The 72089-nt window shown below is 41.7% G+C and overlaps 2 protein-coding genes and 1 non-coding gene across 4 annotated transcripts in view; 2 read left to right on the forward strand and 1 right to left on the reverse strand.

Moving 5' to 3' along the window:
* Nucleotides 1–2500: 2500 nt before the first annotated feature.
* Nucleotides 2501–44290, forward strand: LOC145392967 (guided entry of tail-anchored proteins factor 1-like). 2 transcript variants are annotated; one of them, XM_080267261.1, is made up of 4 exons: nucleotides 2501–2654; nucleotides 14205–14370; nucleotides 21600–21787; nucleotides 44026–44290. In XM_080267261.1, exons 1-4 carry the CDS (start codon nucleotides 2583–2585, stop codon nucleotides 44173–44175), a joined length of 576 nt encoding a protein of 191 aa, XP_080123387.1. In that variant the 5' UTR covers nucleotides 2501–2582; the 3' UTR covers nucleotides 44176–44290. The 2 variants fall into 2 exon arrangements, with proteins under 2 accessions (XP_080123387.1, XP_080123388.1); XM_080267262.1 differs by lacking the exon at nucleotides 2501–2654 and adding an exon at nucleotides 2730–2868.
* A 1779-nt stretch (nucleotides 44291–46069) lies between these two features.
* Nucleotides 46070–72089, reverse strand: part of jbug (filamin-type immunoglobulin domains fbug) — a 355562-nt gene continuing 329542 nt past the window's right edge. Inside the window, exons 39-49 of the mRNA XM_080267010.1 lie at nucleotides 70402–70557; nucleotides 64194–64347; nucleotides 63500–63661; nucleotides 62728–63108; nucleotides 51022–51188; nucleotides 50564–50770; nucleotides 49551–50432; nucleotides 49123–49221; nucleotides 47626–47746; nucleotides 46575–46756; nucleotides 46070–46201 (exon numbers count right to left, since the gene is read on the reverse strand). Coding sequence (XP_080123136.1) covers nucleotides 46073–46201; nucleotides 46575–46756; nucleotides 47626–47746; nucleotides 49123–49221; nucleotides 49551–50432; nucleotides 50564–50770; nucleotides 51022–51188; nucleotides 62728–63108; nucleotides 63500–63661; nucleotides 64194–64347; nucleotides 70402–70557 — 2640 coding nt within the window. The 3' untranslated portion in view covers nucleotides 46070–46072. The remainder of the gene's footprint in view (nucleotides 46202–46574; nucleotides 46757–47625; nucleotides 47747–49122; nucleotides 49222–49550; nucleotides 50433–50563; nucleotides 50771–51021; nucleotides 51189–62727; nucleotides 63109–63499; nucleotides 63662–64193; nucleotides 64348–70401; nucleotides 70558–72089) is intronic.
* LOC145393230 (5S ribosomal RNA) lies at nucleotides 59160–59278 on the forward strand. The gene has a single exon (XR_013896182.1). It is a non-coding gene; the product is annotated as a 5S ribosomal RNA (ribosomal RNA).

A 72089-nucleotide genomic window follows, 5' to 3' on the forward strand; every position in this document is an offset into this window, starting at 1 on the left:
GCACTGTACTTGGACTCGAGAAGTCGGGGCTTAGACTACGCTGCATAACACCCACCACGATGGTGGTGAAATAGCAGCTGTGGCAATGGAGGGCATCACAACACCCCCAGGAGGCAACAACGGAGGGGTATATAAGGTATATGCAACGTCCATGCGATATGGGGATACGTCCCATATGGCCGCGCGCCCCTATTTCAGGCAGTGCACCCAGTGTGAACATCTCAGTCTGGGTGCATTACCCTCCAACTGAGCCAGCCCTCGCCAGGATTGGGATGGAGCTAATAAATTAGCTCCAGGCAGCACCCCAATGATGGCCGGTAGCCGCACAACAAAAGCATTGTCCTGTAGCCATGCACCAGCAATGGCCTGTAGCCGTGCACCTGCAATGGCCTGTAGCCGTGCACCAGCAACGGCCTGTAGCAGTGCAAAGTGACGACCGGTAGCTGCACATACAAGTGACGGCCAGTAGCGATGCACATAGAGAGATGGCCTGTAGCCACTCATAGTTCTACCCTCCCCCTCCAGAACCCTTGGTGGCCGGTTGCTGCACGTGGGAAGAGAAAGGTATGCCCCCTCTCCTTCTGCAGTTTCCTCGAGGGGCACGACACTGGAGACAGCCGGCACTACACCAGTAGACAGGGGACGGCCAGTAGCTCCCCCTTGCCTACACGTCGCCCCTCATACAGGACTTCAGCGATGGCCAGTAGCCACGCTCGTAGCAGATGACGGCTGGCAGCCGCACTTTGTCTGCAGTCCTGTCAGGAAGTCAGGCCCCAGTGACGGCCGATTGCTGCAACAACGGGAAAGGGACAGCCGGTAGCTGCCCTCCTCCCGTTGCCCAAGGGACTGCAGTGACGGCCGGTAGCTGCCCTCCTTCCGTTGCCCAAGGGACCGCGGTGATGGCCGTTATCTGCGCCAGGGAGGGTTGTCCTAAAAGCTCCTCGCCCCCTGTGACTTCACAACCTGAGGGAGACTCCTGCTCGAGCTGCCCCACCGGTGGCAGAGAAAGTCCCACCTCCAACTCCCCAGACCGAGGCAGCCTCCAGAAAGAGAACCTACCAGTAGAGGACTGGTGGAAAGGGCCCGTGTTGACCCTGGGGCTGCACTCCATCCAGCCGGTACCAGAGGGAGACCAGCACCTGTTGGACTCCTGTCGCCGGCAACGCCACAGCCCTACACTGACGGTGAAGCAGCGGGAGCGAGTCTACAGCAGGCAGGCTCTCAACAGTGCCCCTAGTACCCCGGGACACGACCTCTCCAGTCCTGAGGAGAAGCGACGCCCTTCCCGCACCGGGCGCCTGCAGGAGCGCCTACAGAAGATTTTTGGCCTCAGTCCCGAGGGCCAAACCCCTGTACCCAGCCCTTCCAATATGGGGCCCTTCACCACGCCCGACCGTAGCCCATTCCGGAGGACGACGCTCTTACGAGTAGTCCCGTGGACCCTAGACGAGAGGACACCTGAGGGTATTCAGCCGACACTGGGGCCCGCTCCCTTGCCCCACATCCCTACAGTGACTGTGACTCCCATGCTCGTAGAGTGAAAGTGAATGTGACAATTAGTGTATACAGTGACAGTGTTTAACTACCTCAGCTCTTCTGAATGTGAGACGCGACATAAAGTGTTCCACCACCCTACTCCACTCAGTTGTAACATGGGATGTTGTGTATAATTACTGTAATGTATATGCAGCCCTAGAACAAAGTGTAATCTCATCTCCACTTAACTGCAGTGACTGTCCGCCTAGCCTATTCTCGAGACTGCCGGTATCCTGCGCGATACCTGTAATATATCAGCCAGTCCGAGCTTTGCCTTTGTATAGAGTCTTGTGTGATTGTCTAGCTGCCTTGTATTAAGGAATTTGGTAATATACGTGTAAGGTTGTTGCCCAGTGTTTTATGCCCTGTTCCTCTCACACTGTGTCTAAGGGAACCCAGCTATACCTTGGGTGTTGTTAGGACGCCTAAAAACACCTAACATAACATATATATTTCTTCTTTAGTAAAGCTTACTACTTCTGTTGCGTAGAGAATTGAGGGTATAGCCAGCCCTTTCCAAAAGATTTTTCCAATCATCATCCTGTTACAACTTCTAGCAGGGACAGAAGTATAAAGGCACATTGTCGGATGTTTGTGAGGAACCTGCAGATCGTTGCCATGGTAACGTGACGTCATTACATCGGTTCTGTTGGGTTAGCGTTCATTTGAACATGCGGCAACAATAACAACAGCAATGATACGGGAATAAGAGGTTTTTAGAATATGATGATGGTAGGAACCAGGCAGTGGACCTTGCGTTGATGTACGACATCGATGTTGCCATTTCGCCATTTTTTAAAGACGAAAAGTTGTCCTAGAAATAATTTGAACGTATTATTATGCATCAAAGAGAAAAATGAAGGTATTTTGAAGATTAATGATAGCTAATATTTAAAAAAATGCCGAACCGAATTTTCCAATGTAACAAGTAAACATTAAGGTTTTCACACTGAACTGCCATACGTTGGGTTGGTGTTGACCAGTGGCCATTAAGCCAAGAGTTCTCCCCAAAAGACAAATAGATCGAGCTGTCTGCAGTGCATATAATGTCGTACCTGTTTGCTGTGACTACGACCCTCGGGTGCGCCGGGGTGATCCTCCCAGCATTACTGCAGTTTGTGAGGCCTCTTGATGTTTGTTCATACTGCATGTTCGCTACTGACATTAACAAATAAGCCATTGGAGATAGTTAACGCCAACTAACATGGGACAGATAGGAGGAGAGCTCCCATTAACAAACTATGAACACGACGGATTATCAGTTCTGATTGTAAATTCATTTACGACACCCAGAATCTGTGGAAATGATGTTGCCCAAGAGCATGAACTTAGGTTTGTTGACATTGGTGGTGGCGTCCTGCAGAGGGCAGTGAGTCAATTCGGATCCAAAACTCATTCATCACTAAGTCATTCATTCTAGGTTTGGTTGAATTAGGGTAGGTTAGTTTGATGTGGCAGGTGGCTGCTTGACATGGTTTGTGTATAGAACTGGTGATTTTGTAGTTGACATCATCAGAGTTATGCATTTCTGCAACTTTTTACAGCTGTCACTGATAATTACAATACCCGGAATAATTTATGGAGAAAAAATACAAATATAAACTTTATGCACGGGAGCCCTCCTGCAGTTTCACTCAGATATGTTAGGCTTCTCTAGTGAATCTTGTCTACAGGGAACTGTGTTATGGTGTTACAGTATAATTCATTGAGTTCACGCATGGAGATGAAGGGTCATTCCATGCAAATGTCAACCTGTATTGTCAATCTCAGAATTTATCAAAAATATATAAATTATGTATTTTAAAGCTTAAACATTGAATTTTATGAACCTGGAGAGAGAAAGTTTCCAAACTGTCTACTGAGAGAGGTATTAAAAAATGTTGTATATACCTTGTCACTGAAGAAAAATTCATACTGATATTATTGATTTTCATATGATCATTTACCTGAGTATGTATTTGTTTGGAATGCTGTCATTGGCTTTTATTGAAATAGCATCTTTTTAAGTTGTAGTTGCCACTACAATTGTTTACATATAATTTGCGGTCAGACTGTGGCACAACCTTGAAATGGAAGTACTTCAGGAGTACTGTAACGTGTGTGACTTTTTAAAACATCTTTCCCATACATAGCTTACGAATTGGAGAATACTAACATAACTTTATATTATAAATAGGCACCCTAGTTCCGGTACGGTACCTTACTAATGTAGCCCTGTGATACCGGTATTTTGTAAAAGACTTTGGTAAGCCATATGCTCTGTCACACATGTTATATACATAGTGTGAGGCATGCCACCGGAAAAAGATGTAATGTATCTCATGCACAGCTTTAAACAAGAAATCACTGCAGTTACACTGAATTCAGGGAGAAATGGATGGGTTGATGTGATGAATGGCATTGTTGGGTGAGAAGGATGGGTGGCAATCATGGTTGGGGAGAGTGGGTGATCGTGGTTGGTGGGCAAGTTGGATCGTCGGAATTTGTGGGTCGTCAGGGTATGTGGTGACATGGTGGTCACCTGGGTGGCTGAGAGGATTGTATGGCCAGGGTGCTGGGTTAGGTGGGCAGGTGGGTTCAAGTCGGGTAGATGTGTTGGGTGGCATTGATAGACGAGCTTGGTGGGTGGCATTTGTGGGTGGGCAGGGTGCATGGCCGAGATTGGTGTGCTTGGTGGGTCGGACAGGTGGCTGGGAAGGGTTAGTGTTGGATAGGTTGAGTGAGCAGGTGGATGGGTGGATATGTGGCTTCCCACATGACAAGGCAAGAGTGGAACTTTTAGGGCTACTAGTCATGTAACTTGTCACTGTTATGTAGATTTTAGTACATCGTTTAGAAGACAAACAAATATTCAGAATAAAATTCTATGATGTGGGATCATTCTGTTGAAATCTGCTAAAACCTCAATATAATTATTTCTCACTGAACTGAAGGTGGACATATACAGGTAATAATACACCTAATAGTAAAATAAGTTATATTACATGCAGCAAGATGTGAGAGAGAACTAAGTTTCAGATCTCCAATCCATCTGCCTAACAAATCGGTTGTTTTGTGGGGGTAAGGAAGGGGAGTTGGGAGATGGACATGTGCGATTAACCTGCCCTTCGGTGTCAGACTACCCTGTCCCCCTATTAGGGTTCATAGCTGTACTGGTTCATTACACAACCAAGAAGTTGTCTATGAAACATTATGATGTGCAGGCATTGAGTTAGTGCCTGAAGAGGGCATGATTAAAGTTAATTACCTTAGAAAGAGGGACACCAACAGGGTGGATCATACTCAGTTTTATTTCCCTGACAACCCAGATGGAGATGAGATAGCAGAGGATATGGTTGTGAATGGTACATACGGTACATTCAAAGGGGTGAATTTTCCCTGCTCGTTTAACTAGTCTCTGTTGATGTCACTTGAATATGTTGATGTCACTTAAACAAGAATTGTCTTCTGGTTATTTTATTTATTCATTCATCATCTAATCCAGTGTTGCCCCATGAGGAAACCATTTGGCTTGTCACTCAGTGTAGAGTCTCCCATAGACAGAAGGAAGAGGAAAAGAATGAAGGAAAGAAACACAGAAGAGGAAGGATAGAAAGAAGGAAGGGAGAGAGGACAGGGGAGGCACCCGAGAGCAGCACCACCGTGCATTGAGTGAGCAGATGGTGAGTGCCCCCACCAACCACTTTCTGATTACCGGTAGTTTATTATGTAAAATTTATCATGTAAATTGTACATCAGTAGGCATTTTTTTGTTTGTGGTACATCCAATTACAGTTCTGTAACCGTAATAAGGGTTGGTTATGGGCTATAACCATACAGGTCTCCCTCGTTTTACGATTGGTACGCGTTCCTAGAAAGGCAGTCGTAAACCGAAATATCGTAAAGTGAAATTAAGGTTTAATAGGAAAAATAAGGATGCGTTCCTGGACTCGTGTATAAGGAACCGAAGACCCATACAAGTGATCTAATACCGGTATGCAATAATAATTATGATGTTTTATGTATTGTAGTTCTTCTGAATCACATATGTATGTACATTTGCAAACATAAAGACATGAAATAGCAAAAACAACATGAAATACAGCTGTACTGTACTGTTATGTACCCTCCTACTGTACTGTAGCTCCGCCCACCCTTAGTCGGTCCCCCCCGAGGCTGGAGGACGTAATACCTCAATGTCTCCTCCTAGGCTAGGAGACATCCTGGGCCAAAGCCCATCACTCGTCAACACAAGAGGTGGAGAGGGAGGAAGCAGGGGTGGTGGAGGTTTGGATGGCAGGGGTGGATGACTCAGGAGAATGAGAGGTGGTGGAGGTTTGAGTGGAAGGGCTGGATGACTCAGTTGTAGCAGAGGCAGATGGACTAGCAGTGGGTTTGAAGAAGCTGGAAATTGTTTGCTTTGCCAACCTCCTCCTGGCCTCGCGGGATTTCCACATGCCCAATCGTAAATGCGAGGGAGCTCAATCGTAAAATGAACACTTGGTACTAAAGAAGAAGGATCGTAAATGCGAAATATCTTAAAACGATACAACGTAAAACGAGGGAGACCTGTATTTCAATAAAAATCGCATAAGTAGCTAATGTTTCTCACTTTTCCGGTAATGTGTGTGAAGGTTGCATTTTCCTTAACAACACAACAGTAATTAGGAATAATCAAATTTGCTGGGTATGGTTATGATCCTTGTCTGTTGACATATTATTGATATGAAGCACTCCTTGATTGAACCAGTAAATTCACAGACTTACTGATATTATTTATGCAGAGTACCAGAGGGGGTAGCATCACTGTATCGTTCCTCAAGCAACTTTTGAAAATCTACTGTATGTAACATCAGCATTAAAACATACACAATCTGACTGCGGTATGATGTGGTGTGAAGTGTTGGTAATATAGCATGCAAAAGCCATTTGTTTATATTGTATCCTTTTGCTGATACAACTGAGAGTAAGGTAGTTCAATAACTTGTCTCCAAATGTAATGGTCCTCATGGTGGAATGACCCTGAATATAAAACCTAGAGGACCATATAGGTTCTCAGGTGTTGTTATTCATCTTCTGTATTCGTGCCAAGTGAAAATCTCTGTTTATCTTTATCTATATCCAGACACCATAATCCTGTAAGGGGGGGGTCGTTTGTCTTTGAGTTACTGTAGTTGTTTTTCAGGGAGGGCCACTAACCTTTAGCCAACCCGCTTGCTGACATGTAGGGAACATGTACGGTATAGGTTGATTTTATGGTTGCCACCCAGCATTGAAAATTGTTTTGTGGCTTGCAGAAAACCATTTGGCTTGTAACTCAATGTAAAGGCACATGAAAAAGAAAGAAGAGCAGTAAAAAGTGACTGAACAGATGGGAGAAATAGAAAGAGAGAGGGCAGACACAGAAGAAGAGTGATAAGAGATGAAGGAAGAAGTAGGCAGCACTACAGAAAATGAGTGGATGATGGTAAAATATGAGGTAAAATATGCAGTGGTTCAAGCTTGTTTTATTTTTTTTTTTTTATTTCTTTTTACAAACTCATGTTCACAAGGAAAATAATTATAGTACATGATAGATCACAGGTATTTAACATTTGAGTAAAAAATAAATTAATAAACAAAATATACCCATTTTGTGATGTTAAAGAGAGCCCCCTGAATGCCCGTGAACTTGTTTACCATCAGTCCTGCCAACTAGACATAATATCAGTACACCAAACAGACTCAAGTGTATACATTTTAAAACTATAAAAAGCTGTGGAAACCTTACTGGATTGAAATCTAACTGAGGGTTTTGCCTCCCCCCCCCCCAAGACCCCACAGTGATTATAACCTACCTCACAGCGTACAAACTAAAACATGCTTTGGGTGTAATTTATGCCAGAACAGCATCATGGGTTAAGAACATTCAGGAATCAAGGCATGTTTGGTAATTGTCATATAACCATGCAGTGATGAAGGTATGACAAACGTTAGTAAAAGAACGCTCAACAATTATATTAAAACACTTCATAGCTATTCCATAAAATCTAAGTCATATCTACAGCATAGACTGTGCACAGTTTGAAGTACAGCAATATAGCTTTCCATTTACAAACATTTTAAAAGCCCACTATATATGCTACTCTGTAAAAAAAATAATAAACAGTCCTGTTAACAGTTAATTCCAATAGGAAGTATGGAAATACTGTACCACATTACTGTGTTCATAGATGGTAGGTGGGTGTGCCCATAAAACCATTTACAACACTGGGGGGGCAGTGGCTGAATCGGTAGAGACGCTGCCTGCAGTCTTAATGGACCCAGGATCGAATCCTGGCTGGGGCAGGGAACAGTTTAAAGATATGAATTTCACAAAAAAAAAAGCAGACTTTACTAATCTACCAGAAGACCTGCCAACATGTAAAAATACCTTTGCACCCCCTCTAAAGTCACTGAATGACTGGTACTACAACTAGTCACACCTCACATCTCCTAGCCCAGTCACAACATGGCTTTAGGCCACTACACTCCACAAACACCCTTCTTACAGACCTTACACAGAGAGTTTTTGATGGCATGAATTCAGCTAGGCCACCACAAAGAACACTTCTAGTCACCCTAGACATCAGCAGAGCTTTTGATGCCATCCCCCGCCACAACCTCATAAACAAAATACTCAACGCAGACATGCACAATAACACAAAAAGATGGTTGGCAAACTACTTAGCAGGCAGATGTGCACGTGTAACATTTGCCGGTCAGTCTTCGAACATCAGAAACGTCACAAATGGCGTCCCCCAAGGATCTGTTTTGTCCCCTACACTCTTTAACCTATACATGCACGACATACGCACACCCCACACACCACAGATACACATAGCTTCCTGTGCAGATGATATAACACTTACATGTACACACCAAAAAACAAAGACAGCTGCACACTTCCTCCAACCTTACCTCAACACACTAAACGGATGGTTCACCAAAAACAGGCTCAAAATAGCCTCAGCCAAATCTACAGTGACCCTTCTCACAAACTGGACAGCAGAACACAGTCACATCCCACACCTCACCATGAACAACACTCCCCTATCAAACACACACACACACACACACACACACACACACACACACACACACACACACACACACACACACACACACACACACACACAAAATCCTTGGTGTAACATACAGTACATCAGTGTCTTTTAAACAACACATCACAAACATTATAAATAAAATAACACCAAGACTCAATGCCTTGAGGTCACATGCCCATACAACATTTGGACACAACAAAGAAACCACCACCTGAGTATACAAACAATATATACGTTCAGTGATGAATTATGCAAGCCCTGCTTGGGCTCCTAACTCACTAAAACACACTACAACACTCTACAGACCATTCAGAACAAGGCCCAAAAAATAATCATAGGCTGCACAGCTACCACAGACCACCTACATCAAGAAACCAAAGTCCTCAAAGTCAAGGATCACCTAGACATGAGAGGCACCCAAATTCTTGCTGCAGCCTCCACAAACCCACAACATCCACCACACTACAAGGCAGCACATCCACAGACACTAAAGAATATCAAAACAACACCCAGCACACGATATCATACACAAATACTATCATCTCTTCCCCCCTTGCCCACCTCAGACCAACCTCCAGAAGCATATCCATACTCACATCACTCGCCGCTCCATTCAGTCACTTAAAGACAACACACAGCTGCATGCATGGCCTCCTGATATCCACCCCTCTGAATCCTATCTCCCTTGTGAAGACAGGGTCCACCTGGCCAGGCTGAGATGTGGGCATCATCCATCCCTCTTAAATTACCAGAAGAGGCTGGATGACTCTGTCGCAGTTGCCTGTCCAGGATGTAACACAGCACCCCATACTATTAAGCACGGTATGGAAGACTGCATTGCACACTATCACCTATGCCAACAACACAACATACACCTTGAGAGCTCTGTGGGAAAGCCCGGTCTCGGCCATGGCCTTCCTTAGGGACTCTGTGTTGTTCGGCCAGACTGCCTAGGGAACAACTACTACTACTACTAGCCCTGCTAACACAACTACACCAGTCCTGTAGAGACAGCCCTCGCATGTATTCATAATGGACAGTGGGTGTTAGCACCAAAGTGGTGACATGTGGAGCTGTGAAGGACTACTGGGCCTTTGGATTGGCCTGAAGCCTTTGCCCAGAGCTGGACACATGAAAAAAAAAATAATAATAAAATGAAAAAAAATAATGGGGTGATGAGCCTACTGTAGTGTATCTGTCTATCTGTCTATTGCCAGATGCCTTAATCCTGTAAGGGGTGGCCACAAACAAATTACCTCCATGTCACCCTGTCCCCTGCCGTTTCACTGCCCTCTCCCCAGCTAACATACCCCTCTCTCATATACCTCTCCATTTCATCCCTCCATCTCATCCCTGGCCTCACTTTCCCTCTCCCCTCCTCCTCTTCATTCACATACACTTTCCTTGTTAGTCTCTCTCTCTCTCCATCCTCTTCACATAGCCAAACCAGCTCATTGTATTTCTCCTAACACTTTCTTTCACATCCACACCACAACTCTCCTTCACATCCTCTGTTGTCAGTCTGTCTCTGCATGTACCATAACTCCACATGCTCGTTTCAATAACTCATTTTCTCTGCTCTCACTACTTACTTGTGTCCCTCCAACAAGGTCCAAGTTTTGCTTCCATGCATTAGAGTTGGTGTCGCAATACTCTCATGTAGCGACACTGTTACTTCCATGCACACTTTCCTATTTCTTATCACTACTTTCAAAGAACCAGCAACCTTTCTTCCTTGTACCCTTTCAAGCACTTCATCCTCCAAACTTCCCTCCCTACTTATCACACTACCCACACACTTTAATGCACTCACATTTTCCATTTCCTCATCATCCAGCCTCACTGTACATTCAATGACTTCATTGCTCTTGAAGACCATAACTTTATTCTTTCCTACATTTACCTTTAGATTCCATTTCTTACATAATTACCCAGACTCATTCACTGAGCCTTGCAGTTCCCCTTCATCTTCACTTAACAGTACAGTATCATCTGCAAACACCAGTACAGGGAGTAGTGTTGTAACTGAGACAGTTCGCAGAACCAATATGTTTCCAATACTGTATTTGCATTTTCCCATTACCAATATTTACTGTTGAAATTGGGATATTGGAAGTGGATGGAAGAAACATTAAAGTGGCTTTTATTGAAGATTTCAATCATTGTTTTGCCTGATTCTATGTGAATGTTGTTGCCCTGACATTGTTTGCAGCTTAATTAAGTGTTAATGAAAACCATTGAAGGTTCATTATAATTAATGGGTGGGTGGGAAACTAGAAAAAAACTGAAGGCCAAAAGCAGTGAGTTGAGAGTAAGGTATTCTATGTATGGCACTGGTGGTGTGTAAGTGTGGTGGCTGTGTGGGTTTATGTACGTAAGTAGTGTACACACACTGTCCAAATAAGTGTGAATTGCTTGCATCCATTAGTTTTTATATTCATTATTTAGTCGTAATATAGTTACCCTTCAATCTGTAGTCTAAAGAAAGTGATTTACTGCATATGGCTAATAAGTAAGAAGGCAGTACATGGGGCTAGTTAGGGGACAGTAACCCTTGAGATGAGATGAACAGCATTTGGCAACTTTGTTTAAGCTCAGTTCTACAACAAAACAGTCCTGTAGTTGATGGGGAAACGTTACATACAGATCTTGCCTATGCTTCTTCATTGCAATGCTATACAGGTGTGCCCCACCTGACTCACAAGTTCCTACCAGTCTGCCACAGCTCCTTGACAGAAGATTGCTGTCTAGGTATTTGTGTCGTGTTTCATTCTAAGCACAGTGATATAATACTATGTTCTAGATACTCCATATGTTTTAGTTCAAGCGTATTACCATTTATGCAGTCAACAGAATGTGGGATGTGTCTATCTTTGAAAAAAAATAATTACATCCTTAGTTCAAAAATTGTGAAGAAAAATAAGTGCTAGAGTCTAAGGCCAGTAGACAAAAGAAACATTTCTATATTTTTCATCATTACTCAGCCGATTCCGAATATCGAATAATTTTTCGCCTCAGATACCAAAACAGTACCGTATGATATTAATCAGCTTTTGCCTGCTGATTTACAGCACTAACAGGAAGTTTCCAAATGCTGCTCTCTATCATTAGGACCACTCCAACATCAACTTCCCTATCTTGTATCTCTTTTATAACCCCATCCATATATATACAGATTGAACAGCCATGGAGACATGACACATCTCTGCTTCAGTCCAACATTCAGATAGAAAAATTAACTCAATTCACCTCCACACACACTGCAGCTTTAGCACCCTCATACCTACTCTTCGCAGCATTCAACAGCTTCCTATTGACTCCATATATTCTTAATATTATGCACATTCCTTGTCCACCCACTCTGTCATATCCTTTCTACTACGGTGCCCCCAATCAACTGTTGATTGGGTGGGGAGATACAAATGCAACGTCCATCCAGGAGCCAAAATCCACACTACAGTAGTCCCCATGCTTTAGCTTGGCAAGATGCCATCCGCTGCAGGGGAACACCACTTCATTGCATGGGACAGCCCTGCAGAGGCAGTTCCTTGCCTACAGTTGATAGGTCTGTTTGGTCCCACAGACATGGGTTACACAATAACAACAACTGTCTTTCTATTTTATTTTTTATTCATTTATACAGTATATTTATTTGCTTTTGTCATCCGTGATAGATGAAAATAAATTTGATATACAGCACTACTTAGCAACTTGCATTAGAAAACCCTAGTCACCTGTATAATGTCAATTGACCCAATATCAGATATTGAGATACCTTAACCTACATTCATCATTGTGGCAACACAGTGCATTATTTATGTTGCTGGATACTCGTGTTTCACTGTTGATTCATGCCTTTGGATGTTGCTATGCATGAGAGAAAAAAGTTGTGATGTTATACAGTATCTTAAAAGCCTTGTGGTTAGTAACAAGGGTGTACTTCATATAGCCTATGTTTGGGAATGCATACTCGCTCCACGCTCATTCTAGTGTGATTAAGATTCTATCAAGGTTTCTTTTAAACTACACTGTCATGCTGTTAACAATATCGTGGGGAGTCTGTTCCAGGTGGAGTAAGTTTTGTGCATGAAAAAGTTTCACATGTCCTGGTGGTAAATCTTTTCATTTCCAGCTTCCAACCATGGTTGCATGTTGAGTTTGAGACTGAATGACTTTCTATGGTCAAGATTGTCATACCCATTCATTATGTTAATTACTTCATTGAGCTGACCTTGTAGTTTATAAGATTTTAATGAAAACAGACCCAGAGCCCTCAGGTGATCCTGATAACTCAGCCTCTTGATGGATGGAATAAGTTTTGTAGCTCTAGCTTGGACTCTCTCAAGTCAGTCCATGTCTTTCCTAAGTGTAGGTGACAAGAACTGCACTGCATAGGCTACTCCCAAAGTGGCCATATTAAGGAGTTGTAGATGGTAGGAACAATTTCTCTTCTTATAACAAGGCTTGATTAAAGCAGGTTCCACTTCCACTCCTTTTTAGACCTTTGACCTCGCCCTCTGACTTTGAAAAAAAGGTCACATATGAAATGTAATAACATGTATGGAATCTTTGACCCTGCCTTCCTGTCTGTAAGTAATACACTCAAAAACTCTACCTCCATTAGTTACAGAGATATACCACAATTTTAAAAATTGGTCATGTGGCAACCTTCTTGGATTTGTTCAAAAATAAAATATGTCGGGCATCATCCACAGGACATGTCCAGTAGGCATGTAAATCATGAAAGGGATGCTGCAAATGGTTCTGGAGCTAGTGACACACACACACACACACACACACACTGGTGCAGTGGTAACGTTCCCGCTTGTCAACTGCTGGACGGGAGTTCGCGCCTCGCTCAGGTTGCGAAAAGTTTCACTGACGAAGTGGGTGGTTACTGTCCCCCTTGAGCAAGGGGACGGGTGTGTGCGTGTGTGAAGGTCACACCCTTGCCCTTAGATCGGACTATATGAGCTCTCAGCTCCCTTCCGGGAGGGTAAAAGCTGACAATCACGACCATCAAGTGATCCTGACCGACCCGGTGAATTACACACACACACACACACACAGGTTTTGTCTGACTTATTTATGTGAATGTTTTGTAAGGTCAAGTGCTTGGATGGAGGCCACCCCAAATAAGATATGGCATCAAGCAATGGATAAATACAGTAGGATATATTTGAGACTCATGATATAAAGTTTAATGGATACCAGTTCCTTTATGATATCTTCACTCCATGTGCATAGATGATTTCTGTACAGGCATCGTATTACCTCTGTGTTTGCAAATACATTCCATATTATGGTGTAGCTAAAGCCTATATGAAACTTATTTCTGGATCTTGATTCATTCTGAAATCATACTGATGATTGTTCACTATTAACATAATGAGTGCTCTCTTCTGTGCTCTACATAAAGCTACATACACTCCCTCAGTCATTCATTCAACCCAGCGTGTCATCTGTAATTATAATTATGCAACTGTGCTTGGTGTACAGAACTTACAAGATCGTGAGTTTCACAGTTTACAGGAAGTATGAGAACTGACAGAACTTCATGTCGTAGCTGTATGTTCATGACTGTTTATGGAGTTTTATTTACAGATCTTAAGGTTATTTGGACGAGAGAGTCCTTCTGAGCGCCAGATGCGACAGGAAGCAAACAAACTAAAGCAGCAGCTGCAGGGTATCAGCATGGTGGATCAGTTTGCTACCTATGCCCGAATCCAGCGCAAGATTAACACCATCAATCAGCAGTATAGAGATAAAGGTATTATTTGTGCTGAAGACTTGGCCACAAGTAGGTACATTAATTTTATAACGTGCTTACTGTATAACCTCAGTTTAACAAATTTTTAACATACCAGCATTATCACAGTATTGAGAGAGATTGTGGTTGTCCAGAAAGACCCTATTGATCTTGTCTCTAAGAAGCACTATAACTGTATTTGGAAGTTGGTGAATTTCCTGAGAATGTTGTTATAGAACACTTGTGTTAAATGGAGATCGTGTGTTTTCTAACCAGTGGATGTTGATACTGCTGGGAAAAAGAAACTGGATTTCAGCTGCATTGCCTGGTACCCATATTGGATTCTGTTGTTAATAATTTTTGCAGATTTTTATTTTAACCTTTTACATTGACTTAGGTGTTGTTGTTGAGTAACCCCAGTCTGCCTGGTCAAGCAGACCCATCAACTGCTGGCAGGCAACCACCCATGCAGGGCTGTCTCATGCAGTGAACTAATATACCCATTCCCTGCCACAGTGAGACATGGGGAAGACTATGGAGGTTTGGTTCCAGGATGGATGCCACATTTGTGTCTCCATCCATATAACAGAGACACCATAGTAGGCTCCACATCACCCTGTTGTTTGTTTAAATGGTCGCCACCCAGCTTTGTAAATGGTTTCCTGGGATACTGGAAGCCATTAGGCTTGTCAGTCAGTGTAGAGCCATCTGATGTGAAAAGAAGAGTAATAAAAAGTAATAGGAAGGATGGGACAAAGAGGAAGAGAGGCCAGACACAGAAAAGAATGATAAAGATGAAGGAAGAAGTAGACAGCATTGCATCCAGTGAGTACCTAATGGTCATCACATTACTTAGTGAAACAAACCCAGAAACCCCTATCTAGGCACTTGAAACTTAAGCCACAATGTCACGCCCCAGTATGTGATGGGGTTACATCAAGTGAAAATTCGTCGCATAATGATTTATTGTGTTGTACCGGGGTCAGTATAACATGGGTTCAGTGGGGATAGGGAGGGAGCTAAGGATCATGTAACTTAAAATATATAACTTGCCTTTTTAGGCTTACCCTCAGTGCCTTTAGTAGCACAATGCTTTCCACTAGGGGTTACATCCAAGCCTGACATGATCCCCAAGTCACAAATTCCAGTATTTTACACAAAAAAGCTATCACTTCATTTAATATCACACATTGCACTATTCGTTGTGCATGTGCACTGTTGTTGGTGATGTGAATGGTGTTTCAGTGGCCTTGCATACACAAACTGGAATGAAAGGGAGACAGTCACAGTGAATGTAATCAGTGGCAGTCATCTTGGCTCAAACGTTTGATTGTTGGCTTGTGCAAGAGGCACCTTGTATGCACAGGATTGTCGTATGCAGCCACCACAAATATTTCATCGATGTATTTTGCCATTATCACAAAACTGGGTGAAACTTTTAGTTCATCATTCTGTTGATGTATCATGTACCAAACTGACCATACCAAGACCTGACTGTATATGCAGGTTTTTTTATGTCATTTTAGATTAGTTTAAGCTTTCAGGACCTCCTAGATGCTTGTGAGAGTGGACATAAGACTGGTACCATCCTGAATTCTGCCTCCGTTAGTTGGAGGATCGTGTGAGCAGAGCTATAAAATTACCTGAATTTTGTAAACAGAAAGAAAAGGATGGTAATAAATCAATTTACCTCTTAAGTGCCAGTGTTATTAGCTTATCCAGTAGCTGCTTCAGTGTAAATAAGTGATAACTCTGACAGGTTGTCACCATCATCACCATGGTAATGGGATTGTTGATATACCATAAAGTAAAATAAGTGTGTAGCTTACCTTGTTAGTGAAAATGTAATTGTAATTACTATAGGCATAGGCTACCATACTCGTCCTTAAGGAATATTACTGTACTGGGAAACACTTTTAAGTGTCACTTCTACCTTATGATAATCCATAGACATTCACAACTTTGTGATTCTCTCAGACGTTACTATTATCTCACGAATTAAGACAAGTGAGTGACATTTTCAGTTTAGTCAAAGGACGTTGACTATTAATTTCAGGTATCATTTACATTATATCACCCTCTTATGTTAGTGCTGGCAGTCAATTTAAAAGTACACCAGGAAACCATTTACTCCGCTGGGTGGTAACTATTTAACCAAATTTTGGTGCCTGGTGGTTCAGTGGGTAATTACGGCGCTCCAATTGGATTGAGCCGGTGGGGTTTATTGCTCATGTAATGCCACTCAGGGATGAGTGAGGCTGGTCGCTCTTATCTTATATGTCAGGACCAACTTGCCTAGCCCGGGCTCTTACGCTCTTCATGGGGCAGTGTAGGATTGAATGATGAATGAATGATATATATTTTTATACATTTTTTAATTACATTCACCATCTTTGTGGTATTTGGCTGTTTACCCCCAGCATTGGGTGCTTGTGGCTGTTCTTGTTGCCTATGGCTACCCTGCATCATTGTGTGCAGAACCAGTCCAGAGCTGATGTGCTTGTGGAGTAGGACTATTTTTGACCACGATAGAGGGATGGAATGGAGAGGTATATGAGAGAGGGGAGTTTGAGCTGGGGGGAGTCCAGTGAAATGGCGGGGGACTGGGCCACATGGAGACGATTTGTTTATGGCCACCCCTTATGGGTTTGAGGCATCTGGCACTAGATACACCTACTGCAAATTGACTTAGGACCTACGCACAGAATTGCTATGGGAGAGTTGTCTGTCATTGGTTCGTGTTTCCACCTCTACCAAGTGAATTTTTTGGGCAAGAAGTAACTGGCGACTCCTCTGATGTTGGTGGGAGGTGGTGAAAAACTCACCACGTCAGTGCTTGCCGAGAAGTGAGAGTGGGAGTAAAGGTTCCTGTTGCTCCGACCTTGCACCTCCCTCTTTTTTCGTATGCATTACTGTTTGCCCTGTTATTTTCCTAGAGTCGAGTTGTCATACCTGGAGAGTACTGCTCAAGGGATGAGAGGGTCTGTATCATTGCATGGAAGCAGGATAATGTCCCTATCAACACGATTGGTGAACGTACTGGACGCACAAAGTCGACCGTCATGAAGATTATTGCTGCAGTGCACGGCCTGCCACCTGATGTTGTACCAGAGCACAAGCATGATGGTGGAAAGAAAAGGACGACTTCCAGAGGTACAGATATGCTTCTGAAGAGGGAAGTAATCAAGAATCCTCGACTGACAGCAGCAGAATTGAAGAGAATGCATCCCCAGCTGTTACGTCTCAATTCGAACTATCCAACACTGCTTGCAGAAGGAGCTGGGTTTGCCAAGCCGCACTGCAACCAAGAAACCACTTCTCATGGACTGCATGAAGAAGCAGCGCATTCAGTTTGCCAAGAAGTATGCACACTGGACATCGGATGAGTGGAGAAAAGTTATGTTTTCAGATGAAAGCACATTTCAAGTGTTCCAGGTGCGTTCTGCCAAGGTTCGTTCGCCCTGCCTCCCGTAGTTGATATGACCCAGCTTACACGGTGCTGACTGTTAACCCCTTAACCGCGGGGCGTCACTTTCGTGACGCTTGGGAGCAAGGGATCATACCGCGGGGCGTCGCTTTTGTGATTCTGTGTTATTTTGAATTCACCCGGGCTTCCAAGTGGGGGCTTGTATCATCTATCAGTACTGCCAATGTCCAACACTAGTCAGCACTCCTAATCTCATCTGTACTCCCATCCATTGTTGACAATTTAGCCATTTCTCCCCATTCTTGACTCCCCTCCCTACCCCCCCTCCATTACCCTATCCTCTCGCCTGCCCGGCTGTGCTATGCTAAGTAAATCTTCCCTGGAATTTTTCACTGATTTCATCCATTGAAATAAGCCCTATGTCCTATTCTTATACCAAATAATATATACAAGAAAGAAATAAGGTAAGTGAGAGTGCCAAACACCTGGAATTGGCTAATTATCACCTGACAACACCTCACGTGCACTCGTTCGCTAATTTTCGCTGTTTTTTTCCCCTTGAAATATGCCCTATAATCTATTTTCGTAATAAATATACATGTAAGGAGGGAAGGGAGAAGCCTAAGTGATATTTACATTCACCTGGAACTACCTAAGTTATAATGTATTGTCTAGATTTCCTGCCAATCATATCAGTGCTAAACAAAGATGTTTCAAGATCTAACATTGGTAGCTCTGAATATATATCTCCCAAGTAGGCCTCTAATCTATTTTCGAAATAAATATACATGTAAGGAGGGAAGGGAGAAGCCTAAGTGATATTTACATTCACCTGGAACTACCAAATTTATAATGTATTGTCTAGATTTCCTGCCAATCATATCAGTGCTAGACTTAGCTGTTTCAAGAAGTAATATTGGTAACTCTGAATAACCCCTTAGCAGGCCTCCAGCTGGCCCTCCGTTATCAGGTTACTCTCAACTTCCGAAGCGAGAGTACCTATGTTTCTTGCTGACTTCAAGGCCTTTTTTCACCCCCATGCAAATGGCCCTGTGACCTTTACCCCCTACTAAACCTCGTGTGGAAAGAGGTAAAGGGCTGACAATTGATAAAAGAGTGACTATGATCTTTCTATTGAGTAAAACAGTGCAAGTGGAATTGTAAATAATGTGTAAACAGCAAGTGAAAGTAATGAATGTAAATATACGTGAACAATGGAAAATAGTTTTATAAGTTATTTCAAGTGACAGTGCACAACACAGTGTAAATAAAATAGAAATGTAAATAATGTAAATAAAATAGAGAACGTAAATAGAAATGTAAATGAGTAGTATTATAAGAATACGAGTATATACCCTAGGAGTAATGAAAGTGAAAGTTTCACTCTAGCATGTCTGAATGCTATGAGTTATGAGAGTGAAGATGAAAGTGACATTCACTCTCAATGCCAGTATACAGGACGAGAAAGTGAATGCTACGTATTTTACTGAAAGAAATTGAATCCCTACAGTGACAATAAACTAATACTACTGAAGGAAACTTATGAATAAAGACTGTAGATATATATAAGTGTTATATAGTAATAGAAATATAAAGTGTGAGGGGTTTTATGAATAATAAATGACAGACTACTAAGAGCGAACTAGTGCCAGTGCGACGATCAGACGTGCTCGTAATTTCCATTGCTTTCACAGTGTTTTTTTTTTTTTAGTATGGATCCCAAACTACTTGAAAATTGTAGAATAGTGTTTATAGTGTTTGTATCTGGCTGTGGTAATCATATTACGGGTTGTCGGGAAGTGTAAAGTGGAGACTTCGTTACCCTACTTCAGAGGTCTCCACAAGTCCTACGGTAACTGACGAAGGCTCAACAATCATTCCAGGAGAAAGCTGAAGGTATGTGCCATAAGCATATTTAATTTTATTATTCTAGGACTAATAACTGATTTTTGGCAAATATTTTTTGAGAGTCTGTCGGAGCCCAAATAATCCCGCGGCACACGCAAGTCATTGGTAAACAAGCCCGCGGTGTAGGGGTTAAGCACCCACAATCAGTAATGGTATGGGGGTGTTTCTCAGGTGAAATGGGAAGAGGAGGCCTCTACTTTCTTCCTAAGATCTTTATGATGAATGGTGGCTGGTACATTCAGGTTCTGAAAGACCATTGTTAAACTTTTTTGCTATTCATGGGTGCGACTTTTTCATGCACGATTCAGCTCCATGTCACAAGACAAGAAAGGTGACAGAATGGCTTCAGGATAATTGGATTGAGGTCCTCGACTGGCCTGGCACCAGTCCGGATCTAAACCTGATAGAAAACTGCTGGGCAAAGATGAAGAAAGTCATGGCAGAGAAGAAGACACCCAATCTGGACAACCTGAAGACTGAACTGACAAATGTTTAGTGCAAAGAATTGTCCTTAGGTTACTTTAGAGATCAAAGTGATTCCATGCCAAAATGCATCCAACTGGTCCTGAAAAACAAGGGAAACATGATTTCATATTAATGAATGGCATTTCATGAACAAACATTGTGATATACTGTACTATGATTTCAGTGTTTTTTAATTCCTTGTGGGAGGTCCTAAGTCAAATTGCAGTAGCTGTAAATAAATAGATAGTAATTATCTCTCGAGAGCTACTGCTGGGCTGGTCTGAACCAGTCTGAACTGGTCAGAAACCCCCAAAAGAAAAGTGGCTTTACAGTTAAAAAAAGCCGCTTTACAGTACAGTAGACCCTCGCCATAACACACCTCGATATAGTGGATATCGGATTTAATGAATGCAATGAAACCCACTGAACATTCTTCAGGTATAATGAACAGTGATCTTTAAATGAGTCACAGTTCATGTGTTTCCTACCCATTTTACTCCAGTCTGGTCTGAAATTGCCATCTCCCATTGTGACTGCTGAGTTGTAATAACATTATACAGTACTAATACAGTACAGTACTGCGCTAGCTGTGAAGTAGTGTTATGATAAGGATGTGAAACAAGCTGCAAAAAAGCAAGGTAAAGGGCTAAGTTAGTGTAAAATGTGTATAGTTTTCATTTTTATTTCTAGAATATGATACTGATTGTACTCATTCATATTCCAACTTGTTCTTCAATATCCACCTTCGGAGTTAACAAACTTTCGGTTTTAATGAACCTGGCTTCCCCCAAGTTAGTTACTTATAGTGAGGGTCTATTGTATTAATAATTTATGGGTTCAGGATTTGGAGACTGGACTATTAAATTAGTAATATTGTGAGAATCTTAGTTTGGACTTGGATTCTCGTACTTGTGGTTGAGTCCCTTTCTTGATTTATATACTGTATGTGGGTAATTACTAGTGGCATCACTGGACCCAGTTAAGTGGGGCTTCAGATCGACCCATGTTTTCTGTCATGTAAAAAAAAAAAAAAAAATTAAATCATATGATGACTGGTATCATTCAAGCTGGTAGGTGGTGCAACATGCAGGCTGTAGAAGTATGTGAATGTGAATTTTTGTTCATGAAGCATTAGACCAGAAGTTGTATATAAGGTCCAGGGAGCAAAAATTAATGTTGTTCTTGAGCTCCTTCATTTTTCCTAGCAAACTGTTTTTTTTTTCTTGCTTTCTTTCTTTCTTCCACATTTACTGGGCTTGGTTAGGGTCTATCTTTCCATGCAAACCATATTTAGTGCAGATTGGTCCTGTAGAAATTGAAGGTCAGCTGTAGCTCTCCCATTTTTAGGTTTTCATCCCATGTTTTGGGATTCCTATCTTACTCTGTCTTTAGGTGGGAATAATGATGATGATGATGATGGAGCAGTAATTGCAGATGTTGTTTGTTTCAGTTTCAGAGCGTTTGATTGGTGAGCAGCGAGTGCGTCTGGCAGTAGGAGGACTGATCCGAGTTGTGGTGGGGATGCTGTGTGTGTGGCTGGTGTGGGAGTATCGCTCTCACCCAGTCCTGTCTCTTCCACCTGATCTGGTCTGGCCACTGGGCTCTCTTCTCGCATTTCCCTCTTGCCAATTGGGACAGGTATGTTGGATTGTTATTATACCGGAATTGGTTACCCATTAGAGATGATTTGGCGTGCTTTATTGGGTAGCAGAGAGTTAGAGATTGATGGATTTATATTAAATTTTCATAATGGTTACTATGGATACATTTACAGTAGACTCAGTTATCTGTCATAACAGTTTCCATCCTGTCACATTATCAAGCACTTTTGGCTTGGCTCTGTTAAAACAGTATCCAACAAAATTAGGCAATATCCAGCTCAGAAATGTGAAGCAGTTGGTGTTGCTATGCATTTTTCGGTGGTTTTGTATCATCCAGCTCAGACACGGGACCAAGTTGGTGCACAGGCAGACCCTACAGTGCACACCGGCCAATCACAATATGTTGTGGGAGCGCTGCACCTGATGCTCCAAGCCAACTGTCTCCCTCTCATTCTTTTTCTTGGATGCCGTGTAGTGAGGACCTATCGCCCACACGTTCGTAACTGTACCAGTGCAGTACATGATTACTGTACTGTATATGTTATTTATGATATGTATGATTATACAGTACTGTATCATGTATTGTATCAGTTCTCTAATGTATTTTATGCTTGATTTTAGTCGTTTATTCACAGGTAATACTGTAGGACAGTTTTTAGGGTAGAGGGTCATGGCGGATAGTTTAGAGTGGCGATATATTATCCTCAGTGCCGAATGGATAGCTGATTGGGGATACCGACACATTATCTGGCATTTCGCAATAACTGTTGGGAGGGTTTGGCTGATTTACACCGGATATTTGAAAGACTACTGTAGTTTTACACCAGCCAACTTGTCTGCAGAGCAGCAACCTCTCAGCCACCATACAAGACTCATGTGAAATTTATAAGTAAATATGAACGTAGTGTGTGACACAGGTCACCATTTTATCAGTTATGAAGAAAATTACCTTAGGCAATTAGAGGTGATTGTTAGTAGTTATGAATATCCGGACAAGTTGACTGGCATGGAGTATACGGTGAGGATCTTGTTTTATTGTGCAGAGATGGAATATTTCAGGTTTGATGTATATGCAGATGATGCTGTGCAGTCATTGATGCCCTTACAGATTTGTTCAGAGATTTGTGAATCTTTGTGAGTAGCAGTGCCCAAAAGTCACGTAGATAGTACAGTATACCATTTTTCTCCTTGAAATGCTGAATCATCAACGTCACATGGCATATTGCCTAACAAAATAGACATTTTCCATACAATATTGACATACATGAATCCAGATCAGCATCCTCGATATTTTTCAGGAAAATGTTTACTTGAAAGCAACAAAGACAAATTGAGATCGACATTTCCTCTTAAAAGTTGATGTCATAGCATATGAACTGGATAGCTGGCATTATACTGTATAATTAAATAATAGTTGTACATCATTTTAGTAAATTTATTTCAATTCCTAATAAACCTACTGTACATGGGAGTAAACATTTGTACAAAGCAGGCATTGGGTTTCCTAAGATAAGGAAACTGTGGATTATGATAGACCGCTGATTAAATGCTGTGAATGGCTCATTTAACCCTTAAACATGGTCGTGGGCATTTTTACTACTAACACAGTTCTGGGGTATATTATACCCCTTTTTGAAAAAAAAAAAAAAATAGTTGTAATCAAAATTTAATAAATCTGTAAACATTACAAGAAAATATAACATCTGTACTTCCAAAATCCGTTATATTGTACTTAATAATGAGGTATATTAGGTTCCTTAGGGGCTACTCAAAAAAACTGTTAAAAATCCTTAAAATTTGTAGATGCTTCTATCTATCTATCTATCTATAGCCCGACGCCCTAATCCCGCAAAGGGTGGCCGCAGACAAAACGCCTCCAAGTCACTCTGTCACCCACCATTTGACTACCCTCCCCCCAACTCACCCCCCCCTCCCTCATATACCTCTCAACTCCCTCCCTCCACCTCATCCTCGGTCTACCCCTCCCTCTCCCTCCCTCCACCTCACCTACATACACCCTCTTAGTCAGTCTTTCATTCTCCATTCTCTCCACATGTCCAAACCACCTCAGTGTATTTCTCCTAATCTTCTCAACCACATCCACGTCTACCCCACAACGTTCCTTCACTTCTTCATTCGTCAACCTGTCCCTCCATGTCACTCCACATGTAGATGCTTACACCTAAAAATTCATTAAAAAAAAATACTGGTACTGAAGTCTTGCTCGACGAAACACAAACACCCTGGTCGTGGGAACATCAGCTCAAAGCAGCACAGCCTCCTGGCAATATCACAGCTTGTATGGGAGAGAGGCAAAAAAGGTCTAATTTTTTGAGTGAAAAAAAAAACTTCCTGTTAGGGAATTTTTTTTTTTTTTTTTCCGCTCTCCATGAAAACAATATGAGATCAAAATGTAAGAACAATGTTTTGAGAGGCCAATGACGAAGTTTGAGAAAAAATATATATTTTTTTTCTTTAATGTTTAAAAATTTTTTTTTACTGTAAATGAACGATAATTTTGACTGAAATAAAAGATGATATATATATTTGCTCTAAAAATAGGTTTTACTGTTATATGCCATTGTAAATTACGTTATTTATTCATTCTTTGGTTATTCTTCTTGGGTACAATTTACCAAAACCCCCCCCTACACCGCACCACGTGCGAGGAAGCACTGCGACACTACCTTCCCCTACTATCCCACACTGAGACATGAAGCTACTGAGAGACCCATGGGACTGCTCCCTATCACCACGCACTGGTAACGTGATGAAAGTGGTGTCGGAATCTCACACCCCACGACCGTGTTCCAGGGTTAAAGGTGTATAGTTGGAAAAGCAAATTCGAAAGTGATGGCAGAGGCCAGAGACAGCTAAGCTGTCACTTAAGTTTGAAATGCCACATCAACGCTTTTCCCATACTTACCAACAGTTGATTATGTACACCCAAAGAGTAGGCAAGAACTGTCTGGTTTGGCGTGTATACTTGATGTAAACAGGCCACCACATGGAATATCATTATGAAATGCGTGATGGCTTTAGAAGTGGGGTAAATCAGACCTGTAAGTTCACACACTATATGTGATACTTTCATATACAGGCTTAACACAAATTTTCAGCACCTTTGGTTGCAGAGTCGTGCCGGATGAACCGTTTTGCTGAACAAACAGAAGTCACATTGTCACATGTAGTACAGTGATAGCCCAATTATTCAGGCTATAGGGTGTGAAGGGGTGCCCGAATAGTTTGAAATCACAGTTAGGCCGGCAGAAACAAACCACAGGTACTGTTAGATTGATGTATTTTCCCCTCAGTGGCTGTGGGTCTAGAAATTTGTGTTCTCCCTTGGCCGGCCCTGAGATAATTTTTTGAGTTTTAAAATCAATATCTTTTTTTCACAGATGTGAAGAGAATCATCTGGTGCACCATTGGAATGTGTTATTTAGCTTCCTAAGCCCATCCTGTGATTCTTTATGATTTGCTATGATTTGCAGAAGATTAATAAAATTACGGTGCATGTGCCATGTGGGTGAAAACATCTGAGATAAAGTGGCTGACTGACTGCTTGAGAGGGTAGAGTAGGGTCGTGTAAACATACCAGCAACCTTCGTTCCCATCATATAATTGTTCGCAGTTTTTTTATAGCTCGTGCTAACTTGACACAACTGACACCAGTACACTACTGGAAAGCATTATTTAGTGCTGGAGGTTATTAACCCTTACACCGCAGGCATGTTTCCCAATGTTTTGCGTGTCCCGCGGTGTTATTCGGGCTCCGACAGACTCTCAAAAAATATTTGCCAAAAATTAGTTATTAGTCCTAGAATATTAAAATTACCTATGCATATGGCACATACCTTCAGCTTTCTCCTGGGATGTTTGTTGAGCCTTCGTCGATTACCGTAGGACTTGTGGAGACCTCTGAAGTTGGGTAACGAAGTCTCCACTTTACACTTCCCGACAACCCGTAATATGATTACCACAGCCAGATATTAACACTATAAACACTACTCTGTGATTATCAAGTAGTTTGGGATCCATACTCCAAAAAAAAAAACCACTGTGAAAGCAATGAAAATTACGAGCGCGTATGACCTTCCCACTTGCGCTAGTTCGCTGTTGGTATTCAGTCATTTATTATTCATAAAACCCCTCACACTTTATATTTCTATTACTATATAAACTTATAAATATCTGGAGTCTTTATCCATAAGTTTCCTTCAGTAGTATTAGTTTATTGTCACTGAAGTCATTCAATTTTTCATTCATTAAAATACGTAGAGAGCCACGGATTCACTTTCACTGTTATAACATCAAGTATTTGTACTCATATTCTTATATTACTAATTACTTACATTTCTATTTACATTTTCCATTGTATTTTCAATATTTACACTTCTGTTTTACTTACACTCTGTTATTCACTGTCACTTTCAGTAACATAAATCTATACTACACTGTTCAATCATATGTACTGTACATCCATTGCTTTCACTTGCTGTTTACACATTATTTTCACATTATTTTCCTTTCCCACTTGCACTTTTAGAACTGGTTCTGGCTGTGGTAATCAAAGAAGCAGGTAACACAGAGGAGAACCTGGCACTCAGCGCACTGCCAAGAGGTGCGTTTGTGCTCAGGTGTGCGTCGGGTGGTATGTGCACACACCTGGCACCTGCGGATCGCAGCCTTCCTCTTGCCTGTGGCAGGCATTTACATCAGTCTGTGCCGATCCATGTACGTCCTCTGCTCAAGTCTGTCGGGAAGTGTTACTGGATGGCGCCTTGGAGTTGCTGCTGTCACCCTACCATATCTTTCAAGCAGCTGCTGAACGCAAGTCCTGGCGAACAACCTCAGGGAGAAGGACTTGGGTGGCTTGACCTTCATCTTGTACAGGATGAAGGCATTCAGCATCGTCATGTCCATGAGATGCAGAAAAACTTTCCTGTACCACCTAGTATTCTTCCTGAGGCAGTCGATCTCTCCAATCATCATGTTGGACTTGTCCACCAGCCGCATGTTGATATTGTAGTCTAAGACAGCATCAGGTTTCCTCACAGGTTCGCCTGTCCTACGGTCGACCTTCCCACTGTCTGTCATTTCCCCCTTATGTATGGTGGTGAGCATGTGCACGACCCTCTTGTCTTGCCACCGTATTGCCAGCATCTTCTCAGACTTGCGTAGGTGCACGTCTCCTTGCTGCAAGGTTCCCGCCTCTTGGAATTTAGGGAAGTGGGCACGATTACTATTCACAATGCTGCAGGAGCCGATGCCGTGCTCTGAAAGATATTTGGCAAGTTTCGGTGCTGTATAATAGTTATCTGTATACAGCACATGATTCCCACCAAAATACCTTTCAAGGAGCACTTTCACTACACAGCCTGAGAAGCCAAGGGGGTGTGTTTTATCAAGATCGACAGTGCTGGCTGAATAAATGACGAAGTCAAGGATATACCCCGTCTTACAGTCGCACAGTACAAAGAACTTTATTCCAAAGCGATGGCATTTGCTTGGAATGTACTGCACAAACCTAAGACGTCCTCTGAACAAAACCAAGGATTCGTCAATGACAACCTTCTGAAAGGGGTGGAAGAATGTCATAAACTTATCCTTCATTTTGCTCAGAATCTCCCGGATCTTCCAGAGTGGGTCGGTTTGGGAAGGTACATCGTTGTCAGCAAAGTGCAGGTTTCCCATGATGTTCCGGAAGCGATCTCTGGCCATGTACTTATTGAAGGTGGGTGAGGGTAGTAAGGGGTCCATGGACCAGTATTCTTCCAACTCATGCTTCTTTGAGTGTGGCATGATAAGCATGAGGGCGAAGAACATATACAGCTCCTGCACTCCCAGCATGGACCACTGTTGCATCTTGGCTGCACCTGTACCACTTGCAGCACGTTGTGATTCATACCTGTTGGTCTCATCACATATGTGCTGCATGACTTCGTCATCGAGGAAGGCCAAAAGGAAGTCCACACACTCAGCATCCTCGTCAAGAGTGAAGGCAGGCTGTACTCCTGAGGAACTCTCGTCAAAATGGAGATGTTCAGGGACAAAATCGGACCCTTCTGTCCACGCGAAGGCGTCCATGATTCCCTGTCATGGCGGTGTAGGGTGGGTGAGGGTGGAGGGTGGCTGTGAGGCAGATTTATCAGGTTCAAGGTCACTCGCACTGACCCTGGGTTGCCGTACATCACTAGCAGCCCTTACTCTACTAGCAACTCTACTTTTACGGGTCAGGGATTTACCTCTTCCTCTACGGCCTGCCTTCACTGTTGATGCTGGTGGTGACTCCGACGACGAAGACTGTGGAGAAAATTCAGCAGAAGAAGAGGAAGAAATGAGTGAAGTGGGGCTTGGGGAACGGGGAGGTGAATCAACTCGGGACTCATGGCGGGCTGGGTCACGCGGGGCCATTGTTCCGGGGCTAACCCGCCGCCTTTTCATTCCCTTCCCAAATTCCTTCCTTTGCTGAACTAACGGCTCCTTCCCCTTGGAGCTAGGGATAACTTGGAACACTGAAGCACTCGTATAGTTTCTGGCACGATTTCCTCACCCGGCTCATCACACGAATCCCCCGAAGGGTCAAAGTCACTATCCATCATCACCATTGATAATTCGGCTAGTTCACGTTCCACTGCAGAGTCACTTAGTCCTTTCCTGCTTCCCCCACGAGTTTTTCTGGGTGTAGAGGTCACGGGGCCCTTTGCATTGGGCGCAGAAGCGGCAGAAATGGTGGGGCACGAGTGCGACATGCTTTGACCACAGAGGAGGACAAGGAACTAAATGGCGCGGCTTATCTGAGAAGGCAAGGGTTGACAGTGACAATGGGGCTGACAGCTGCTAACTTACATGCTAATAATTATTGGTAGAAAATCTCGGCAATACATAAAGAAATAGGTAGTTCCAGGTGAATGTAAATGTCACTTAGGCTTCTCCCTTCCTTTCTGATATATATTTTTATTACAGAAATAGATTACAAGGCATAATTCAGAGGGGAAATTACTGTGGTAATGTAACGAATGAATGCATGTGAGGTATTGTCAGGTGATAATTAGCCAATTCCTGGTGTATACCACTATCACTTACCTTATTTTTTTTTGGTATATATTATTTTGTATAAGTATAGGGCATAGGGCTTATTTCAATGGATGAAATCTGTGGAAAAATCCGGGAGAGATTTGCTTAGCGCAGCGCGGCTGGGGAGGTGAGAGGACAGGGTAATGGAGGGGAGGTAGGGAGGGGAGTCAGGAACGGGGGAAAATGGCTAAATTGTCAACAATGGATGGGAGTACAGATGAGATTTGGAGTGCTGACTAGTGTTGGACATTGGCAGTACTGATAGATGATACAAGCCCCCACTTGAAAGCCTGGGATAATTCAAAATAACACAGAATCACAAAAGTGACGCCCCGCGGTATGATTCATTGCTCCCGAGCGTCACGAAAGTGACGCCCCGCGGTTAAGGGGTTAAGGGGTTTAGGAGCGTGAAGATAATAACAGGGGGAAAATTTTTAGCACGAAAATGTAATTTACCTCTCTGAAAATAGTCAGAAAAATACTGTACAGAAAACAAACTGGAAGAATATGAGTTGATTTTGCCTCTCAAGTGTACATTTAGCACTCATTCTTTTGTTCATTCTTGTGTGTATGTGTGAAAGAGAGAGTATTGATACACATAATAATGTACATGTATACCCTGAGATATGATACCCCTAGATGCAATACCCCAGCTTAGCGATGGAGGTAGAAATACCACCGTATCCCGCCTGACAGTGGCCAAACCCCAGTTTAATGATGGCTTTTGATTTTTTTTTTTTTACCTATATTTATGATATTTTAGACTTAAATTTTGTGTTTAAGTTGATTTATAAACTGTTGTTAGACTTAGGTTAATGTGTTGTCATAGGTGGGGTGAACATTGTCATTTAGGTGTACAGTTTACTAAGTTTGATTTTTCCAGACATATTTGACGATTATCAGATTTTATTTTTGGGTTTAGGTGAGTTATAAACTGCTTTTAGGCTTAGTTTAGCTTTATTTAAAGCTATTTGGGGGTATAGGTTAGCAAGAAACTTGTTTTTGGACTCATTGTGGTGGGTTTAGGACTTGGTTGGGAGGGAAACCCAATACTCAAAAATGCATCCCTATATTGTTTGTGTTAAATCTACCCTGAGATACAATACCCCGCCTAGCGATGGGTTTTTACTTAACCAATTGCATTGTTAAACTGGGGTATACCTGTATTCCATTAACCCCATAATAGCCCCTGGCATTAAACAATGCTTTACCATACCGATGTCAGTGACGTTGAGTTAGCATGAGCTATAAAAAACTGCGAACAATTAAGGGAAGGGAACAAAGGTCACTGGTATGTTTACCTGACCCTACGCTACCATCCTAAGCAGTCAGGTGGTCACTTTATCTCGGATGTTTTCACTTATATGGCATATGCTCCATATTTTTATGAATGCTTCCACGAATCACAGGATGGGTTTAGGAAGCTAAAAGGCATATAGTATTGCCAGGTGCATCAGACGATTCTCTTCACATACAAAAGAAAAAGAAATTGATTTTAGAACTCTGAGAAAATGGTCCAGGGGCCAGCTAGGGGAGCACGCAGATTACTGAACCAATAGCCAATGAGGGGTTAAGTCGTACCTATGATTGTTTGTTTCCAGCGTAATGGAAGAAACTTACTCAGCGTACTCAAAGGTGGATTTAATTTCCCAGTATCCCAATTGTAGGTTAGGTTAGGGTAAATTAAATTACTAGGTACAGTTAAGCAAGATTAGGTTAGATTTAGTTAAACGCTGACAAATCAAACAAGAGTTGTCACAGCGGAACAGCTACAAACAACAGGGAAACAAATTTAACCAAAAATATTTATTTACCACTCCGGAAATAATCAGAAGTATGTAACAGACTATCAGGAAGAAGAAGAACTGATTTGGTAAGGTGCTTCTGCTGCAAAAGTAAAGCGTATGTGTAGCAGATTAGCAAATAAGAGCATCTCTCTGGTGGTGGCATCTCGTCCTTTTCAATCACCTCGTCAAACTCCACCTTACCACCCTTGGGAGTGGGTCATGAGTGGGAAGTGTGGGTGGAAGACAGACTCACTCCTGCCTACCCGTGGCTCACTTGCTAACAACCAGACACTCGCTGTTTAAATGTGAGCTATCTTACAGATAATTTTATGAAGTATTGTACCACTGTATCATTCTGTCATGGCCCAGATATGCCGAAATCTGGGTATTCCGAACACGGGTAATCGATCTTTCACTGTAATTCAACAGTGACCAATGGAGGTCATGTATAATAATTCAGCAATACACCTCTGACCCACTATCCTTCATACTCATATTTGAAATTAAGTTCTCTATGGAACAGTTGAGCCAGATTCATTATCATGCTGCCCAAAAAACCCATTCCATCACTCCAAGGCTGTCGACCAATTCCATCATCACTTGATCATTCTCAGTACTCTTATCATCTTTCATAGTTTTTTAATGATCTTTTGCTTCTTGGAATCACTGTCTGCATAGAATTTCAATGTTTTTCCCTTTGCATTTTCATATACTGGTAAACAGCTGATGGCTCATTACCATGTGTCACACAACTTCCGCACAGGAACACCACGGTTCATTTTTACTGCCTTCCTTTAGCAGGGTGAGGCGATATAGTTTGTTTGTGTGTGTGTGTGTGTGTGTGTGTGTGTGTGTGTGTGTGTGTGTGTGTGTGTGTGTGTGTGTGTGTATTTGCCTAATTGTATTATACAGGACTTGTGCTAAGCTCATGTTGTCCCATCTCTTTTCTACAGTTGTTTATTTTCCACTCTAAATCTAAAGACATGGATGCTCTCTGTTTGCACCACCTCCCTCTTCACATTATTCCAATTGTCTGTAGCTCTGTTTGGAAAACTAAATTTCTTTACATCACTAAGGCATTGACTCTTCTTCAACTTGAATTTGTGTCCCCTTGTTTTTCCGTTATTTTTCACAAAGAGGCCCCCCTCTGTCCACACATTCTTTTCCTCTTACTCTTTAAACTTTGCAATCAAATCTCTCCTCTCTCTCCTTTCTCTCAGGGTTTGCAGTTTCAGCTTTTCTAATTTCTCCTCATAAGACAACTCCCTCAAGCCTGGTGTCAATTTTGTAGCTATCCTTTGTATTCTTTCTAGTTTGCTGGCTTGTTTTTTCAGTTGTGGTGACCATATCACTGCTGCATATTTCAGTCTTGGACCTATCATGGTCACTATTAACTCTCAGCATCTCTTCATCCATATTATTAAATGCCAATCTCATGTTGGTCAGTAGTCCATAAGTTCATCCAGTAATCGTGTGTATATGTTTCTCTGACAATAGGTTATCCTGTATAGTCACACCAAGGTCCTTTTCTTATTTTGCCATCCTTATTATTTAACCTCCCATCTGTGTGTGTGTGTGTGTGTGTGTGTGTGTGTGTGTGTGTGTGTGTGTGTGTGTGTGTGTGTGTGTGTGTGTGTGTGTCTTGCCAAAATATCTTTAAAAGTTGTGGATGAATTTTCACCAAACATTCAGGAACTAGCAACTGTGTGGATGTGCCAGAGCCTATTATTTTGGTGAGAATTTGATCAGAGATGACCAAATGCCAGCCACCATATATCTTTAACCTGTGTGCCTTGGATGTCGGATCAGTCTGATGAACGTGGGGTCCTGGGAGAACCCTGGGTTTCGGACGGATCCAGCAGTGCTTCGTGCTGCTGTATGAAGCCCCTGCCAATTTTTTTAACACCACCATACTCTCCCAGGCACTGGGGTGGATGTGAGTTGCCAAATTTAGTCATCCAAGTGGAGTGCTAGTGCGTGGACAATGAGCTGTAATTCCAGCTTGTCTGATTTCGTTCCCCTCCCACTCTTGCCTGATGCCAACTCTGGAGAGTGACCCTGATGATGCTGCAGCCTACCCTGCTTCTCCCTACCCTGCTTCTCCCTACCCTTCTGATGAGTCAGGGGAGTCATCTGAGGAGTCTGAGGGTTAGGAGGAAGGTGGGGAGGGTGAAAGTCGAGAGGGAAATATTTGCTGCGAGGACCATTTGAAGTTTCACTATGTGCCGCCCTCAGTCGCCTCTCCATCCTTCACTGCCCAAGCCAAGTGTGCTTTCTCAGTTATCATCGGCTTTTAACCTACTGAGCATAGGTGTGTTGGGCTTTGTAAATAGTGTATAGAATAGTGTATGTAAATAAAAAAAGAGCCTCTGTAAAATTAAGCAAACTAATGCTAAGCAAAATAGAAATAAAGCCATTGAAAATTAGAGCCAAGAAATTAAATATGTAAGGAAGTGATGTGCATATTTGTATTAGCATATAAAATCAGAGAAGTAAATTGTATGGTAAATGAAAAGTAATCCCTCCAATATCCGACGTAATAGAGCCAAAGGCATGTCCGGATAGTGATCCTGTCTGGATATTGGGCCCCAGCCTCCTGGACTTGTACTTATGGACCCTAACTCAGAAAAACACCTATACAACTCCCTCTGGACATGCATTGCACCTATTTAAGACCCAAATCACACCAATAAGGGACATAAAAGACTGAAATAAATGCAAAAGAACTTTAAAATGAGGTTTTAGAGGTGAGTTTATACAATATTAAACATTCTGGGTACTTACAAGTCCCTGGCTCCAGGACTGGTTTGAACCGCCAGTTTGCAGTCCACAGTTAATCCTCTGCACTCTAAATTCTAATTTCTTAACACTGCAGAATACTGTAAACTCCTGTGTGTTCTAGTGGCGAGGTATTGCAGTTTATTCATTGTTTATTCACAAAAAACAAGCACCACTGCTATGAGCATCTGCTCTCGATTGGAGTTAAGCTGTGACTGTTGATGATGGCGGGGTAACAGAGTTGCCAGATTGCAATGGCCACATTACCAGTCTCCTCAACTTTCATTACCAAATTTAACTTTTCATTACCAAATTCGTAAAGCTAGCATTTATTCTTCACTAATTATATATACAAGTGGAAATACATGTAATCACTCTCCTTATAATTAACACCATGTTGATTATTTTCACACTATGTAGGGTAGCAGATTAATCAGAGAGAGCAAACAATCCACCATCTCCATCCTGTGTATCCTCATACATGTGAAAAATCCATTTGGTAATGCATTATTCTGATTCATTACCAAACGAATTTTTCATTACCAAATTGGCCCACACTTGGTTACCAAATGGCAACCCTGACAGGGGAGGGGGGAGGGGGAGGAAGGAAGGGGTGAAGGGACCATGGTGTGACAGCTGTTCGGCGCCACGCGGCAATTTCAAATTACGGGAGGGAATAAAGTCAGATTTTTTTCGAATTTTTTGCGGTTTTGGGCCCATTTTGGGAATGTTGGATCCCAGGACGATTGTCCGGTTATTGGGGATGTTCGGATATTGGGTGTTCGGATATTAGAGGGATTACTTCTCAAGAAAATTAGTTATAAGTGAAGGTTCGATAAGTGTTACGTGTATGTGTTTTGGGTTCGATTATCATTGTCTCATAACCTACTTAGCGCAGGTGTGCGGAGCTTTGTAAAAAGTGTGTATAATAGTGTGTGTACATAATGTGTGTAAATAATGTGTGTAAATAGAAGTAGTGGTTGAGTAAAATTAAGTGAACTAACGATAAACCAAATAGAAATAAAGCTATTGAAAACTTTAGCCAAGAAAAAAGAAATGTAAGGAAGTGATTTGTGTATTTCTATCTCTCTGTCTATTGCCATATGCCTTAATCCCGTAAGGGGTGGCCACAAACAAATCGGCATCATATTGTCCCGTCCCCTATCATTTCATTGCCCTCCCCCCAGCTCACACCCTCCTCTGTCATATGCCTCTCCATGTCATCCCTCCATCACATCCTCGGCCTTCCTATCCCTCTCCCCCCTCCACCTCTCTTTCACACAGTCTTCTTGTTAGTCCTTCACTTCCCATCCCCTCCTTATGGCCAAACCTCCTCAGTGTATTTCTCCTAGTGCTTTATATCACATCCACGCCATAATGCTCATTCACTTTCTCATTTGTCAGTCTGTCTATCTGTGTAACTCCACATGTTTCTCTCTGATAACTCATTTCCACTGCTGTCACCCTGGAGTTGTATCCATCCAGGAAGGTCCAGGCTTTGCTTCCATACACTAGAGTAGGTACCACAATACAGTCATCCCTTAACATCCATGGTTTTAACATACACGGTTTTGAGTATCCGCGGATGGCTGCAGAAAAAAAATAAATCGCGTTGAACTCTGCTGACACTGTAACATTATCCCAGGCACAGGTCGTGGCCATTTTAGTACAGTAATGGCATTATCCAGAATGAAATGTACTGTAACACTTTCCTTTTGGAGGAAGCTGAAATGAGCACAGTAGTCAGAAGGGGCCATGCAGGAGTACACTATTCATTATTTTTAACTTTTAGTGTTCTTGTATTAAATAAAGTAGTTGTTTAGCATTCTTGTATTAAATAAAGTGGTTGTAAACATGCGCATAGGGCTTTTCTTTAGTTATATAAGGAAATGGGGGGTCCAGAGGTGTTTTTAAGGGGGGGCAGCAGATATCTGCGGATTTTTAACATTCGCGGGTGTCTTTGTTACCTAACCCCCGCGGATGTTAAAGGATGACTGTACTGTACTATTGTGCATTGACTTTTTTACTTCCATGCTCTTTTCCCTTATTTCTCATCACAACTTTCAAAGATCCAGCAGCTTTCCTTCCCATTTACCCTTCCAAGCACTTCATCCTCCAAATTTCCATCCCTACTCATTCCACTACCTATATACAGTACTTAAATGCACTTACATTTCCATTTCCTCATCATCCACTTCACTGTGCATTCAGTTACTTCATTTCTCTTGAAAACAATAACTTTACTTTTCATTACATTCTTTATATTCTGTTTGTTACACATTCTCCCAAACTCATTCACCAAGCCTTGCAGTTTCCTTTCGTCTTTACCTAACAATACAGTACCATGTGGAAACAGAACAGGAAGTTTCCAAATGCTGTCCTTTCTCATTAGGGCCACTCAACATCTGCTGCCCTACCTTGTATCTCTTTTATAATCCCTTCCATATATGGATTGAACATTCATGGAGACATGAGACACCCTTATTTCAGTCCAACATTCAGATAGAAAAATTCACTCAGTTCACCATCCACATACACTTCAGCCATAGCACCTTCATACATAATCTTCATGGCATTGAACAACTTCCCATTTACTCCAAATATTCTTAACATTTTCTGCATTCCATGTCTATCCACTCTGTCATATGCATTCTCCAAATTCATGAAGGCTGCATACAACTTCTTTCCCTTCTCTTCAGTAGAAACTTTTCCACTGAAGACCCAAGAAAGAATCTCTGATCTACACAACCTCTTCCTTTTCTAAAACCTCCCAGTTCTTCTCCAACTAATTCCTTTTATCTTTCCCTAACTCAGTCAATAAGTATCCTACCTATCTATCTATCTATTGCCAGACGCCTCAGTCCCGTTCGGGGTGGCCATAAACAAATCGCCTCCACATCACCCTGTCCCTCGCCATTTCACTGCCCTGCTCCCAACTCACAGCCCCCTCTCTCATATACCTCTCCACCCCATCCCTCCATCTCATCCTCAGCCTCCCCTTCTCTCTCCCCCCCTCCATCTCACTCACATACACTCTCTTCGTCAGTCTTTCACCCTCCATCCTCTCCACATGGCCAAACCACCTCAGTGTATTCCTCCTAACACTTCCTATCACATCCACACCACAATGCTCCTTTATATCCTCATTTGTCAGCCTGTCTCTCCATGTGACTCCACAGGCTCCTCTTAAATAACTCATTTCCACTGCTCTCACTCTTGACTTGTGTCCCTCCAACAATGTCCAAGCTTCACTTTGATACGTTAGAGTTGGTTTAACAATACTGTCATGTAGTAACTTTTTCACTTCCATGCTCACTTCCCTGTTTCTTATCGCTGCTTTCAAGGAACCAGCAACCTTTCTTCCCTGCTGTACTCTTTCAAGCACTTCATCCTCCAAACCTCCATCCTTACTCATCACACTACCCAAGTACTTAAACGTACTCACATTTTCCAATTCCTCACCATCCAGCCTCGCTGTACATTCATTGACTTCACCTCTCTCAAAGACCATCACTTTACTCTTCCCTACATTCACCTTTAGATTCCGTTTCTTACACACTCTCCCAAGCTCATCCACCCTACCATATACTCTGTATACTTTTCCTATTACAGTAAAAAGACATATGCCTCTATGATTACCACACACTTCATTTTTCCCATTTCCTTTGTACAGAGGAATAATTATACTTGACGTCCTATCCTCCGGGACTCGGTCTTCCTCCCAGGTCAATCACACATCTTCCATATCCATTCTACTACTATCTCTCCCTCATGCTGCAGCATTTCACAACACACTTCATCAATTCCTGGGGCTTTCCCCATTTTGACTTTCTTCATTGCCTCCACCACCTACATCCTACTGATCTCTTCCCTTCTCACCTCCCTCCTTCCTCCAGCCATGCCCCAGCCACTTTTTACTCACATTATTTTCATTCTGTGTTTAACAGTTCCTGAAAGTGTTCTCTCCATATGCTCACTTTTTCCCCTTTCACTTCTATCAATCTACCATTTTTATCTTTCACTCCCCTTCTAACTTCTTTATCACCCTGTCTGACTCTCTTTACCTCCTTCCAGAACATTTTCATACATTCCCTCCACTTTACACTCAACTTCCTTCCAAATTCCTCATCCACTGTCGTCGTACTCCCTCTTTCTAATCTTTTCACCTCTCTCTTCCTGTCTACATATAACTCTTCTCTTCTGTCTCTCAACTTCCTCTGTGCGTCTGCTTCCCATCCACTCGTTATGTTTTCTTCTTTTGCTTCACAGCTTGTCTCACTTCTTCATTCCACCATGCTGTTCCTTGCACCCCATTTGTCTTCTCATTACCCCACACACTACTTCACATGCTGCACAGATTTCTCTGTGAATATTGTGCACACACCTTCTTCCCAGGCCAGTCTGTACATTTTCCATATCCATTGTATTGCTATCTCTCCCTCATATTTCACCATTCCTCACTCACTTCATCAACACCTGGGATTTCCCCATTTTGACTTTCTCCATTGCATCAGCTGCTTCCCTATTACTGATCTCTTCCTCCCATCTTCTCTCAGCAAATCCCAAGCCACTTATACTTCCACCACATTCAGTCTCTGTAGTTGACAGTTCCTTAAAATGTTATCTTCATTTGCTCACTTTTCTCTCTTCTCCACCATCATTTTGCCATTTTTATCTTTCTCCCCATTATTATATCCCTTATCACCCTGTCTTACTTTCTTGCCTGTTTCAAAACAGTGTCGTAGACTTCATTTTGTGCTCAGATTTCTTCCACTCTCCTGCTCCACTCTTTTCTTATTCTCAGTTACTTTCATCTCTCTTTTCTTCTCCACATATAACTCACTCTCCCATCTTGTACAGGTACACCACCTATTTTCCGGCATTGGGTGGTCCAGCGTATCTTTTAATCCAGGAAAAATTACGAAAGGACACTTGAAATACCCGCACCCACCAAACTATTTATCTGGATGGTCACAGATGGCATTGAGTGTAGTGCATGATCACTTGGATTGCTTACATTGCATGTCGTGGTGGTGATAATTGTATTTTGATTCTTAGCTTATTTTGCTTACATTTAACCCTAGCTATGGCTCCTAAGAATGATGCTCGTGTCAGTGGCGGTTTCAGGCATAAACATCAGTCTTTTTCATTACTCTACTGTCAGACCTTGATCGTGGTTAATTGGTCTATCAGACTACAGCAATGACAAAACCCCTCAAGCAGTAAGTGGGAGTAAATGTTATTTGGTTCAGGACCCACATATGTACATTCACTTCTTTGCTTAGTACCCAAACAAAAACCCCGAAAAAGACTGGAGGAACTGGGTGTGCAGTGTTTACTTCTGCCACTCTTGATCCTGAACCAGATGATCCTTTTCTTACATACAGTTAACCCTTGATATACTGAACCCTTCTTTAACAAATTTTGGTTTTAGTGACCACCTTGAGCTGGCCAAACGTTATGATCATTTAACAAATTTTGTTTGGTAAAAGGCTGGATGCGTGGGAAACACCGACCAGCATGGTGTCCCTACACACACACACACACACACGTGCACCCCTTCACATCCCGCATGATGCCACATCAGTCTCTGGGTGACCAGCATCATGAGAGGAGCCATAAATAGAGCATGTATTGAGAAAAAGAGCCACTTAGACCCTGCTGTATGTTATTGTGTACGACTGTGCAGCCGAATGACGCTTTATATTGAATGATCTTTGTTCAGTAAAAGCCGCGACGCCTGAGAAATTACCAAAGCATGGTGTTCGGCTTTAATAAACTATTGGCTTTAACGTCAAGGATCTGGTTCCAGTTAGTTCATTATGTCAGTGGTGTACCGTATTTCTGGTGACTGACTATAAGCCAACATTGTTACCAATTTATTTTGTGAATACAAAATTCTCACAATTAACCATTCCTAACCATCAGTTTTTGTTCTTGTGAATACAGCACTCCTCACAACATTTATCATGATTTTAGATACATTTACCCTTAATACTCTAGCATCACTTGAGTTTATTCTGGATTATTAACACGGTCAGATCAAAAGCTTATTTCCATCTTTGGTATCTACTGAGGCACTTTGTAAATGAGTGTGGAGTGCATAAATTGTCATTACATTTCAAGGTTGTTTGCATGTGGAAGCCAGTCGCCACAAGGCATGGCGGTTCCATTGTAATAGATATGTAGCTACCCAGCGACCTACCACACTGGCTGCCTGTATCTTCACTTATATTTTCAGTCACTTATCTGGTCAGAATGGCTTATTAACAGCTGTTTGGGGAGATTTAATGCAGTTAGACATGCAGTAATCCCCGTACTTTCCAGACGCCCACTTTCCGGACACCCCACTTACCGGACACCCCACTTACCGGACATTGTGGGCCTGGACCTTTGGAACCCAAAAATGGCCAAATAAAGAAAAAAAATCCCCCCAAAATCCGAATTTTTTCCCACCCGTAATTTGAAATTGCCGTGCGGCACCGAACAGCTGGTTTACACCACGGCCCCTTCACCCCTTCCTTCCCTCCCCCTCCCCCTCCCCCCTCCCCTGTCAGAGTTGCCATTTGGTATTTTTCATTACCAAATGTGGGCCACTTTGGTAATGAAAAATTTGTTTGGTAATGAATCAGAATATTGCATTACCAAACGTATTTTTCACATGTATGAGGATACACGGGATGGAGATGGTGGATTGTTTGCTCTCTATTATTAATCTGCTAGCTAACATAGCGTGAAAATAATCAACATGCTGTTAATTATGAGAAGAGTGATTACATGTATTTCCACTTGTATATATAATAAGTGAAGAATAAATGCTAGCTTTACGAATTTGGTAATGAAAATTGAGGAGTTTGGTAATGTGGCCGTTGCGATCTGGCAGCTCTGTTTCCCCGTCACCAACATTCCAACAGTTATTGCTTAACTTCGATGGTGAGTAGATACCTATCACAATGAAAGCCATACGTGCTCATTTTTTGTGAATAAACAGTGAATAAACTGCAATACCTCGCCACTAGACCACCTGGGAATTTACAATGTTGTGCAGTGTTAAATTAGAATTTAGAGTGCAAGAGGAGTGCAAATTGGTGGTTGAAACTGGCATGGTGCAGTTAAGAACAATGTGCAGTGTTAAACAATTATAACTCACAGTGCAAGGAACTAAGTGCAGCACAACACTGAATTACTGTGCTTGCTTCAAGAGCATTTTCACCACTGCCAAAACCTTAGAAAAGCCGGCCACAAACGTGCTGTAAGTACCCTGGCTGAGGTACAGTCACTTCTAATTCCTCATTCTTTGGTTCCTTTTCATTTATTTCATGCTTGATGTCCATTATTGGTGTGAATAAGGTCTTAAATAGGTTTAAATAGGTGCTATGCATTTCTGGTAAGGAGTTATTAGGTGGCTTTCAAAGTTAGGCCGGGTTAGGGTCCTTAAGTACCAGTCCAGGAGCCGGACGGGACCACTTTCCGGACATGCCTTTGGCTCAGTTACATTGGATAGTAGAGGTATTACTGTATTTATTTTGTTAAAAACAAAATCAATAAAGCAAGATAAGGTAGAACTGTTGAAACTTTGGTATTCCTGTGCGGCAGTTGTGTGACGCATATGGTAATCGTTCGTTAACTGTTTTTGATAATAAAAAGCAAAGGGAAAAAATATTGAAATTCTATGCAGACAGTGACTCAAAGAAGCAAATGATCATTAGAAAAAATATGAAAAATGGTAAGTACTGAACAGCATCGTGTGATGATGGAATGGTTTTGACAGCATCAGAGTACAAAGGAAAGCAAAAAGCAACAGACCTAATGATCCTTTTGAGGCTGCTTGGTACAAAGAAGACTATGATATCTAATTCTACAAGTTGAAGGTCAGGATAGTAGCATGAAGGAACCAGGATCAATTGTTTCTTAAAGAACTTAAATTAGAGCTGGAGTTTGATTACAAGCAAGCGTTGTGAAGCAGTGTTTACGTTCAGGTGAGAAATAAGTGGCCCGACACGTCACGACATGACCGCGATGGTTTTCAGAGGCTAATAACTTTTCTACTGTGTGAGGTAGAGAAGAGATTCTTTCAGAGGTAGCAGACACATTCAATAAATTTTGTTTTTAGGTGTATTTTTACTCATGAGACCAAAGAAACCCCTTGGAATCCCAGCTTTCCATGGGAATGTAGTGTGCACTTCAATTGGCATACTCCACTATGAAATCGATTTAAAGCACCGTGAAAGTGGTACATGTGAGGTATGAGTTGTTTTTCATTTTCATATGTTGATTGCACATATTTGGGTGTGTGTGTGTGTGGGTGTGTGTGTGAGAGAAAGAGAGAGAGAGAGAGAGAAATGCAAGAAAATATATATTTTAGCTCAATTATTCTCCTGTTATTGTTCAGCTACCTCACCAGAAATGTTGAAAGTTTATACCAAGATGAAATTACTGTACGTACGTTATGTGAGTACTGTACTTCCATTAAGTGAGTGCGGTTAAGTACTCGGGTAGTGTGATGAGTAAGGATGGAAGTTTTGAGGGTGAAGTGCTTGAAAGGGTACAACAAGGAAGAAAGGTTGCTGACTTGCTGGTTCCTTGAAAGCAGTGATAAGAAACAGGGAAGTGAACATGGAAGTGAAAAAGTTACTACATGACAGTATTGTGATACAAGCTCTACCGTATGGAAGGGAAGCTTGGACCTTGTTGGAGGGACAGAAGTCGAGAGTGAGAGCAATGGAAATAGAGTTGTTTGAGAGGAGCATGTGGAGTCACATGGAGAGGCAGACTGACAAATGAGGAAGTGAAGGAGCATTGTGTTGTGGATGTGGATATGATAGCAAGCATTAAGAGAAACACAGTGAAGTGGTTTGGCCATGTGGAGAGGAAGGAGAGTGAGAGACTGATGAGGAGACTGTATGTGAGTGAGGTGGAAGGGGGGATGGAGTGGAGAGGTATATGAGAGAGGGGGGTTTGAGCTGGAAGCAGGGCAGTGAAATGGCAGGGGAGAGGGCAACTTGGAGGCGATTTGTTTGTGGCCACCCCTTACAGGACTAAGGTGTCTGGTAATAGATAGATAGATAGATAAATAGATAGATAGATGTGGATTTGAGACCGGTATGACAAGTGCAAAGTGTCAGGATTGAGAATATTGAGGAATGTGTGTGTGAAATATGCACAGTAGAATGGAAGAGAAATGCTGATTTGCAGAAGATGTCGAGTAAGGAAACTCATTACTGTAATACAGTACTGTATTGGGACAGATAAATATATGTTGATAGAATGATCAGGGGGTGAAAGTGGACATAGAAAGGATGATGAAACAGGAGTTTGTGACTGTGTTTGAAGGTGGGAGGTGTGGTAAGCTGAAGAAAGTGGATTAATGTGGTGAATGATCCATCAGTCAATAAAATGACACATGCTTCATTTTAAAGGAATCCCCATATTAAGATTGGCCATGATACTGGCAATGTTTTCTGTGGACTAGAAGGTAACCAGATGCCAAAATCAGCTAATTACATCCCTATAGTTCTTAGTAACTGTTGGGACAAAAGAAATTTGATATATTTAATAGGGTTTGTAACACTATTAGAGTCTCATCTTGAACATTGACTCTGTGTACTTGTAAGTGAATGTTTCCTTCCTGAGAGTGATGACTGTATGGATAGTTACCAGGCTTGTAGGCATACTTCATTCTCATGGTAACACCTCCCGGGGTCAGTGGTGCTCCTTTCTCAGCTTTTTGGCTAAGATCAGAGTGCAGTTGCAAATGAATATGAGAAAGTAAAGGTGTGGAAGTTGAGGTTGGGAATTTGACGGGGGACAAAGTCAGTTGTATAATGTATGGAGGAGCACATGACAAGGGCCTAGCTCTTCTTTTTTTTTAAGTTTGATAGGCATTGAAATCACTTTGTATTGCAGGTGCAAGTTATTCATTCTTTCATTCATTAGGTTCTCATCATCATCTAATCTTGTGTTGCCCCATGAGGAGCATAGGAGCCCAGGACTAGGCAAGTTGGTCCTGACATTTAAGATGAAAGTGACCAGCCTCACTCATCCCTTAGTGGCATTATGTGAGCAGTAAACCCCAACCACCCCTTGGATATAAACCTGCACTGGCTCAATCCAATTGGAGTGCCTGAATTGCCCACTAAACCACCAGGCACCATATTCAGGTTATATGGTTACCACCCAGTGTAGTAAATGGTTTCCTGGTGTACAGGAAATCATTTGGCTTGTCACTCAGTGTAGAGTCACTCATAGACAGAAGGAAGAGGAAGGAATGAAGGAAAAGAAGACAGAAGAGGAAGGAAGGAAGACAGGAAAGGGAAGTCACCTGAGAGTAGCACTACATCAAGTAAGTTCCTGTTAAAAAAAAAAAAAAAAAAAGTGTTTAGATGTGCAAGGTGAAGCCAGGATTGTGGGTGTTTGGTTGATATGGTGATGATTAATTGGCCAGCTTCACTGGGCTTGTTGCTGATTTTCCTACTTTTATGTTTTCCCATTTCTTGTTTCTGGATCCTACCTCACCCTGTCTTTATATAAAGAAAATGGCCAGGCTCATGTTAGATTTGTTTTTCCACTCTCTCTTTCTCTCAATGCTCTGTTCTTTATGCTTCATCAGTCATTCCCTTTTTTATTCCAGATCAGTGTGATGGTGTGGCTCGGTGTGGTGCGAACTGTTTGCAGCAGGTTGAGTGTGTACTTCACTGTTGCCACCCCAAAACCACCACCTCAGCCACCCACACCTTCCTTCAATCTCACAGCTACACCTGTCTCATTCCCTCTGGATTAACTTGAAAGTAGGAACGAAAACACTCACCATGCCTGGTAATCCAAGATACTGTACCCCAGCTCAGTAGGTTTGCCAGATAATGTATACAGGTGCTGCAAATGTACCATACCCTGCATCAGTTATTATTTCTAACCTTTTGTTTTCTTCTCTGTATAGTAGAATGTGGTTAATACCAGAATTATATACATGCAGCTCAACATCTTGCTGGACATGGGTAGATATCTGAAAAGTCAAGGTAGTGATGATAAAACATCCCCCTTATGATTTTCTATACAAGTGTTAATCAAACAAAGATGTAATTAGTATTGTATTAATTAAACATGTACAAGAAATAAGAACAGTTATAATTATACATTTTATATATATAAAACTACATACTCTGGTGATCAGCTTCATGAGACTCCATGTGACATCTGGGGTGTTTTTAATGTATGAATTCTATAGTATTTCTTCTAACAGTAACAAATATTCACAGTACTAAAGATGAGTAAAATGCATGAGCAATGGCTTTAGAAATGCATGAACAAGATATGAGTTATGATGAAATTATATATAGAACCTTATATTCTGCTTGCCTCCTGGAAAAGATAGGGGATAACTTTCTCTCGTAATAGATTCTGCCTCACACAGTACAATGTGGTGACAGTGTAATTATTGCCACCAGTGCATTGTATTAACCAGCAGTCTAGAATACTGGAATGCACCCCCACCACATTTTACTATACAGGTGAGTACATAACAGGGCTGTCAATAGGGTTGCATTTAGCAATCCTGAACACTCCTCAGTGTTATGTGGGTAATGTATACAGTGCTGCACAACTATACTGTGGGTAATACTGTATACTTTTTGGAAAATATCATTGGCAACTTTACATAAATATCTGTATGGCCCACTTTTTCCTCATTTGTTGTGTTTCACCTGTATAATTCACAACTGCTGTTATATCCAAGCTGCTGTGCCTATGGATGTTTCCAAGTTTTCTCTGTACCCACTCAATATAATGGGTATCAGGATCTGGATGTCTGACCTCTCCAGAGTATTAATATGTTGTACCTATTTTTCCTTGTTATTTTCAGATAGACAGTTCCTTCCTTAAACTGTACAGTGAACAGTTGCCACCTAAGTGCAGACTGTAAAGGATGTACTGCTTGCATAAGCTGGACTATACCAACAACTAGCTAATGTGTCTTGGCACATGACAGAACAAGACCATACTTCCTGCCTCCTTGCCTGAATTTGTTATATGATAGAAGTGTAGATGTGTTATGATATATCTTCCTGGTTTCAGTATCCCCAGAGAGGGATTGTGTGGAGCACAGACAGCATGAATGTGTTTTTAAGACTTCATGGACAGGCGTGGGTTTATTCGGAGACGGTGCAGGATGATACCTCTCTTGACCTCTTTACTTTTCATTATATGATATTTACAAGAGCCCTATGAGGGAGTCAGGGTCCACCACCCTAGAAGTTGCTAGTAACCAGGTGGTAACGTCTGAAATGGCGGAGGTTGAAATCTGCATTAGCATGATCATTTGTGGTAACAGAGCATCTGGGAGCTGAACGACCTTTGGAGTACAGGGGTGGCAGGGAAGTGAAGTGATTCTGTGAAGGAGACAAGGCCCAGTTGGGCATGTAAACAGTCACAGGTTTGTTGGGTGTTGCATAAATTGATCGAGATATGGAGCTGAAACCGGCTGGGTCAAGCAGCTGCTTGCTCCTGCGACGAGCCTTTGCCAGAGCTTTGACCTGACGCGGTGTTGTGGTGGTGGTAACAGTGGCCAGTCGGCCATTGGTGGCATAATGTGCTCGAGCTGGAGAGGGAGTGGATGGAGAAGAGCCCGTGCTGGGGCCATTGCTATACAGGATGGTAGGGGGAGGTGGGGACCCTGGCCCTCTTCACAGCTGTGCCTGAGACCCACGCCAGGACATCTGGCCGAAGGTCATGGCACCATAAGTAGTGCCATATCCAATACTGCCATAGTAGTCACTGGTGGCACCACCTGGAGTGCCTGGAGAATAGCCACCCTGCAATAAAAACACCACTTAATATTCTATTGTATGTCGAGTCATTGTTTATTTAAATACAGTTACTGTCCAGTATAACAGATGCTGGGGATTGATGCCCTCATTCAGTGGCACCAGTATAACTAGCAGCACACTGTCTGGTTATATCGATATCTGTCAACTACTTCCCAGTCCCCTGGAAGGATGATGATGACCTAGAGAAGGGCATCTTAAGCCTGCAGTTCACCAGATACATGTTTCATATAAGCCTGGGGCCACATCAACAACAGCTGTATAAAATGCAAGAGTATTTTGCATGGATATATCTATCCATGCAAAATACTCTTATCTCATGGTATACTGTTGTATAATTATCTAATAAAGCTGAACTTACTGCCTTAAATCTGTTAAGCTCATCCTGTGTATCGAAGATCATGACAATGAAGGGGCTGCCTGGCACATGTTCACCTGACCACTTCACCTCCATGCGATAGTCTCCGGGTTCAGTGGGGTCATATTTACACAAGATGGTACGATCCTTCTGTGATTCTCGTTGCATTTCCACACGGAAGGCACCTGCACCAAACCGGGAGGTACACAATTAGGGATGAAGAGATGACAACATAAAATACAATTGACCTGGGAATAATTGTGATGATGCTCAGTCAACACCTACAGGTTGTTCAGTTCCTTCTGCCTCACTGTCAACCACAATACTGTAAAATAAGTGGTACTGTATATGAGAACAGTGTTATACTAAACACATGCAGCTAGGGGTAAAAGTTCGCCAACAGATCTGTCAGCTGTGGCAGTGGAATGCATCACATGAACTATTTTTATGTGCTAGTAGTATGAGACACAACAAAAGTGTATGAGAACAAAGGATACTCAAGTGTTAATTAGGGAAGAATGGAAAATACAAAAAGCCAGACACAAGGCTGCCAGAGTATTATTGGCGAACTGGGCAAAGAGATGCTTGTGTGTAAAGGAACTGGGATTTCCTGTATTAATAACTTTTCCAGATCAGTGGATTTTGATGCAGTGCTGCCTACTTCCTCCTTCACTTGTATAATTCTTTTTCTGTGTCAGCCCTCCCCTCTTCCTATTTTCTTCCATCTTTTCTGTCACATTTTAACACTCTTCTTTCCTGTTCAGGTGGTTTTACATTTAGTGACAAGCCTAATGGTTTCCTGTAAGCTAGGAAACCATTTATAACTGTGAGTGGTAAGCATATAACCAACCCATATAGGTTCCCTACATGTTAACAAGTGGGTTGGCAGAGGGTTAGTGCCCCTTCCTGTAAAACAACTTAACTCAAAGACAAACAGCCACCCTTTACGGGATTATGATGTTTGGCTATAGACAGATAGATACTGTAGAGATCAGTGGAACTGGGTAAAAATCAGGATCTCTAACCAACAACTATCAAGGCTTGCAAATCTTACCTTTGGGTCCTCTTATCCTAACAGTCAGCTGCCCCGCCCCAGCACCTCGTGTGTCACAGATGAAGCGACTCTGGTAACTTGCCAACACTCCATTCTCCACACCAGGACCATACACACGTACCTGTGAAATGATTCTTTACTACACATAAAAATTCTATATATATATATATATATATATACAGGCATACCCCGGTTTAATGATCTAATTGGTTAGGTAAAACCCCATCGTTAGGTGGGGTATCATATATTGGGGTACTTTTAACATGTATTTCAATGTGGACCGTTTACCAGCCTTGGGTTTCCCCCCAAATCAAGTCCAAAACCCACCTAGATGCACCCAAAAAAGTTTAAAGGCAATCTAAATGGCCTAACAGCTGTCAACGAAGCTAACCTAAGCTTAAAACCTGTAAATAACTCACTAAAACCAACAAATCAGATCTGAATTTCATCAAATATAAGTCTATCTATCTATCTATTGCCAGATGCCTCAATCCTGTTTGGGGTGGCCACAAACAAATTGCCTCCAAGTCGCCCTGTCCCCCACCATTTCACTGCCCTGCTTCCAACTCACACCCCCCTCTCTCATATACCTCTCCACCCCATCCCTCCATCTCATCCTCGGCCTCCCCCTCCCTCTTCCCCCCCTCCACCTCACTCACACACTCTCTTCGTCAGTCTTTCACCCTCCATCCTCTCCACATGGCCAAACCACCTCCGTGTGTTCCTTGGGTTTCCCCCCAAACCAAGTCCAAAACCCACCTAGATGCACCCAAAAAAGTTTAAAGGCAATCTAAATGGCCTAACAGCTGTCAACGAAGCTAACCTAAGCTTAAAACCTGTAAATAACTCGCTAAAACCAACAAATCAGATCTGAATTTCATCGAATATAAATCTATCTATCTATCTATTGCCAGATGCCTCAATCCTGTTTGGGGTGGCCACAAACAAATTGCCTCCAAGTCGCCCTGTCCCCCGCCATTTCACTGCCCTGCTTCCAACTCACACTCCCCTCTCTCATATACCTCTCCACTCCATCCCTCCAACTCGAGAGCAAGATATACTGATGCATATATATACACAATAACCACCTTTGGCTTTGAAGTGAATACTGTATAAAGAAAGTAGCAGGATACAGAGAAAGGTTTGCTGTCAGTCACCTCAGACAGTTGAGTCTCTGTGAGGAAGAGTGGGAGGAGAGAGGGTGTCCAACAGAGAGAAAGCTGGAGGAAAGGCCATGAATCTTGCAGAAATGAAGTAAGTTAGACAGTAATTACAGGCATCTCATTTGGTTGTCACTGGGAGAGGGATGGATGGTGGGGGTGTTATTATCTGCATGTTTTCATAAGGCAAATATTTCTGAATATTGTAGAAAGTGTGCGTCATATATAAAGTTTCTCCTCTGTGCTGCATTAATTAAAATAGCAGGTGTATCCATACTGTGGATGAATGGTTTAGTATGACAAACGTGAAGTCAAACTGATTGTGTATGTTGCTCACCTTGGATGGATCGGGGGCACCAGCAACCTTGAGTGTGTAGGGTGAGCCAGGCACGTGTTCACCTTCATATTTCACGTTGAGTGCATGCCGCCCAGACTCCTGATTGGATATTTTTATTATTATCATCTTCACTGACAGGATTCCTAAAGACAGATAAGGCTAATCCAACTAGCTACTGCAGATATATGTGCAAACTAACCTTTTAAATCAATCAATCTTTTAAAGTGATGCCATGCCTTCCTCAAATTTCTTCAATAAATCATATCTCTGGAAGTAGCAGGAATATGTAAAAATGGCTACATCATATTGAATGGGATAACGGAGGTAGCATAGCTTAAATACTGTATTCTGTTTATGATTTACGTTAGTTGTGCATTATGTGGCTTTCCCTTGTACAGTACTCCCAAAACTTAAACTCAGTGTCATACCTGTGGCCGGACATTGAGTGTAAAAGTGCCGTCACCATGGTCTTCCAGGTCACACAAGGCAACCTTCTGAGGGCCAACACAGGTCACAGTCAATTCACCAGGTCCAGCTCTGCGTGTATCAATGAAGCTCTTGATGTCATGGCCAACCATACCATGCCGCAGCCCCTCACCTGAGCAAGCCACCCGAGATGCATCTGCTACACTCTCAACATTGACTTTAAGGGGGCATCCTCGCACCTGCCGGTCTGACCACATTACATTGAGCAAGTAGGCACCAGGAACCACTGGAGTGTAAACTGCCAACCAAACTCCACCGCCTTGGGGCACCAGTGACACTGACACATCTGCTTTGGTGCCACTCATGGTAACATCAGGTGCTCCAGGTCCAGCTGCCGATCCATCAATGATGAACTCAGCCTGGTCGCCACACCGGGCTGTAGTGAGGCCATGCCCTCTCAGAGTCACTCTAGTGTGGTCTCCTGTGGACACAGGCTCAGCCCAGCCGTGTATTGGCATGTTTGGCAAAAGGAGGCTTGAATACCACATTCTCATCTCATATTGTCCCTCTCCTGGTGGTGTGAAAAGCAATCTTGCTCTTGACCCATTCTGATCAATTCCCACTTCAACTGGTCTGCCATCATGAGTCATCTCACCACTGAGGCGACCAGGACCAGCCTCACTCACATCAAAGTTAAGTCGTTTCTCTTCACGCGGGGTGAGCTCCAGGCGGCCATCAGCATCCATCAGATTGGCCCAGCCACCGATCAATCTAACTTTCGCTGGGTCCACAATTTTAGGGTGGAATGGGCTACCAGCAACATCTCTCTTGTTCCACTGAACACGCACGTCGAAGATGCCAACCTCATGTGGTATATACGTTACCTGTAAAGAAATATTTTTTTTATATACTGTTATATATCTTCATAAGCTTCACTGGAATACTGCAGAAATTACTCTACACAACATGACAACAGACATGCAGAAAATATTACATAAAGTATGCTTGCACTGACCTGGTACAGTCCCTCATCTTGTTTGCGTACATTGACCTTGGCCACACTGTCTGGTCCATCAACAGTTACATATGGCTCCCCAAGCAGTCCTCGGCCATCCACAGTAAAGGTAAGAGGAGTGTCAACTGCTCCTCCCTCAAGGCCTAGTCCCTTGACACTTGCCAGTCCAGACTCACCCACCTCTACTGTTAGCGGTGACCCTGGCACCTGCATAGTAAAGGTTACATCAACACAAAAACATTGTTCCTTGAAACCATTAACAGTAAACACTCTCAATGAGACTCTGTACTAAATATGTGAGGTTTACCCACTCTGTACAATTCAAGTGTACAAACTAGGCAGTTGGCATTAATTAATTAACTGTGCACTTGAACATAACAGCCAGGTAGATAGCATTATTAAATAAACAGCAGTCAAATTTATCAGCCAGGTAGTTAATTATGACATTATTATCTGACCTCCTCGCCTCCATAGAAGATAGTGACCCGGTACTGTCCTGGGGCATCAGGCACCCACTCCACCACCTCTCCCCCAAGTCCACTCTTCACCTCCAATGGCGTCACTACCCCTGACGGGGCCACAACCTGCACCTCCAGGTCTGCTGAACCAGCCTCAGACTTGTCCACTGTCAAGATTTGGTTATTACAGAAGAGTGTGATTAAATTTTATAGTATACTAATGACATTAAAGTTCTCTAAGTCTTTTACAGTTCAGTGGGGTGCTGATATAACTGAGTGGCTCCCCTGCCTGCATATACAAGTATCCCTCAACTCCTCCCCACCTCCATATGGAGGATGGTGGATTGCCAGAGAAGGGTAACGCAACCTCACCCTATAGTCCACCAGGTTCATGTTTCTGATGAACTGAGAGCTACAACTACTATTATAGTTGGTTTGTTTTCATTTGACAAAAATCCTTAACTCCTCTCAGCACAGTTTATGGCCAGATATAGTCAGATTGGAAGATAAATTTTACTAATAACCAAGGAGATTAATTCCTATCTCATAACTAAAGCTCATGAAATTTCATGCAATGATAGACTGGTATTCAAGTTGTGAGTGATCTCATTCCTCACATGAAAACAAACCAACTATACTACTACAGTTCAGTAGAAGCCTTCTACATCCACATTTATAAAAACAAGAAGAGCCCTGCAGCACCTAAATAATGCGATATAGGGCACATTATGGAATAACTTGCAGTAATACATCATATATCCACAGCATACTGTACATAAACCATACAGAGTCAGTTCATCTATAAAGCAACATTTTGGTCCCAAACTCATTTTGCACTGATGAAATAGTGCTTATTTAAACAAAAGAACCTATAAAAAAATTTGTCCCAACTTTCCCTATTTTGCCACTAATGACACCTAAGTCTGCCCTAACCTCCCCAGATTGGCCTTATAAGTACCAGACTTTGATAACTACTTTTATAAAGACATTTACTGTACCTACTTGGTCACATAGTTTCTCATTGCCACTTCAGAGCTAAAAAAAAAAATATTAGCTATCATTCAAAATTATGTGTAGAATGTGCAAATCATATGACTATTTTACATTTTGTATTTGTGTTTTCCCACCCAGATCAAGCTAAGTGATCAGCTGATTGGATGGTAATGATTTTGTGAATTTTTGTCACCTTAAGAGCTGAAAATGTAAAAATTATTATTCAGGATTGTAGTACAGGTAACTCGCACGGAACACGATCTCACGGAACGCGCTCGCAATTATACACGGTAAGGGCTGGGATACATATAAGACAACGTAAGATTAAAAAACCATTATGAAAACTACAAATTAACGCAGGAGAGGCCTTTGAAAGATCAAATCCTCGAACGTCACCGCAGCGCGCGGTTTGTTTTGATTACGTGACGATCTAGGCGGGAAATTATTCAGTGAGTGAGACATTCCCGAGTACAGTAGCACAGTATTTGTTAGTTAAATATTTACAGTACTGTACTGTTCTGGTAAGTTTATGTGCAACTTAAAGTACTATTAAATAACGTTAAAGCAAGAAATAAAGTCTTATAACCAGTTTACCTGATAGGCGTCAGAATATTGCCTTTTTTATTTGTTCGTTTTTTCCACAGTGCTGTTCAGTATTTGTAAGTTAAATATTTACTGTTCTCGTATGTACTGTACTTGTAAGCACTTAAATAAAGTTAAATCATTAAATAAAGCCTTGTAACCTGATAACCCGAATTAAATGATTACCCATGATCGGCGTCGGAATATTGCCTTTTTTGTTTGTTCGTTAAACTCTTACTGTACTGCTTTTCTACAGTACTGTATTTGTAAGTTAAATATTTACTGTTCTGGTATGTACTTGTAAGCAATTAAAGCATTAAATAAAGCCTTGTAACCAGTTAACCTGATTTTTATGATTACCCATGATCGGCGTCGGAATATTGCCTTTTGTTTGTTTGTTCGTTAAAGACTTATAATAAGAGAAAAATACATTTTTGTCTTGGTATCTTTACCTGTTTGCTCAGGTTTGCTGTAATGGTTTGCAACTTGTAGAAAACTGTGAAAACTTTCGGGAAGTGAACGAAAATCTGGGACATGACCTTGACTTCACCGTCTCATGTATCATCTGTCGCTCTGTCAGTTCACCACCGGCTATCGTAATGAGTGGATGTACGATTTTTTCGCTCGTGGCCATGCCTAACCACACATAGTTACACCCATTATCTCGACCCAGACAGAAAATACAACCTTTTTCCTCCCTTGCAAAACACAAACAACCACCCTGTTTACGAGACAGCAATATATATTGCGAAAATAACAAGGTAAAATGATAAAGATGAACGTAAAATGATTGAGAAAGATGAACATGTTATGACGGAAGAAATACGTTTTCCCTGTCTGTAAACGTATTTATTTCTGCTTTGTATCTGTATTCGTAATAATTAGACATTGTTAGTTCTGAAACTGCATTACGATTCTAGTTTTAGCCATTCTCGTGGTGTGGGAGCTGGAAGTTGTGACACAACTTCCTTATTGCTAATCGGACTGACCCTCCACTTTATTCTTCCGTGGCAGAGTCTAGCCTTGCAGGACATGCAGTTTTCTCATTTAGGACTGAAAATTCAACTCTTTCGCTCCCTTTTCCAAGCACGGGCACAACGATAACGTAAAAAATAACTCGAAACTACCATAAACATATATCAAAAAGGTGAAAATGTATTCATAACATTTTTTTTTTCCAGCTATTCCTAACAGATTATGTACTGAAATCATTCGATATCACAGCACTGCATTTCTAAGTTAAATATGTACTGTTCTGGTATGTACTTGTAAGTTAAAGCACTGGTACCAGTTAACCTAATTTATTACCTATGATCGGCGTCGGAATGTTTCCTTGTGTTTACGTACAGTATTTGTGTGTTGAAGTTTTGCTCAGGAGTACTGTATATGTGAGTTATAACATTAAATAAACCTTCTAACCACTTAAAGTGCTTTCTAGTGACAGATAACAGCAAAACAACACATTTGGGGGGTCTAGGGAGCAAAATACGGAGTAGTTTAAATATACGCGATTTCGCACCTAACACGGCACGGTAGGAACGAAACCCTCGTGTTCCGTGCGAGTTACCTGTATACTGATCATATTGAGGATAACTATAGCACACTTTGACTCTGGGTTGTGTTTGTTTTCATGCAAGTTATTCCAATGCACACACACATAGGCCAGGGGCCCACACGCTGCTTCCTTAAAAAAAAAAAAAAAGCAAAAACAAGGTAACAGAGAGCAAAATTCAAGATCCATGTGTTTTGAGATGCCAGGATATACTACATTGGAAAAACTGGAGATCACAGACAATAGTAAAAACAGACAGAGAGAGACAGTTCCAGAGTTGACCTGTTGCATACATGAAGGACTGGGAGTAGCAGTTAACTCTTGCATTAGAGAGCTGGACAGAAAACAGATGAGAGTCTGTTGCTAGACAGGTGCTGCATGCCCACCATAGTGGTGGAGGGATGCAAGCAGACAGGTCAGAGGAGCAGTGACCACTGAAGTAGTGACAGAAAGGAGATGAAGATGCACCAGTGTGGTGAAGAGACAGAGGTTGAAGGGAGCCAGTAAGAGGAGTTAATGAGACTAAAAGCCTTTGACTCCACCCTGTTGAGAAAATCTGTATGTGGGGAGTCTCCTCACACATGAGAGTTGTACTCTACATAGGGGCGAATAAAATCGTCTATAAAGTCAACAACTGTGCAGGGGTAAAGAAGGTACAGAGTCGGCATAGCACACTTAATCTCTTGGAAGCAGATTTTACAAGAGATGCAATATGATCTTTCCAAGATAAGTCCCGAGTGAATGAAACCCCAAGCATGTTCAAGGATGATGCAGGATTGAGCTGGACATTATTAAACATTAGTGGGTACTCCTTTGGAAGACTGTGTCACGTTGATAGATGTAAAAACTGAGTTTTTGATGCATTAAAAACAAGAAGATTATTTTTACCCCAGTCAGAGATACAAGCCAAGTCAGACCATAGGTGTGCCATAGCCACATCCCTTGTCTGTTGAAGTAACTGTTGAGATGGACGTGTGAGAACCGAATGGAAAAGTGAAGGGTGGAATCATCAGTATACAAGTGGATAGGGTTAGATGTACAGCTCAGAAGGTCATTGATGACCTATGACCTCCAGTCTTTTAAATGCGTTTTCCAGGCATCTCAAAATTAACAGATGTTGAATTGGCTTTCTATTCTTTTTATTTCTTCTTGGAGGGAACAATTTATAGGCTTCTAGCCTTTGGTTCCTTCTTCCTTGCATAAAACGAATAAAAAAAGATACAGCTGTCCAAGTAATTTCCAAATCCTACCCCTTCTCACTAAGGACACTAACATCCTTTGTCCTACCCAGTATTTCTGCTGTGACATATTCAGTTTATACTGAACATGCATGGAGACATGACCCCTCCCAGTTTTAGTCTAATTTTCAACTCAGAGAACTCACTTAGCTCGCTTTCCGCATGCAATACTGCTCTTTTGCCCTCATACATACTCTTCATTGCATTAAAACAATTTATCATCAACTCCATATATTTTCAGCACCATCCATATCCCCTGTTTATCTACTCTCGTCATATCCTTTATGTAGATCCATGGCAGCATACAATTTCATTTCCTTCTCTGAATATTTTCCATGAGACATGTTAGAGTAAATATCTGGTCTACACACCCTCTCTCTTGTCTAAACCCCCTTTCTTCCTCTCCAACTAACTCTTTGATTTTCTCCCTACCTTTGTTGGTACATAACCAACCATACATTTTTTTTCCTAATACACTAATATTAACTACACTGAATATTTGTGTGGATTTTTTGAGGCAGAAAGGTCAATTATCGGAATAGAGATGCCAAAAAATTTACCTTTCAACCTGACTGGACTGGAGCTCAACCACATTCCTGTGTGTTTAACTTTTCAAATAATTCAGTAAATGTTCTATTATCACTATTACGGTTATTATTCATTTTATGCTCATTTTTTTCTTCTGTTTTTCTGTTTGTCATTGTCAATATTTGCATTGTTATTTGAGTCTTTCCACCCATACTTCTTTCCCCCTCCCACCAGGGTACAGTGTATTGTCCTCCCAGAATAAATAAATTCCACTCATTTTACATACAGCTTAACAGCAGCAAGTTTGCAGTTAATCTTTTTCACAATGTTCTATATTGTATGAGTTCTCATGTAGATATTTTTCTTTCTGATTTTTTAAATTAATGTATTTTTACTGATGATGGCTTATGCATAAACAGAAATGTTCTGAGTAAACCATACATTCATATATATATATGAGTATACTTATATGGACTATATATATGTAGATACACATAGTATAGAGTCAACTCGCATCTATCACATTTTTGTTGGTCATGGTTTTCTAATTCATGGTACTGTACTTTTACAGACAAACCATGATCACTTTGTATGTCGTGGTAACCAATTTGATCAGAGTGACAGCCGTGGTCACTGTCCCAGGTGACTCATTTCCTCGGAATTTTCAGGTTGCAGTGATGTTTATTCTAGTTGTGGCTGGAAGCCAATCATATTCAAGCATGACAAGCCAATCACAGTGCTTCCCACCCTTGCCTAGTGGCAAGTGGGTGATCTAGACCACCCTGTTGTCCCCGATGCTTCCACATTCGCCTTGTGCTGAGAGACTGTAGTGTGCCTCAAGCCTCAGATCCCCTCCCCCTCCCCTGTCCACTTAAGCATTGTCATCAGTCAGAGTCAGGTAAGAACTTTACAATATTGTTCATTCCCATTAAATACATGCATTACATACTGTTTTGAAAGGGTGTTAGTATTTGCTGGTGGCTAGTCTGGTGTAAGTACTGTATGGTGGTAGTGGGCAATTTTGCTGAGACGTTTGACTTATAATTAATTCTCCCCATAAGTTATGTTATTTATAACTTGCGGAATTTCTAAGTCACAGTAGGCATTAAGGCTAAAATAACCACAAAATACCCACGTTGACTGTATCTATATACAGTAATACCACAATATACGATACCCCTAGATGAGATACCTTGGCTTAACGATGGGGGTAGAAATACCACCATACCCAACCTAACGATGGCCAAACCCCAGTTTAATGATGGATTTTGATTTTTTTTTACTGATTTTGATGATATTTTAGACTAAAACTATGTGTTTAGGTTGATTTGCAAACTGTTTTTAGACATAGATTAATGTGTTTTAGCCACAGGTGGGGTGAACATTGCCATTTTGGAGTACAGCTTACTAAACCTGATTTTTTCCAGACTTATATATGATGATTTTCAGATCTTTATTGGTTTTAGTGAGGTATTTACAGGTGTTAGGCTTAGGTTAGCTTCCTTGACAGCTGTTAGGCCATTTAGATTGGCTTTAAACTTGTTTTGAGCTCATTTGGGTGGATTTTGGGGCTGGTTTCGGGAGAAACACATAGCTGGTAAACGCTCCACATTACCTTACATGTTAAAAGTACCCCGATATACAATACCCCGCCTTGCAATGGGGTTTTACCTACCCAATTGCATCATTAAATCGGGATATGCCTGTATATACATATACAGTATATATGTGGGGTCATGATAGAGATAAAAGCTAAAGTTATGGAGAGTACAATGAGGACAGTATTGAATGTGAAGAGTAAATGGTGAAGGGTAGATTTTCCCACATCTGATGCATGCAGATAATGATGTGGTACTTACTAATAATAAACAAGAGTTTTGCAAACAGGTACAGAGTTTTGCTGATGTCTTTGAGTGTTGTGCTTTGAATATAAATGTAGTTAGGACCAGTGATGGTTGTAGAGACAGTGACTTCCAATGTGCTATTTTGGTGAATGAAGAGAGACCTGCATTGGTAAGCAAATTTAAGGAGGAAGTACAGTTATAGAAAAGAAAGGTATTTGTGCAAAGAAAGTGGACAGTTGAGTAGCACTGGAAAGAAAGTGACTGGTGCTTGATGATCTTAATGCAAAGTAGAGGTCAAGTGTAGCAGCTGCAGAAGGATTATATGAAGTAGTGTTAATATTCACATTAACATGTGAGTGTGACATGAAAACGACAAGTCAAGGGTTAGAGGAGTCGAGATGGGGTATTGAGAAATGTGTGAAAAGTGTATAGAATGGATAGGATAAAATTTAATACTGTAATAATGTGATTCATCAAAGATGTTGAATAAGGAAGTCTGTAGATAAGACCTGAACATAGCATGCTCAGATGGTATGGTTATATGGAATACAGGTATAAACCAGATACAGTAAACTCTCTCTACAAACCCCTATAACTTGGATATCAGATAATTAGGATCTTTTTGACTGCCGGACAATTTTAATTCAGATAGAATTATGATTTAAGTGACACGAGTCTGAACAAGGGTTTACGCGCAGGGAATTCCCACCAAACAAGATCTCTGCTTCATGCTGCACAGTTCAGCTCGCGTCTCTCTCCTAACGGACGTTCTCTGAGTGGTCTCCATCTTTCACTTATTACAGTATTTGTAAACTTTGTTGACCCTCAGCCTTAGTTTATAGCACTGTGATGGTTTTCAAGAATACAAGTGTGCCTTTTACTTCCTCTCTCTCTCTCTCTCACTCACTCACTCTCAGTTGCACACACACATGCACATGCACATGCATGTGCACACACACACACACACACACACACACACACACACACACACACACACACACACACACACACATACACACACACACACACACAAGCACCCAACGCATGAGGCATGGGATGGCCGTTGTTAACGTTTTTGTTTTACTGTCAACATTGTAATGCATTAATTTCTTGCTGCAGCATGTTCATAGTTATATTATATACTTTTTACATATCCTAATGTGTTGTTTGTGTATTAGTAATGTGACTATGAGTGTAAGGTATGAGGTTAGCTTGAGATGTAACTGGCAGTTAAGAATGATGAGTGCAGGGTTGGGTAGGGTAGGGGTATGTGGGAAGGTTGGGAGCTGGGGATAGAGGCAGGTGGAGCTCATTTCATCTCCTCCACCTGTCCTCTCTGGGTATATAGAGGTATGAAGGGGGCACCCCTAAGAGGAAATTAGTGATTGTGAGTGTTCACTTGCCAACGGCCATACCACGTTGAGTACACCGCTTCCTGTCCGATCAGCAAAGTTAAGCAACGTTGGGTCTGGTTAGTACTTGGATGGGTGACCGCCTGGGAACACCAGATGCTGTTGGCATCCTTACGTGTCAAGTGGGGTTGGTGGAGGATTAGTGCCCCTCCCTGTAAAACAATTAACTCTAAGCCCTTGGCCACCCCGTCTGGGATACATGGCGTCTGGCAATGAATGATGAATGAATGAGTGTTCACTTAAAATGATATGAGTTATTGTTTTACTCACCGAAAATTTTTAAGAACTGTACAGTACCTTCAGTAAGTGTACTGTAAGTGTACTGTACTGTACACTGTACTACTGTGTTGCAAGACTTCAGTTTCAAGGTTTGACACTATTTTATTTTATTGTGCACTGTTTCACCAGGAAAGCATTTACTACGCTGGGTGGTAACCATATGACCAGATTTTGGCGCCTGGTGGTTTTAGTGGGTAATTATTGTGCTCCAGTCAGATTGAGCCAGTAAAGGTTTATATCCAAGGGGTGGTTGGGGTTGATTGCTCATGTAATACCACTCAGGGATGAGTGAGGCTGGTCACTCTCATCTTAAATGTCGGGACCAACTGCCTAGCCCCGGGCTCCTATGCTCCTCATGGGGCAATGTAGGATTGGATGATGGATGGATGGATGCACTGTTTTAGTATAAAGTAATAACATACTGCACTGTTCAATGTTTTTGTCAAAAAGCCATGTTTTAGTGAGTGTGGGTGTGCTTTGGGGACAGGGGCTGGCATGAGCTCTGATAATTCGGATTTTCAGATATTTCGACATGAGGTTCCCCCCAATTAATCTGAATTAGAGAGGGTAAAGTAGGGAATGTGAAGGTGGATGGAATAGTTGGTGAGTGGGGTGTGCCTGCTGAGATAGATGAGAATGGCAGTGCATTAGTGGACATTTGTGCTGGGAGGGGGTTGGTGATAGCCAATACCCTCTTCAGGCACAAAATGATCCACAGGTATACATGGCGAGTGATGAGAAGGGTGGGTGGTGAACTGAATGAAAGGAAGGCAATGATTGATTATGTGTGTGTGGATGAAAGGATGCAAAAATGTGTAATGGATGCAAGAGCTTATAGAGGTTGGGGGAGTGGACTTTCTGACCACTACTTGGTGGTGGCCAGAATCAAGGTCCAATTAGGATGGAGAAATAGAAGAAGGGAAGGACGGGAAGAAGGAGTATTTGTAGGGAGAGTGGAAAGGTTACAAGAGGATGAGAAAAAGGCAGAGTATAAGAGAGAAGTGGAGGAACGATTAGGCAAATATGAATTGGAGCAGATGGGGGACGTGGACGGTGTGTGCAGGATATTTACAGAAGAAATATGTGCAGCATGTGATGTGGTGTGTGGGATGAAGAGAAGACGGAGGGGTGCAAGGAACAGCGTGGTGGAATGAAGAGGTGAGACAGGCTGTGGCACAAAAGAAGAAAGCATATAATGAATGGATGAGAAATTGGGGCGTGGAAGAAGTTGAGAGCTGGAAGAGAGAGTTATATGTAGAAAGAAAGAGAGAGGTGAAAAGATTAGTAAGAGAAAGAAGAGAGCAGATGAGGAATTTGGATGGAACTTGAGTGTAAAGTGGAGGGACTGTAAGAAAATGTTCTGGAAAGAGGTGAAAAGAGTAAGACAGGGTGGAAGTGAAGTTAGCAGGGGAGTGAAAGATAAAAATGGTAGATTACTAGTGGAGAAGGGAGAAAAAGTGAGCTGATGGAGAGAACACTTTAAGGAATTGTTGAACATAGAGGATGGAAGTAATGCAAGTATAAGTGGCTGGGGAATGGCTGGGAGAAGGAGGGAGGTGAGAAGACAGGAAGAAATCAGTAGGATAGAAGTTGTGGAAGCAATGAAGAAAGTTAAAGTGGGGAAAACCCCAGGAATTGATGGAGTGTGTGGTGAAATGCTGAAGTATGGGGGAGAGATAGTAGTAGAATGGATGTGGAAAATGTGCAGATTGGCCTGGGAGGAAGGTAGAGTCCCGGAGGATTGGAAGTCAGGTATAATTATTCCCTTGTACAAAGGAAAGGGGGAAAAAGAAGTGTGTGGTAATCATAGGGGCATCTGTCTTCTTAGTATAATAGGAAAGGTGTATGGCAGGATACTTATTGACAGAGTTAGAGAAAGAACAGAGGTATTAGTTGGAGAAGAACAGGGAGGCTTTAGGAAGGGAAGAGGTTGTGTAGATCAGATATTCATTCTTAGATCTTTAGTGGAAAAGTTTCTAGAGAAGGGAAAGAAGTTGTATGCGGCTTTCATGGATTTTGGAGAAAGCATATGACAGGGTGGATAGACAAGGATTGTGGAAAGTATTAAGAATATATGGAGTAGATGGGAAGTTGTTGAATGCTGTGAAGAGTATGTATGATGGTGCTAAGGCTGTAGTGCGTGTGGATGGTGAACTGAGTGAATTTTTCTCTTTGAAGGTTGGGTTGAAACAGGGATGTGCCATGTCTCCATGGTTGTTCAATCTGTACATGGATGGGGTAATAAAAGAGGTACAAGGTAGGGTAGTGGATGTTGGAGTGGCCCTGGTGAGAGAGGGTAATGTTTGGAAACTCCCTGTACTGTTGTTTGCAGATGATACTGTGTTGTTAAGTGAAGATGAAGGAGAGCTGCAAGGCTTGGTGGATGAGTTTGGGAGAGTGTGTAAGAAACGGAATCTAAAGGTGAATGTAGGGAAGAGTAAAGTGATGGTGTTTGAGAGAGGTGAAGTCAGTGAATGTACAGCGAGGTTGGATGGTCAGGAACTGGAAAATGTGAGTACCTTTAAGTACTTGGGTAGCGTGATAAGTAAGGATGGAGGTTTGGAGGGTGAAGTGCTTGAAAGGGTACAGCAGGGAAGAAAGGTTGCTGGTTCCTTGAAAGCAGTGATAAGAAGCAGGGAAGTGAGCATGGAAATGAAAAAGTTACTACATGACAGTACTGTGATACCAACTCTAACGTATGGAAGTGAAGCTTGGACGTTGCTGGAAGGACACAAGTCAAGAGTGAGAGCAGTGGAAATGAGTTATTTAAGAGGAGCCTGTGCAATCACATGGAGAGACAGGCTGACAAATGAGGATATAAAGGAGCGTTGTGGTGTGGATGTGATAAGAAGCATTAGCAGGAATACACTGAGGTGGTTTGGCCATGTGGAGAGGATAAAGGGTGAAAGACTGACGAAGAGAGTGTATGTGAGTGAGGTGGAGGGGGGAAGAGGGAGGGAGAGGCCAAGGATGAGATGAAGGGATGGGGTGGAGAGGTATATGAGAGAGGGGGGTGTGAGTTTGGAGCAGGGCAGTGAAATGGTGGAGGACAGGGTGACATGGAGGCAATTTGTTTGTGGCCACCCCGAACGGGATTGAGGCGTCTGGCAATAGATAGATAGATAGAGGGTTCATTGTACTAAAAAGAGTATACATGAATTAAACTGCATGACAAGGGCTTGGTACCTCTTCCTTAAACCTGACAGTCATTAGACTGATAAATATATATATATATATATATATATATATATATATCTCTCTCTCTGAGAATGACTTACATTTAAAGGTGCAAGGCTCTCCCACGGCTGTTATTGCCTTCCTGTAGTCAAGGATAACTTTGGAAGCATCATAAGCAGTACAGTGGAAAGGAGACCCTTTAACATGTTTCATTGCACACAACACCTCAATCTTGTATGAGCCTGGAATGTGAGGGGTATATTCGGCCAGAAGATTCCCATCTTTCTGATGATAACATTTTAATGGCACTGCTGAGTCCTGTGGTCCTGTTATCAGCACATCAAACTCCTTAGAGGACTGGCCCAAAGTCTCAATTGTGAAGGAGGTGGGTTTGTTGACTCTGGCCTGGTGCAGACCTAAACCTGTGGCTGTAACTGCATGTCCAATGGCGGGGTTACGCACAGGAATCTCAAACGGTGCACCTGATGTAGAAAACAAACATTGCAGAACATTGTAGGACAAAGTAAACTGCAAACTAAAATCTGAGTTCCTTATAACAAATACTGTTATCTGCAGGATAAGCAATTCAGAGTAATATAGATGGAAAAAACATAAACTTCCATATGACACACTGTACTATAATTAACTGCAATGTCTTATCTCACCCATGAGGCAGTCATGGCTCACAAAACTTGCTGTATTCTAACCCATTATATATCAGAGTTTTACACCATAAAAACATACCTATAATGATAGAATTATATGTACATCTTCATCATATCTAATGCAAAATCTGGATGGCTAATAATTTAAAATGTGAAGCTCGTATTTAGACATTCCTCGGACATCATTCCAATAAGTTGCAGTACTCACCCTGCACCGGGACTCCATTATAACGGACATCAACCTTATGAGGTATGGGGGCACGAGGGTAGAAGAGCACTTTGTACTGTCCCCCACCAAGGTCCCTGATGGAATGCTTCACATCCTGGCCAGCTGCACGAACACCCACTGACAAAGACCCTCGACCTGCGCCTGTGTGTGCCAACACAATCAAGCTAGACTCCATCATAATATCTGTACTGAGCATATTATCTCTAAAATCTACTGTCAGAGATTCTTCATGGAATACACTTGTATGTGTATAAAAATACAGGTAATATACAGATGCCAGTACAAATTCTTCCTGTAACCATTAATGAAGTATTATATATTACCAGGTGGAAATGAGTATTCAATAAAGTATAATTAAAGGAGCCTTTGTTGTAGCTAACCAACCATTGTGAAGTTACTTAATACCATAGTTCAATACTGGCAGACCCACAACTATCAATAAATGAATAAATACCTCCATCCATCCATACATACATATATAAATGGTAGAAAGGAAAGGAATTCTTGCAGGTGACAATACATGGGTCAGTGATACATGAATTATCATCTTTTATGGACAATATATCTTATGTAAAATACAATTAAATTTCAACTAGAGAGAATTAAAAAAAAAAGTACAATAATGTAAGCGGTATTATAGTTTATAAAACTCTAAAATGGGCTCATGACTGACCTGAGGCATCAACTTTTAAAGCACATTCATGGCCAGAGTAGCAGTCTCCAGCTGGTTGGAGGGTCAATTTGCGAGGGTCAGCTGCCTCTACAGTGTAGGGGGTCCCACTGATGGCTGTCCCCTGATGTAACACTGCCACACTGTATGATCCAACCTGGGTGCATACAAAGTTTACGTGTTACCCATATGTGTTATGGTAACATTATCCTGTAGACACTATTTTAGAATAAATGACCAGCCTTCTCCTGCTGGCATTACAAATTCAACAAACATCCAGTCACCTCTTGGGGATTAACCAAAGCATAAATACTCACACATCTTTATCTAAATTATCCTATCTATCTATCTGTTGCCAGATCCTTTAATCCCATTAAGAGATGCCCACATAATGCTGCAGAAGTAGATGAAGAGCCCCCTGCAGCTGCATTGTGGGGGACTCCATCATCCATGGTCAGTTAGTGGACTTTTGGGGCAGGGCACCATCTAAACAAAAGCGTTTTAGTATTCCAGATGCAGGAGTAGACGACATAACACAGGCTGTGGATGACATTTTTGAGAATGCGGAATATGCTAGCCTTATCATTCATGCAGGCACTAATGAATGATGTTGCATGAACCTGATCAGAGGAGCTGATGGTGAAGTACAGAAGGATGATCCAACGCTATGAGGTGAAAACTAACAACATTTTAAGTTCAGGCATAATCCCAAGGATTGGTGCAGGGAATGCCTTCTTCAGTTAAGCATTTAGTATAAATAATAGGGTCACTTTGATTGCAAGAAGTTGAGTTCATCGACACATGGAACCAGTTTTACGAGCTGCGAACACTATTTGTGAATGATGGACTACACTTGAATGCTGTTGGTTCTGCCCATCTTGGTTGTTTGCTTAGTGATGCAGTAAGATTTTTCTGGTGGAAAAACAAGCATCACAAGAGGAGAATGTAGATGGCATATGATCCAATAAATCAATATGTAATGGAAGCTACTCACATCGGAAAGGAAAACACATTAAAGCTCTACTTGTAAATGTGCGTATTCTGAGTAATAAATTTTCTGATTTAGAGGCCTTTGTCTTTGCTGAAGATTATGATGTAATTGATATATCAGAATCGTGGTTAAATACTGAGCAAAGAGATTTTCTAACAGAGTTTAATTTACCAGGCTATCACATTTTCAGTAGTGAAAGGAAGAACAGAGCAAAGAGCAGTGTGTTGTTATATATTAAATCACGATTTCATCCAGTCATAATTACCAAGCCATGTATTAAAAACATTGACTCTACAGTATTTATATTCAGCTTAGAAATGATTCTTGTCATAAAATCACCCTTGGGTTAATTTACTGTCCTCCCGGTCAGCCACTCAACATTGACAATGAAATCTACAGTCAAATTGCCGAAATCTCTTGTATGCAAAGCACTGTAATACAGTATTTGGTGATTTTAATTTACTAGTTCCAAAATGGGAAGAAGCCCTATCCTCACACACAGGGTTAGACCTATATACAAACTTGCAGGAAAGTTCTTTGTATCAATTTGTAAATTATCTGACACATAGAGCTAAGATCCTAGATCTTGTCTTAGCCACATCAGAAAATTTAGTGAGTAACGTTATTGTAGAAGAATTTAGTACAAATGATCATCGCATAGTTACATTTAACATTAAATTCAGAGAAGACAGTGTCATGGCCAATGGCGAGAAAGTGCCTGACATAAAGAAGGCAAATTTTTGAGAAATTAAAGGCAATTGTAGGTGCAGGTGACTGGCATCCCATTGTCAAAACTTTTAGTAATGCATGGAGTTTTTAAAAGAAACTCTCAACAGTGCAGTTAAGCTAGGTATTCCAGTGTGCAACAGGCGGCCTGCCAAATATTCTAAACCCAAATGATGGAACTCCAACATTAAACATTGTCTGGCAGCAAATAATCTTGCTTATAAAAATTATAATACCACAAGGAGTCAAAGTTATAAAAATAAATACGAAGCCCCTCAATGGAAAGCCAAAAAATTACTTATATGCAGTTAGAAAAATCCTGAGGAACATACTGCAAGTACAGTATCAGTAAATCAAATCTCAAAGAATTTTTGTTACATAAAAGGCAAAATGGTAATAACTCCAACAACTGGTCCCTTAATCAAAGATAAAGGAGAGCATACTAGTGATGAAACTATGATGGCAAAAATTCTTAATACTGTACTGTCTTTCTCCAGGTCAGTATTTACAACAGAAAACATACTGTACATAAAATTCCTGCTGTTTCCCTAGTTCCTATAGAAGAGGGCAACATAATCAATGACATTACAGTTAGTGATCATGATGTGCTACTTGCAATTAGCAAATTAAAAGAGAATAAAACACCAAGACTGGATGAATTATCTTCTCATGTATTAAAGGAACCACAGAATGAAATATCAAAGTCTTTGTCTGAACTTTTTAACTTATCACTTACGAGCAGTAAGGTGCCACATGAATGGAAGTTTGCAAGTGTAACTCCATATTCAAAATGGGCAACAGAGCTCAACCAGAAAACTACCGCCCAATTGGTTTAACGTCAGTGGTTTGCAAATTGCTTGAAACTATTCTCAGGGACAGGTTTGTGAGACACTTAGAAACAAATCATCTCATCAAAGAATCACAATGGTTTTCAAAATAATCCGCTCTTGCTTCACGAATCTGTTGGACTTTTTCAGTGATGTGCTGAACACGTACAATGAGAATAAATCATTTGATGTTGTCTACCCCAATTTTCAAAAGGCTTTGGACAAAGTTCCATACTCCTTCAGAAGCTAAAGGCACATGGTTTCAGTGCCAGTGTTCTCGGATGCGTAGAAGATTGGCTCACCGGACGAAAGCAAAGAGTTGTAATATATGGAAAAGAGTTAGATTGGATAAATGTTGCAAGTGGAGTGCTGCAGGGCTCAGTGTTAGGTCTTACTCTTTTTTCAATAATTATAAATGATACTGATGAAGGATTGTGTTGCAAGATTTCAAAATTTGCTGATGATACAGTGCACTCTCACACAATATGAGTTTATGGGTGGCAGAAACCCTTGCATTCTTCGATTTCGCATTGTGTGAACCAAAGAACTTATGGGAAAAATGTTATATGGTGGCCAGCCCACCCAGGGCTTGGTCTTTGGGTCCCCTTCCAGCCTACTCTACCCTGCTAATACTTTGTCTGATAGTACTTCTAGCAGGACCAACAAATAGAACACCATGTACCTTTACGTAAGTGACTTCTGGGCTTCTTAAGGGAGGGGGATGGGTATCTCAGGCTCGGGGCATCTACTCTTGCCCCGCAGGGCGGGGCACCCCGTTGTCACTCTCACCGTCACTGCTGAGGTCTCCTGGAGGTGCCATAAAGCCTTCAAAGTCGATAGCTGAGACCATGATGACAGGTGGATAATGCTATGATGCTACAATGGACCACAGGATGCGAGGTACAACATGTGTTCTTGTGGCAATATGGAAGAGAAGTGTCTGTTTACCCAGGAAAGTCGGTAGATGGCATGCAGATAGCTGGCCAGCCACCCACCACTTTGAATCTGGCTTGTTGCCGGCCTCCTGCCTTCATGTGACTGACTCGCATTGTCCAGCCCGACACTCGTAGTAATGGCAAGAAGTCCATTTTTGCCTTGGAATCATACAGCCGATTCGCATGTTGGGAAGTTCAATTAGCTGATTTTGCAGTCGATAAAAATAAGCATTTTCTGGGTTGACCTCGCACTGTAGGTGATTCGCACCATGTGAGTTCGTATTGTGTGGGGATGCACTATACTAAAATGTGTAACAGAGCAGATACAGCACTGCAGAGGCAGGCAATTCAGAGACATCTTGATCAACTGTTTAACTGGGCCCAAGCACAGCAAATGGATTTCAGTATTCCATCCATCCATCCATCATCCAATCCTACATTGCCCCATGAGGAGCATAGGAGCCTGGGGCTAGGCAGTTGGTCCCGACATTTAAGATGAGAGTGACCAGCCTCACTCATCCCTGAGTGGCATTACATGAGCAATCAACCCCAACCACCCCTTGGATATAAACCTTCACCGGCTCAATCCAACTGCAGCGCAATAATTACCCACTAAACCACCAGGCGCCAAAATTTGGTTATATGGTTACCACCCAGCATAGTAAATGGTTTCCTGGTGCACAGGAAACCATTTGGCTTGTCACTCAATGTAGAGTCACCCACAGGCTGAAGGAAGTGGAAAGAATGAAGGAAAGAAAGACAGAAGAGGGAGTATAAAGTCACCCATAGGCAGAAGGACAAGGAAAGAATGAAGGAAAGAAAGACAGAAGAGAATGGAAGGAAAGAACGATGGAGAGGAAAGGGCAGACACCCGAGAGCAGCACTACATTGAGTGAGTGGATGGTGAGCGCCCTCACCTACCACAAGGATTTCAGTATTAATAAATGTAAAGTGCTAAACACTGGCAGTAAAAATGTAAGAACTAGTTATAACATGAATTATATTCGACTTGGTAGGGGAAACCATGAAAAAAGACTCAGGAGTTATGATAAAAAATGATTTGAAACCAGGCAAACAATGTACAGTACATTAGCTGTGAAAAAAGCCAATAAATTGACTGGATTCATAGGTTGAGCATCTGAATATAAGTCCAATAATATCGTCCTCACTTTGTATAATTCCTGTATATGCCTGCACTTGGAGTATTACATTCAATTTTGGCCACAGTTTTATAAAAAGGATATGGAGAAACTTGAAAGAGAACAGCAAAGAATGACAAAAATGATACCTAGACAGAGAAATAAACCATATAAGGAACATTTAGATGCTCTGAATCTCTTTACCCTAACTAAATGGAGGTTACAAGGAAATCTAATTCAGGTATTCAAAATATTCAAAGGACATGATAACATGGCTGTCAATATATACTTCACAATTCATTGCTCAAATTATACAAGAGGCAATGGGTATAAAATAATTGGCAAATGATTCCAGTCGCATAAAGCTAAACATTTCTTCTTTAATAGAGTTGTTAATAAATGGAACAAATTGCCCTCCAATGTAGTCAATTGTAATAAAGTGCTAACTTTTAAAGGTCGCTTGGATAAGTGTGTCATCGAACCCCCAGCTTAATATGTTTACTCCTGAATAAAACACTTTTGTATATATAATTTTTTTTTTTTCAGAGCCCGGATCAATTTATTAAATGCAACTATAAGTAATACCTCATTTATCTGGATGTGCAGTACCTGGACTTATTCATCACAGGTTAACATGAGTACAAGTAGTCTCCAAACCCTACCCTCTCTCACAAACATCCAAATAAAAGAGTTCTACTTTACTCTCTACAGACAGTAACACAATACAGCCCTGGCACCCTCACTCATACTCCTGATGGCATTTAAAAGTTTCCCATCTACTCCATATTATATTTTCTGAACTATCCAGTTAGGATTAATACAACCACATTACTGCAATGCTGTAAGTATGTTTAAATACTTGTCACTCCTCTCTGGATTTTTTCAAAACTCTGACAAGAATCAACAATCCACACAAAGCACTTCATGGTGATGGTTGAAAAAAAATGGTAAGTAAAATTTCAGTGCCAGTTTGGAAGCACACTAAACTTATTGTAATTTGGATATAACACCACTGCACATGACTGAGAAGCCTACAGTGAAGTAACATCCTACTGTACTAGCCCGAGAGACGAGAACTATTGAAAGCCCTGTATTTACACGCCATGGGTCTCTGATCATACCAAAATACAAGTTCAAAATGTATATAATCTAATAGTAAGGTTCTTGATACTTTTGCTAATGTCTTTAGCAATATGTGTTGCAGAAGCTAAGTTTCTTGTTCTCTTAGTAAAATCAACCAAACCATTTGCTGATATGCCACTACAGTGCAGAGGAAAAAAAAAAAAAAAAAAAAAAAAAAAAGCTATCAAGTACTGTAATGTGGAGTGGATGAAATCATATAAGTTTCACAAGGTCAGAGCTAAACAAACAGTACCCTCACCCTTCAAACTATCTTTGCATGGCTGGACTACAAGAGTCCACAACAATCACAGTGGCTTGGATCATTACATTCATCCTCCATTTGCCAAAGGTGGAGGGAAAAAAGAAAAAACTGTCCCATATGACCCCTTGTGAGGGGTAGGAGCACCATGGTGTACGTTAATAGAGTAGTACAGTTAATATTTCGAGCCAGAGTTGTGAGTAGTGAGTTACCTGGTCAGCACGGTACTCAGCACGGTGGAGACCACTACGCAATTTCACCAGTCGAGCTGGAACCTGTCCACCATCAGGGCCAGTCACACGTATGTCCAGCTCTCCATCAAGGCCTTTGGTGTCCACAGTGAAGGATGCTGTGCTGCCTGTCACCACCTGTATCAAGCATAACACCTACAATACTCTTAACATCTTCAGCAGGAGTGCCTCTTTTACTGTTTTATTCTTGCTCCACCTTCACTTTATTCAACTAAGGGGAGACTTAACCACTTGAATTCAGTGACATGTTTTTACACCATTCTTGCCACCACCTGATGAGTTTTTATTAATCTAGATCAGACCTCTATTAGTTAAGGGGTTAATAAAGGGTATAAATAATTCCTTCAGTCTGAAAACTCTCCTAAGCTGAGGGAAAGCCTCTGAAGGTAGCAAGAACATAATAAAATGTCACCAGACTGCAGGCATTAATAGTAAAAGGACAGAAACAGTCTCAATAACACTAATATCATACTACAATCCTGGGTGTGTGTCTGTAGTGTATATAGTGCTGCCAAAACTATGAAAGGGATTTCAATGAAACCCGGCAGGATGGTTGCAACAGGGTCACAGATGGGCCCATTTCAATTTCATGTTAACTGAAATTTTCTAAAGGGGTGTTTTGACCCCTGATTGTTTTCACTGGCTTTGCAGCTGAACAATGCAGCAGGGTGATGAAGCACCTGCTCCTACATCAACGCTTAATCACTGACTTCAAGCAAAGTGTAGTGTGGTCCAGAAATGGCTGTCATTTGGGGAAGTGTTGAACAACCCTGATAGGGCCACAGTCACTAGTATTTTACTAACAGAGGTACCCAGCATTATTGAACATATTAAAAAAAAAATAATAATACAACTGTGGCAGTACATGCCAAGTGGGACACTCAGCGGCCAACCCCCTAGGGATTGGCCCAAAGGATCCACCCTGCCTACAACCTGATCCAGGAGTAGGTATACCACTGTAAAGAAAAAAAAATAAGTACTGTATATAACTGGTCATATTTTAAAAGAGGAACCCCCTCCAAGGAGGAGACTGCCCACAGGAGTCGCACCTTGCCTAAAACCTGGTCCAGAAGGAAGTCCATCTCTATGATTTTTTTTTTTTCCTAGGTAAAAATCTTATAATACTGTCCTACTATCATCACTGCCATTATTGCCACAATGAATAGCAACACCACCATCATCACTACCACTACAATTACAATCACTGTCACTACTATCACTATCATTTTCATGACTCGCTTAAAGGCCGTCTTTGGTGGCCTCTGCTCAATGTCAAGAAATGAGTCATAACTGTGGAACTGATGGCCTGATAGGACTGGCAACTGTTTTATTCTTCAAGTTAGAACATTTTAACGGTACCTTGCTCTAACCAAAACTGTGCTACATGGCGTTGTTTTTGCTGTGTTACAATAACAAACAAATATACAGAAATCAGATCATTATAATACAGACTATCATAGATGTGACTGTGAAGGAAAAGCACATTTTCCATTATAAACACATATTTTCACATTTCTCATCTTCAGTTCTTCCCTCTTTTCCTATCCTTATCTTTTTCTTCACTCCAGCTGATATGAGTAACACTACGCTCCCACTTACACTGCCAACTAATCTACACCATCCACTCAAACCCTTCTCATGTTAATAGC

The sequence above is a fragment of the Coenobita brevimanus genome, chromosome 23, assembly GCF_032717465.1.
Source record: "Coenobita brevimanus isolate Jiangsu-jjx chromosome 23, ASM3271746v2, whole genome shotgun sequence".
NCBI classification, from domain to species: Eukaryota; Metazoa; Arthropoda; class Malacostraca; order Decapoda; family Coenobitidae; genus Coenobita; species Coenobita brevimanus.

Coding starts and splice junctions, on each gene's coding strand:
- LOC145392967 (XM_080267261.1), top strand. CDS start 2,583: ATGTCGTACCTGTTTGCTGTGACTACGACCCTCGGGTGCGCCGGGGTG. Junction 2,655..14,204: donor TCCCAGCATTACTGCAGTTT/GTGAGGCCTCTT, acceptor TTTTATTTACAG/ATCTTAAGGTTATTTGGACG. Junction 21,788..44,025: donor CCTCTTGCCAATTGGGACAG/GTATGTTGGATT, acceptor TTTTTATTCCAG/ATCAGTGTGATGGTGTGGCT.